The following is a 72,089-nucleotide window of genomic DNA, read 5'->3' on the forward strand; positions in this document are numbered from 1 at the left end:
CAGAAAGCAGAAAGAACGGATCAACAATGCACTATCAAGCTTGCAGTCAGGTCAGATGATGTATTGTTTCTGAATACCAAGGCCCAAGTCTACTGTGCCAATTGCAAGCTCACAATAAACATGTGAGGTTTTTGCTTCTCTTCCGTAATGAATAAATCACATATTTTTCACTTGTTCAACCCAACCACTTAGGCTATATAAGGGGTTAAAACAGCTAGCTAGCCTAAAGCTGACAATTAATGTTGATTATGCAAATTTAAAGTCTGGCTGTCCCACTAAAAGGCAATATTTAATTTCAGTATAGTTGTCCACTCAGGACTAATCACAAATGTCATCTTGCTTCTTAATTTTGGAAAAGACTCCCTAAGGCCAGACTTCCTGAGGAGTTCCCATAAATCCCAGAACTCCAGCCTGATGCTTCTGTCTTTATTAAAGCCCTATGCTCTGCCTTCCAAGGGTGAAGATGGACATTTATTCATGTTTCAATGTGAAAGAAAGATGAAGGAGTATCAGGAAAGCCACCTGGAAACTGGATGTATCAGTCAGGGTTCTCCAGAGAAACAGAATCAAAAGGATAAATACACACGCGCACGCACACACACACACACACACACATATATATTTATATATACTCAGATATATGCCCAGATCCCCAACCCCAGCTCCCAGTCACTACCTCCTGCCACCGGCTCTGCCAAAAATCCTGTTTCCACAGCGACCCCAACTGAGGACAAAATGGCCACTTGTGTGAGCAAGCCCACACCAGCACACACAGACCTCCCCAAGCCCCTGTTTTTCCCGTCTCCTGTCCCCAGGCCTGGCTCTACCAGGAGCCCTTGGCCACCAGCCACAGTGGGGCCTCAAAAAAAGAAAAAAAAAAAACACTACTTTACACATATATAAAGAGATTTATTTTAAGGAATTGGCTCATGCAATTGGGGGCAGGGGTGACAAGCAACTCTGAAATATGTAGAACAAGATGGCAGGCTGGAAATTATGATGAGTCAATGTTGCAATCTTGGATTCAAATTTGTAGGGCAGGCTGGATAGTCAGGCAAGAGTTGATGTAGGAGTGTGGAGGCAGAATTTTTCCTTCTCCAGAAAACTTTACCCTTTGCTCTTTAAGGCCTCCAACTAACTGGGCAAGACCCACCCATGATTGTAGTGGGTAATCTCTTTTACCTAAAGTCAACTGATCACAGATGCTCATCATGTCTACAATATACCTTCACAGCAACATCTAAGTTAAAATTTTAGCAAATAATTGGGCACCATAACCTAGTCAAGGTGACACATAAAATTAACCAAAACACCAAGTTCTTAATAGGACCCTGACCATCAACGGCCATATATCTTGGCAAAGTCTTTAAGAATCTTAGATCTCTTAATGTGAAAGTGTGGCCAACTTGCTCATTCTAAGATTCTTTAAGATCTTAAATTTCATGAATGTCTGTGCGGTCATTTGTACATGTGAGGTGATTTTGCCTGTCATTTGGGGAGGACAGATGACATTATACACATCATTACATAGACTTTTTCAACCAGGTGCTCAGCAGGTATCACAAACAGTTTCAGTTACTGGTCTAATATTCTGAAAAGCTGAAATATAGACAATTAGAACTTAGAAACCTGAAAATCTTATAGTCACAAAGAGCATCTCAAAAGACATTATCTGTCACTCCTCCGCATTTTATAAGAAAAATGTGCCTCTCAAAAAGACTGCTTCTTCAGGAAAATACATTGAGTTCAAAACATAAAAACAAAGAAGATCCCATATCAGATATTACTGCAGGAAATTCAAAATCTGTCTCACCAATAAACATCTGAGGAAACAACTGACTTTCTTTAACAAAATCCTGCAAAGTTTAGATGATAGAACTCTAAAGGATGTCTTGCAGCTCCTGATAAGGTAATATACTGCTACTGGAAAGAACACACTGGGGAAATTTAAATTTACATAAACACATTTTTACTTATCCCTGCAAAGTAGCACTTTAATAAGCTTAATTCTAACACTTACTAGCATCTAATAAGCAACTGTTAAATGAATTCATTCCCTCATTTTGAAGAGCAGATGGAACGTCTGGTTGATGTGTTCAGAGATGTGCTGGTTAAACCAGTAACAAGTACTTGCAAACGTTTTGCTGATGGTCTTTGTGCTTCTTCCACAGGGAGATTTATGAACACAACAGAAGCTAGGCCTGGAGAAATGGTTAGGAAGAAAAACATCTGTACCTTTAGATAAATGACAAGAAGAAGGAATATTTAGAGTCTCACAGCACACTAGTATTTAGCACTCAGTGGCTGGGTGCTTGCTCTCCTGAGACCAGAAATGAGAAGCCTTCACCCATGCAAGACCATCTTTTTACCAGCCAGGCACTATACTGGCATATAAACACTATTTTATCACTTGAAGGGCAAAAAGAAGCTAAACGATTCACCCGATTGTTAACTGTTTGGAAATAAAGAACATTCTGGTTAAAGAGATTGAGTTGATTAAAGTATGGATTAAAACTGAGAAGCCCTGAAAGAAAGAGATCTGTCTATTTAAGCCAAAGTTCTAATATTTATTTGTGCATGAACTAACTTTTCTGAGGAAAACCTAGTAACACTTAAGAACAGTTCATCTTTTGCAGAATACATGTTAGGAACGCTATTTTACACCACTGGCTGCTATTTATACCTCTATAATCCATCATTCACCCATCTCTAGAAGGCTGGAAAGACCATGTCATGCAGCTGCTGAACATCTGGCTTTCCATCCCCTCAATAATGAAGTTTACATCCCTGAATATCACACTCAAGGCCTTGAGGGATCTGACCTCCAGTCTGTTTCTTCAGTCTCTTCTTTCATTGCCAACTGGCTTTTTCTCTTAGGGCAAAGAATGAAGCATACTTAATCATGAACGGATGTAGCTAATTGGTGAGGAAGCAGTTAAATATAAATGAGAGAAGGATGACTAAAGGAGCAATATTCCAGAGATGACTGGAGTTGGACACAAAGTTATAAATAGGAAGAAATAGCTCACACTCTGATGTTGACAAAACGGAGGTAAGATGTGTACTGCAGAAATGAAATTAAATGTTGGGGGTGGAAATGATGTAAGATCATGACCTAATTCCCCAATATTTTTCCCGAAGTAGGAAGTAAGGTCATCTGCTGAGGTTGAAAGGAGCAGGGATTGGGATGGTGGTTGAAGAACAAGGTGAAAATCTGGGCTCTTGGTCCAGGCAGATAGGAGTGAGAAATGACCCACATCTCACTGAGGGTCAAGCTGAGGCAAACCCTAATTTGCAGTGTCATGTGACTTAGCTGCCCAGAGCTCAACTGCCCAGGGGCTGAACTACTGGCAAATTTTATATAAAGAGAGACATATATCATATGTATATATAATATTTATTATAGCTGGTTTTATTTCCTTGCTGCAAAGTTATGGTTTTACTGTAGTGTTCAGTTAAAAAGTGGTTGTGATGAAAATTCCCTTTCTGTCATTGAAGAAATAGTTCATGGATGTGTATGGATAAACCAAAAGGCAAGGCAAGGCTATGGCTTGGAGATAATGAAAGTCCCTAATGAGGACAGATCTCTGTGAAGTTGATTATCAAATGGAGACCTGGAATGTTGGAGAACCTGTGCTAATAGAAAGAATTTTTAATATGTACTATTTCTGAGTTTATCTGAGAAATTCTTAGGGATAACAAGTTCTAGTCAATACATCTCAAAATATCCTAAAATTATGGCAGCAGTTGGAGTGAAGAGATTATGAATGTGTTCCCAAATCTTCAGTGAATGAGGAAAGTATATCATTTAGGATATTTCAGTTTTTTAAGTGATAGAAAACTTTATAGAAACTGAAGAATCTATTGACTCATGCATTTGAAAAACTTTGTGATAGTGCTGGCTTTGTGGATTTAAGGACTCTAATGACATTGCAAACAATAGATTCCTCTATAATGCTATTGCTGGGTTCTGCTTTGCTTTTCTTTGCATGTTGATGTTAGTTTTGTTTCCACAGGGTAGCAAAAAGTATACAGCATCTCTAACTTCATATGATAATATGTGCAAGTCCAGCAAGGAAAGCCAATACCTACTTGCTCAAAGGCCCGAGTGAGAGCTAATTGAACCCAATGCTGAAACACTGTATCCAGAGGTGTAAGGCACTAATTAGCTTAGAGCTGGCCATATGCTGTACTTCTAGATTTCAAACAAGTCATAAGGACTGAGATTGCGGAAGGCATAGATCCTTAAATGGAAATCAGGACCTGTTAAAATAAGATGAAAGAATATTGACAAAAGGAGTCCACAAGTGATAGTCACACCAGACTCCTTCAACTCCAAAAATCGTAAGGTATGAGTCCCAAGATATAACACAGAACATGTTGCTTTTATATAATAAGGCTTTTCAACTGCCCAAGTGTCCATGTAACCTCAACTCAGCCAACTTCATGTTTTACAAGCTGTCACTTTAAAATTCCCACTATAGTACCAATTTCTGTTTCAGTTAAGGTTAGTCACAAGCAAGAGAAACCAACACTATATACCATAAGTAAATGAGAAATTAAATGAAAGGAAATATTGGAAATCAACTGATTCTTTTGGAAGCCTAAAGAATCAGTCTTAAAGAAAATGTCATGGGTCAAGGATTCCTGGATGTTGGGTTACCAAGAACTCAGCCTCACATTTAAAAGGAAATTCAGAAATGAATGAGCTCCAGAGGAGAGGACACATTAGTTAGAAATCACGTTAGAATGATCCAGATTGAAATGAAAGGTGACTAGAGACACTGCAGGGCTATTTAGTTTGCTAGGCAACTGACAGCAATATACCAGGAAATGGTTCAGCTTCAACAATGGGAATTTATTCACTTATGGCCAGAGTTTGGGAAAATGTCCAAATAAAGGAAGCATGAAGGCGATGCTTTCTTCCTGAAGACGAGCTGCCGGTGATCCTTGGTTCTCTGCCACATGGCAAGGCTCACGGCGGCATTTGCTGGGCTCTCCTTTCTCTTCCTGGTTTCCTTGATTTCAACTTTTTGTTTCCATAGCTTTCTCTCTCTCTCTTTATTCCTCTCATTTATAAAGGACTCCAGGAAAAGGATTAAGACTCACCCTGATGAGGTGGGTTGCACTTTAATTAAAGTAGCCTCATCAAAAGATCCTGCTTAAAATGGCTCCACACTGACAGAAATGGATTATCTTTAAGAAAATGATTTGCTGAGGTATAGCTAGTTCCAAACCACTAGAAGGGTCAACCAAGATGGAGATGTAAGATGCTCCATGGTGCTGTTTCCCCAAAGAATCTTTGAACAATTAGCAACAACTGGCAGAATCATTTTACTGAAATCTCCAGAAAACAATTAAAGGATTTCAGTAACTGGACAAGTGCTGAATCAAGAAAACACAGCTTTAAAAGTGGTAGGAGAAAATCATGGCTCCCTTGCTGCCCACCCCCTCAGCGTGTGTGGGAACACCCTGCACTCTCTATGTGGTCCCTGGACCTGTTCCAGAGGAAACAAAGTAACCTTTATGCGCATAGTGGGCGCCTATATGTACATGCCAGTCTACAGGTGGCAGTCAGTAGGGCTGAACCAAGAAATGCATTTCTGGTTTGCCCTCCCAGAACCTGACCTGTGGGCAGCAGTAGCTTGTAGATAGTGAAAGCAGGGTAAAACAATTAAGTCAAAGCAGACTGGGTCAAAGAATGACCAGCTTTAGGCCATACAATTGAGCACCCAGAGTCAGGGGTGAGGGGTATCTATTTCATAGTGAGTAGAGGGGAATTCAGTTAACTGTAGAAGGGGGAAATCCTGAGGCCACAAGTCAGCACCAGCCCAGGACAGGGTACAGGCTTGGAAAGGATGGAAAGGAACCTGCACTTCACTTCTGCCTGGGGCTGAATTCCTATAGGAGGGCTAGCCGAAGAAAAGCACCAGCCAATAGAGAACCAATCTGCAAAGTCGGTGACAGCTATTTCTTTAGTCAGCTTGTTTCTGTTAGCTCCTGGGATTCAAGGAGATATCTGTGACATCACTAGCCAGATAAAATTTAAGGAACAGATAGCTCAGAAACTAAATGAAAGAGTTAACATTTGAAAATATTAAAATGCACGGAGTACAACAAAAGATTACAAGACAAAGAAATAGGAAATGATGGCCCATCCAAAGGAACAAGATACAAATTCATAAAGCATCATCTAAGAAGACCAGAATTTGGACTACCAGACAAAGACTTTACAAAATGATCTTCAATGTGCTCAAGGAGAAAAAGGAAAACATGAAGAAAGAACTAAAGGATATCAGGAAAATGAAAAATGATCAATATGAAATCTCAATAAAGAGATAGAAATGTTAAAAGGGAACAAAACAGAAATATTGGAGTTGAAGACCACAAAACCTGAAATGAAAAATTCCCTAGAAGGTTTCAACAGAAGATTGACACTGGTAGAGAAAGAATTACTGTATTTGAAGACAAGAAAATTGAAATGATTCAGGTGGAGGAGCATAAATAAAAATGAATGGAAAGAAGTGAATAAAGCCTAAGAGACCTGTGGGACACCACCAAGCATAAAATATTCACATTATGGTAGTGCCAGAAGGAGAAGAATAAGAGAAAGGAGACAAAGGAATATTCAAAGAAATAATGGCAGAAAACTTCCCAAATTTAATGAAAGACAGGAATATACACCTTCAAGAGCCCAGCAAAACCCAAACAGGAAATCTTGAAGAGAACCACACCCAGAAATATAGTAGTCAAACTGCCCAAAGCCAAAGACAAGTAGAAAGTTGTAAAAACTGCAAGAGAAAAGCAACATATTACGAGAAAAGGAGTATCAAAAAGTTTAAGTGAAGATTTCATATTGGAATCCATGGAAGCAAAAAGGCAGTGGGAAAAAATATTTAATGTGCTGAAAGAAAACAATTGCCAGCCAATAAATTTGTATCTGTCAAGACTGCCTTTCAAAAATAAGGGGAATATTAAGATACTCCCAGGTAAATGAAACCTGCCATGCAAGAAATGTCACAGGGAGATCTTCAGACTGAAAGGAAAGGGCACTAGACAATGGACTCACGTGGCATGAACGAAAAGACCTCTGGTAAAGGGGGCCATATAAGTAACTATAATGCCAGTAAAATTGTACTGTATTTTTTGGTTTGTACCTCCATTTTTTACTTCTTACAGTTTCTCAAATGCAAATGCATAAAAAATGATAAATCTATGTTTTACTACAGACAATGTATAAAGATATAGTTTGTAAGAAGTATAACTAAAAAGGCAGGTGGGCAGAAGGATATGGGAACAGTGTTTGTATAAGCTATTGAAGTTAAGTTGGTATCAAAGCAAACATGATTGTTATAGATTTAGGATGTTATATGTTAACCCCCTGACAACCAGAAAGAAAATATCTGAAAAATACAGATGAAATGAGAAGGGCCTCAAAAGGGTGCAATACAAAAAAATCAATTAAATATGAAAGGAGCATTAGTGAAATAATTGAGTAGCAAAATGGTATAGGACTTACAAAGACCAAGTAGCAAAATGGAAGAAGAAAGTTCTACATTAACAGTAGTTACTTTAAATGTTAGTAAAGTACTTTTTAACAGTAGTTACTCTCCAGTCAAAAGGCAAAGATTGACAGAATGGATAAAAAGGCATGATCCAACATTATGCTGTCTACAAGAAACTCACCTTAAATTCAAAGGCAAAAGTAGGTTGAAAGTGAAAGGACGGAAAGAATTATACCATACAAATAGTAACCGAGAGAGAGAGAGAGAGAGAGAGAGAGAGAGAGAGAGAGAGAGAGAGAGAGACCTGGGATAACTCTACTAATACCAGATAAAACAGACTGCAAGGCCCAAACTTTTACAAGGGAAAAAGAAGGTCACTATATACTGATAACAGAAAACATAATTATAAATATAGATACACCTAATAGCAGAGCCCCAAAACATATGTTGCAAATACTAACATATTTGAAGGGAGAAATAGAAGTTCCTAGGATAGTATTAGGAAACTTCAAAGCACAGCTTTCAGTAGTGTATAGAGCATCTATACAGAAGATTGATAAGGAAATAGAAGATGTGAACGATACCATAACCCAACTAGACCTATAGAGAACTTCACTCAGCAGCAGAATCTATTCTCCTCTATGTCACTTGGATCTTTCTCTAGTAGAGACCACACGTTAGGTCACAAAGCAAGTCTCAATCAAGTAAAAATTACTGAAATCATACAATGTATCTTTTCTGACTACAATGGAATGAAATTAAAAATCAGTAACTCTGGGAAAACTGAAAAAGTCACAAATATGTGTAAATTCGAAAATTCACACTTTAACAACCAATGGGTCAAAGAAGAAAGCACAAGAGAATTCAGGAAATATCCTGAGACTAGTGAAAATGAAAATACAACACACCAAAACTTTTGGGATTGAGCCAAGGCACTGCTGAGAAAGAAATGCATAGCTCTAAATGTTTACATTAAAAAAGAAGATCTTAAATCAGAGACATACCTCACAACTGCAGGATCTAGATAAAGATAAACAAACCAAACCCAAAGCGAACAGAAGGAAGGAAAACAAAGACTAGAGCAGAGATAAATGAAATAGAGAATAAAAAAAAATCAAGACCAAAAGTTGATTCTTTGAAAATATCAATAAAATTGACAAACCTTTAGCTAGACTGACAAAGAAAAAAAGAGGACATGAATAACGAAAATCAGAAATGAAAGCGTGCCCATTATTACTGACCTCATAGAAATAAAAAGGATTATAAGAGGATATTATGAACAGCTATACACACAAAAAATTAGATAACCTAGATGAAATGGACAAATTCCTATAAACACAAAATCTACCTACACAGACCCTAGAAGAAAGAGAAGATCACAACAGACTAATAACAAGTAAAAAGGTTAAATCAGTAAGCAAAAGTTTCCCAATAAGAAAAAGTCCAGGACCAAAGGGCTTCACTAGTAACTTTTGCCAAAATTCCAAGAATAATGAATGACAATCTGGCTCCAACCCTTCCATAAAATTGAAGAAGAGGGAACACTTCCTAACTCAATCTCTGAGACCAACATCACCTTAACCAAAAAGCCAGATAAAGATACCACAAGAAAATAAAATTGCAGACCAATATCTCTTATGAATATAGAGGCAAAAATCCTGAACAATATACTAGTAAATCAAATCTAACAGCACACTATAATAATTACACAACATGATCAAGTGGAACTTTTCCCAGTGTGTGGATCAACCTAAGGGTGCAAAGGTGGCTCAACATAAGAAAGGGTGGTTCAACATAAAAAAAAAATAAATCATTAATGTATTACACCGCATTAAGAGAATGGAGGAAAAAAAGGCATGATCATCTCAATTTACACAGAAAAGGCATTTCACAAAAATACAGCACCACTTCTTGGTTGAAAAACACTTAGAAAACTATTAAGAGAAGGAAATTACCTCAACATGATAAAAGGCATATATGAAAAAACCCACTAACATCCCATTCAATGGTGAAAGACTGAAAGCTTTCCCTCTACCATCAGGAAAAAAGACAAGAGTGATCACGATAAAAGACAAGAGTGATCACGATAAAAGACAAGGATACCCACCACTGCTACTCAGTATTGTACTGGAAATTCTAGCCAGAGCAATTAGGCAAGAGAAAGAAGTAAAAGACATCCAAAAGAGAAGGAAGAAGTAAAACTTTCCATATTTGCTGATGACATGATCCTTACATATAGAAAATCCTGAAAAATCCTCAACAATGCTATTAGAGCTGGTAAATGAATTCAGTAAAGTGGTGGGATAAAAGCTCAACACACAAACCTCAGTAGTATTACATACCACTAATGAACAATGTGATGAGGAAATCAAGAAAAAATTCCATTTAAAATAGCAATTAAAGAAATCAAATATCTAGGAATAAATTCAACCAAGAATGTAATGGAGTTATACATGGAAAACTACAAAACATTGCCAAAAGAAATCAAATAAGACCTAAATAAATGGAAGGGCATCTTAAATATTGTTAAGATGTCAATTCTTCCCAAAGTGATTTACAGATTCAGCACAATCCCAATCAAAATTCCAACAACCTTCTTTGCAGAAATGACAATGGGTAGTTACGGCAAAATGAGCATAGGGTTTCATTTTGAATGAAAAGAACATTCTACAATGGATGGTGGTGAGGTTACACAACATTGTGAGTCTGATTAATCCCACTGAATTATCGGAACAGTTCACTTTGTAGGAGTTAGGATGGGATGATTTGTGTTGTATGTGTATTTCCACAACTGGCGGGGGGGGGGGCGGGAAGAGAGACTATATAGGTAATGACAATTAAATACAATATATGATACTGAATGGGATCTAAAAATGGAAAAGGCTCAAAAGGACATTATTGAGACATAAGTAAAAATTGGAAGTAGAATGTATCTAACGACATTAAATTTCTTGAACTTGATAGCTGCATTTAAGGTAACTACGTAAGTGAATATGCTGATTCATAGGAAACACACATGTATTATATGTTCAAGGAGTATGATGTGTGCAACCTGCTCTCAAATGTTCAGAAAAATAGAAAATAAATGACTGATGATAGAAAGGAAGGAAGGAAGAAAGGGAGGGAGGAAAAATGATATAGCAAAGTTGGCAAAATGTTAAACTTGGTGGATCTGGGTATCTGGAGACTGGAGGTATGTTGGAATTCTCTGTATGGGATTTATATTATTTTTGCAACTATCCTGTAAGTTTGAAATTATTTCAAAATTTAAAAGCTAGAAAAAAACAACAACTTAGGACTGTATAACACAGCGAACCCTAATATAAACTGTAGACTGTAGTTAATATTCATCATTTCATCAACTGCAACAAAGATACACACTAATGCAAAGTGTTAATAATTGTGGTAATTTGAAGCTGTTATGTACCTCAGAAAAGACCATGTTCTTTTAAGCCTTTCCTGGATGGGACTGTTGATTAGCTTATTTCAGCTGAGATGTGACCCCCTCCCTTGATTCAGGGTGGGTCTTAATCCTCTTGCTGGAGTCCTTTATAACAGGATAAAACACATCCAGAAGCTAATAGATGATGAATTCAGAGAAGCTCCCACAGAAGCTAAGGAAGCCACTGAAGCCAGAAGCTGAAAGCAACGAAATCCAGGAGAGAAGGACCAGCAGATCCCTGTGCCTTCTCATGCAGCAGGTGTCCCTGGTGCCAGCAGCCCGTCTTCAGGAAGAAGGTGTCATCCTGTGGAAGCCGTAATTTGGACATTTTCATGGCCTTAGGACTGTAAACTTATAAGCTAATAAATCCCCATTGTTAAAAGCCAGTCTATTTCTGGTATATTGCATTCCAGCAGCTTTAACAAACCAGAACAATAATAGTGAATCTCTGACTGACGGGTGGGTAAACGGGAACCCTACATTTTCTGCATGATTTCTCTGTAAACTTTCCCTAATTTGAAAAAAAAAAAAGTTTTTAAAAGAAGAATATGTTATGAACACCAGGATACGAAGAATAACACAAGTCTGTGAACGGGATAGAGACTAGCAAAGCCGGAGCACATAAACCCCAAAGGAGAATTGCTACAACCATGAAAGAATAATGAATGAATATGATTTTATTCATCATTACAGAAAGTATTAGTAAAGAACCCAAAGACTGCAAAGAGAAACCAGGGGAGAGTGGAGGTAAAAAAACCAACCGACAAACAAAAAACAAAAATAACATCCCTGTGAGGGACTCCAAAGGGCAGCGGGGGAGAGCCAGCGTTCAGCCAGGAAAAGGGCATGGAGAGAGAAGTCTCTGGAGGGACGAGAATGGCCTCGCCTCGGGTTGTGCTGAGCCCTGGGCCGGCTCCAGTGCGTGGAGCGGAGGGTCACGGTGCAAGAGGCCGACACCCGGTGAGCCTGGAAAGCTGAAAGGGAAACCAGAGAACCCTCACTGAGGTTCTGTCTAAGGGAAACAGGCAACAACTGAGGATCCAGACAGGTGCAGTTACGTCAAAACTCGGGAGGCAGAGTCTAGAGACTGTCCCAAGGATGGAGAAAATACCACAGTCTAACAAAAACCAAAGTTTTTTAAGTTTGTCCAAATGGGCTGCATCAGTCTCTTCATTCTCTTGTGAAATTAACTCTACGTTTGTATTCCTAAATAAAGCAACCACAGCATACTGCAATACCTTCATCACTATCATGTCACTATCAACTTAATCTTAGAAGCTGTTAAAGATATTTTTTATCTCCTCACCTGCAAGCCATTCAGTAGATAACAATGTCATGTTATTTATTGCTAACATTCCTATTAAAAGTTTAAAAAGATAAAAAATTGCAATTGCTATATCATTCAACCCTCAAATGTCTTGATAATTGCATATGTGTTAGGGGCTGTGAAACATTTAAAAGAAGTATAAGATATAGACTATATTCAGGTCTATATGCTCAAGAATTTCATCACTGGCTAATAGAACTTTCCGCAATGACTGAAATGTTCTATAATCTGTGCCGTCCAACATGGTAGCCCCTGTGGCTATTGAGCACTTGAAATATGGCTTCTCGGACTAAGGAACTAAAATTTAAATTGTATTTTATTATAACTGATTTAAGTTTAAATGTAAATAGCTTGTGTGGTTAATAGCTGTAGTCTGAAATTGTAGTCTTATATGAAATAAATTGTGACACTTTCAAGACAAAACAGAATTAAGTTATACATTGTTAAAACCCAACATTTTGTAAAAGGAGATTTATACCAGGCTTTCTAATTATACTTTATGAATAAGAATACAAAAGTGATTATTAAATTCATTAAAATTCTCACAGGTGTCTTGATGAAAAGGTGGATATATGCAATGTCTCTTTTATCATGTTATTCCTTCCTAAAATGCAGCAGGCTCAACCGTGGTTTGGGGCCATTCTAAGTAGAGATTTCAGTATCCAGGAAATCAAGGAGCCATCACATGAACCGAGGGCACTGGCTGCTCTGAAGCTGACGGCAAGTGGCCTACTTCCAGACGTGAGGCTGTTTTCCAGGAGACCACAGGGAAATTCCTCTAACACAGAACTGACCATCGTATTGTTTTCTCCAATTGTTTTGTGGAAACTGCTCCCCTAACATGAAAGTAAATGAGGATTTCTTATTATTTCAGTTTGCTAAAGTTGTCAGAATGCAATATACTGAAATGGGTTGGCTTTTTCAAGGGGATTCATTAGTTTACAAATTTACAGTTCTAAGGCCATGAAATTGTCCCAATTAAGGCATGAAGAGGAAGATACCTTCTGTAAGCTAAGGCTGCTGGCATCCAGGACACCTCTGCCACATGGGAAGACACATGGCCAGTGTCTGCTGGTCCTCCTCTCCTGGGCCCGGTTTTAGAAGAGCTCTCTCAGTTTCTGTGGGTCCTTCTTGCTTCTCCCAGGCGTTTTCTTCCTCAGCTCATGTGCTCCCCTCATGAGCTCTCTTAAAGGACTGCAGTAAAGGATTAAGACCCACCTTGAATTGGATGGGTCACATCTGCATGGAAACAACCCTATCAAAAGGTCCCACCCACAATAGGTCTGTACCCACAAGGATTAAAAAATATAGTCTTTTCTGGGGTACATAACAGCATGCTTATACTCATCTTTCCCTCTAAATTTCAGATACTTTTCCTACTGATTTAGTTATTGGTAAGTGGTATAATCAAATTTAGAATTGCACACCTAATTTAGACCATTTGGATAAAATGCATACATAGATGACTGTTTTATTTTCCCTAAAACTAGTTCTGAAAAGGTCACCAAATGAAGAATTGAACAAATGCCAATAATCTAAAGAAAGGATTTCCTCTTCATATTTAATTTCTCCTTTTAACCATTTAAAGGCAGGACATAGTCTTTTTTGTTTGTTTTTTTCAACTACCTGAACTGAAAGGAGTATACTGATATAACATTATTAATGTTTACTGAGATACTTTCCTATGCACCAGCATTTCGAAAACAATAAGTGTTTGTAAACTCATCTAATCATCAAGGCAAGAAGGATGAGACAAGCACCGGTTTTATGCCCCTACAGAGATGAGAAATGAGCACAGAGAGATTCAACTCCCCAAGGTCAATAACTTATGTGGTGGAACCAGAACTCGAATCCAGACAGCCGGCTCTTAAATTTCACAACATACTTCCAAACTTGCTTTTAAACTTTACAACATACTACTTTTGTCAACTCCTATGTGTGCGTGAACACATACGTACACACACACACACACACACACACACACACACACACAAGGCAACTGAAAGAGTATCTGAAACTTATTTTGGAGAATAAGGAGACACACCTGCTCCTTTTCTTTGTCTTCCTACAGTCCCCTTGAAGAGGCTCCCTTCTTTGCCCCATGCTTCTGTCCTCTCTGCCCCATTGGCATAGGAACCACTTGGACAGCCCAGGGAAAGAGATCCCAGTCACAAATAATCCATAAATGTAATACACAATTCATACAGAAAGAATTATTTTTATGGGTGTAAGTGTTTTGCTGCCTATAACATATGATCAGGGGAATATTCAAGGAGCAATCTCTAAGGAGGTTCCATATAAAATATTCTAGCAAAATAGAAAAATACAAAATGAGACCTCAGCCATGCACAACACAGCCACGGCAAGGCCATTACAACCTGCATTTAGCAGTATCAGCTGAAAGAGAGTGTTAGGTGACCTGAAAGATACGACTCTGGCATTGACCATGAAGGCACACATTAAATGTACTCTCTGTCAATTACAATATTGAATCTAAGCTGAAAAATGGCCTTGGAAACTAGAATATTTAACCAGCGCATTGACCTTTAGCAGAGTTTTATAGAATAAGGCATAAACAACTTAGGAAAGCTTCATTTTCCTGGCTCTCTCTTAAGTCCGAGGCTGGTCAGTTTTCTGATGCTGATGTTAGAGAAGGTTGAGGAACTGGGTCAATAATGACGTCACATCACGTTAGGCACGTAACTTTGGTTGCAGAATAACTGAATTTTTCATTTGAAAGAGTGGGCAGCAGCCAGTCCATTAACATTATTTCTTCAAAGGTAATTAACAATTTGATGTTCAAATTTAATGCCCTTTACTCATTTCTAATCTTTTGGAGCAACTGAGGCATTTCATCTTTTACTAAATAATCTTTCCTGTTCTATTCTTTTTGTGTCCAAGTATATCACTCAAGATCCAATCAGGAGAATACAAACCACGCTAGGCATATTAAATAGAGAGATGTAACGCAGAGAATGCATTACACAATTGTAGGAAGTCTGAAAGCAAAAACTGGGTGCTGAGGAGCAAAGGGACTAGTGACCAAAAGAAGCTACTATCACTCGGGCTGGGGAGACAAAAAGTGATGAGAGTGGTTACCAGAATCTAGGAGAGAAGAGGCCCCAAGGGGCAGGTTCTCAGATCCTTAAACATCCTCCAAAAATATTTTTATTGCTACCTATTGAAGGAAACCTGAACATCCACCCTGGCACTCAGGGCCATCTGTAATATGTGTACAACCCAACTTTTTCACATTCTCTTTCTCTACACCTAACGCACCACTCAAAAAGTCTCGTCACTCTGTCTTGAGTACATCCCCTCTATTGTCTACTCTGTCCCACTTTTCTGCCCCGTAAGGCCCAGTTCAAATGTAATGACTGCTCCATGAAGCCCTGCAGGATAAGGTGCTTCCTCCTTTGGTCTACACAGCACTGCCAGCTCTTCTCTAATGACACTTCTCACTGCATTTGGAGTTTGGAGCAATTGGAAAACAGAGAAAACAGATGTTGGAGCAAACCTTTATTGACAACGCAGAAAACAGAAACACACATAGGCCTTTGAACTATACTATCTGCTTATTAGGAGTGGGAGACGTCATTCTGTAAAAGGGTCTGATGTCCAGATTTACAGAGAGACCAAGGGAAGTCCTAAAGAGAGGGCAGCAAACTATTGGGGCATATCTTTTAATTCTGAAATTTTTACTTTCTGAGATTTAAAAATGCTTGATAAAACCAAGGATTGGTCCTAAATTTATATAATCTAAGGTCTGGGTTCTGAGAAGAGGGGGTAATTCTTAATCTACATTCAGCAAGTACCTCTGGGAGCGAATTCTAGTCAAACAGAAGAAACACGGGGCCTGGGGCTTCCCTCTGGACTGAGTTCTGCTTGCTCTGAGCCAGGGTCCTGGGTACCGTGCTCAGGAGCAAGGAAGGAGATTAAAGTGTTATTTCTATGTTGTTTTGTACTTGCTTTAACTCATCTATTAAACAGCAAAGTGTTAAAGAAATAAGAGGCTCATGGGTATATTTCTGCAAATTAGAGCAGAATCTTACCCAAAATGGGAGATCAATAAAAGTTTTTGTGAAATAAATCATATTGAATTTTAACATTTTGTAAAAGAGATGCTGCTTAATCAGCTTGTTACAGACAAGCTCTAATTGACACTTCAAAAATAATTTCTTTATGGCAGAATTCTTTCTCATCAATCTCTCATCAAAAAGTAGTTGCTAAGCATGTACAATCTCATGAATCCAAAATATCCTCAGTGTGTCTATCAGTACAGTACAATGGTGGACTTCTATTCCAATTCCAAGATGGATTTCAGAGTGCCAAGAAGAGAGTATTTGGAATAAAGAAACCTGCTGAAATATCTCTTTAAAATATTTGATATAATTAACAACATAAATATTTTCATTTTTTCCTTTGCACATTTCTCTGGGGTAGCTAAGGCTGATTAAGGAGAAAATCTAGTGAGAATTAGGAGTCATATAGGTTGTTGTTTCCCAGGAATAGTCTGCAAGTGATGGGATTAACAAATGGGGTTTGAGACAAGTGACTTTTGAATAGAGAGCAAGAACGGAAACTTTGAGGGAAAAGTCACATGGTAGCCGGGCACCCTATAGGATATTGAGGCTATGGAAATTCTGATTATTAGATAAATCGTACTTGTTATGAATTGAATTGTGTTCCCCAAAAGGACATATCCACTTCCTAATCCCCGTCCCACAAATGTGACCCCATATGGAAACAGGATGCTTGAAGATGTTATTAGTTAAGACGAGGGTGTGTCCTAATCCAATATGACTGGTGTCTTTATGAAAAGAGGAAATGTTGACACAGACAGAGAAGACAGCCATGTGATGGAGGCAGAAACCTAGTCTGCCCCAGGCCAAAGAAGGTCCTAGATCATCAGCAAGCCACCACCACAACCCTACAGAGGGAGTACAGCCATGCCGGTGCACGACTCAGTCTTCCAGCCTCCGGAACCATGAGGAAATAAGCTGCTGTGCTAAACCACCCAGCTGACAGCAGCCCTACCAAGCAAAAACAATATTACTCTGGGAAAAAATCAAAAAAGATGAATTGGGAATTTACTACTACTGAGTGCCTTTTCTCCCTGCCATTTTGAAGCTGCATTCATATTTTAATTATAGGATCTGTGTTTCTCCTGCACCGTTGTTTATTTACATCTTCCCTGTCTCTTGGTCTTACGATGATAACGTTCGTTGTGCCTCATGACTACTGCAGGCAGGATTATTCACTGGCATAGATCTGACCACCCCCTGGGGTGAGGAAACAACCTTAAACTTCTATTTATGGCTTCTTAAAAGTGCATCCTTAAAATTTCCCAATTTTAATATTTTCCACTATTAAAATATTTATACAGAACATGTATATAATTTATGATTGATGGAGAGATGGGAAATAACTGTACATTTTACTAATGGAGTATGGGATCAAAAATATTTGGACTCTACATTCTCATAAGCTGCTCTCAACAGCTTCCCTAGAGTAGCAAAGGGAAAATGGAGAGAGGCCTCCAAGGCAGCCACAAGGTCTCCCTGAATGTAGTTTAATGTAGTTAAGTGCATGTTATTTTAAAGGATTATAGGGCAGAAGATGTAAGTATCACAATTCAGGCCCTTTGCTACCAATACTGGGCGACTGACCCACTAGAGAAGCCGGCCGTGCAGCCCTCCTCAACCCAGAGTGTGTCATGCCACCTTCTACAAATGACAGCTCTGCTTAAATGATAAAAGCCACCAGAAGCTCTCTGTCAGTTTCTTTTCCTCTCTTCCAGCACCACCAAGATGACTAATGTGCTCCTGTCTTCAGGCTTGGTCTCTGTCAGTTCCCATGAATTTTTTGGCCAAGGCAGATGCTGTGTGTACTAGTGAAGCACACCGGTCTGCTTCTCATTGTCTACAGCAGACTCTGTCGTCCAAGGATCAGTCCTGCGAACACACATGCTGACTGCCAGTCTCCGCCAACTCCTCCTGCCTGCCCATCCATCTGCATGGACCTTGGCTTTGGGCTTTCCAACTAGCCCTGTCATTCACCCACAGACCCTGCAGGCCCAGCCTGCACGGCACTGATTACTCCCCCTAGCCTTTCCAGCATCCTCCCTCAGGAACATAAAGTATGGGCCCTTGGTCTGAAATGAACATTGCCTCTTCTTAGACAATGTATATGGCAACAGCCTGGGAATTTCCACTGTCATTTCTCACCTACCAGATGCAGGTATTCATTCAAAACCACATTCTAGGCACTCTTCAATTCTGATGCCAGCTTACCCTATGATTACCATGCCTATCTGAACCTAAGTATGCTTTAACATATGATAATTTAAAGTGTACAGGTGAAATCTGTAATGGACCAAATGTGTATACAATGACAAGTTCTTCCCCCAGAGTTGCCAGCCCTACTTTCGAGAAATAATATTTTTAAATTCCCAGAAATTTCCCATTTATATGCATGTATATAAGCATATATATGCATGTGTAACTACATATAAGTACATGTATAATACAATATAGTATATTAAATATATAATCTTAAAAACAGAAATGAGAATATACTATACACAGCAGTCTGTAATCGGTCTCGTTTACTGCTGTACAACATGAAAATATCCATAGATGAACACATAAAAACTTTCTTTATTCTTTCTTAAGAGTTGCATAATATTCCACACATGAATAACACTGGCCATTTCCCTTAGGGATCTACCCGACAACTAAGTTAGCTCTGCTTGCCCTCAGTTTTTCCTCTTTTCCATCAGTAAGCTTCAGAGTCATGGCCAAAGAAACTGCCAATCACACACACAAACACACGTACACAAAACTAAAAGTACCTTTTGAAGTAGCAAATGAGGAAAAAAGGTTGAAAGCCAGGAAAAAGAACACCTTCAAAATTAATGTGAAGTCAGTAAATGTAATGTTAATGTAAAAGTCAATGTTAATGTAAAGTCAGAGATTGTAGGATAATTTTAATGCTATGATTTAGTGAAATTAAATGATTTAAGACCACATTAATGTTATTTTCATCTGTAGTGCACTTCTAATTTTAAAAGAGACGTTAAATAGGTAGAAGACAAATTTCAAACTTAGGTTGTGTTCGGTCAATCTATAAAACTTCAAGATGAAGACAGCATCATTCAATATGACGTTCTGGAGTTGCTAGAGGCTTTCCTCTATCTAAATGAAGCATCAGTGCGACCTGGGGTGAAACTATTTGTTATTTTATGAGAAGATTGATTTCTGTTGGGTAACACATTTTAAGAATAATGCATGATATAGCTCAGCATTAGAGATTATAACCGGCTAAAATACTGGATGCCTATGGAGGAAGCAACAAATTCTAATCTTGGTGGGCTACTGGATCTATAAGCTTTCACTGCCCCAAGCAGAACTGTCTTTGACAAAGGCCACATATTAAAATTACTTTTGAAACAGCATTCTTCAAAGTTGTGAAGTGCTATTTCTCCTGCATTATAAAATGTATTTTAATTACGATATAAGATCTGCATTTTGCACTAGAAAATAAACCTGGACTTGGACTCAGAAGTCACTCCTACAATTCTGGCTATGTCATTGAACATAATCAATTTACTCATCTCTAAAATGGGAAGAGTAAATTTGGTATACTCTTAAATTTGTTCATAACACACATAAAAGCACTTTGTGCTACACAAGGTGTAGAAAATAACTAAAATGTCTGAATCATGAGGAAGTAAGAGCAAATAGAAGGCAGAATAATGTGTGCAGAGCATAATGAGTGTCCCTTTCTCTGTTCTTGCAATGGAAAGATGAAATGAAATTTTTGGCAATTTTCACCATGGACAGGAAATTGGCATTGCCTCTGACTGTGTTTACTGATGGAGTGAGCATTTAGAGTTCTCAACAAAATGATAAAAGAGACAGCAGTTGAAACTTGCCAGGAAATCTTTCTCCTAGCTTTATTCCAAAGAAATGGGTATTGGTGGTTTTCTTGGTAATTTTCTCAAAATCTCAAATGGGCATTTTACACAGGAAGAATAAGCACTATTGTAAATGGTACCTTGCTTCATGTTAACAGCCTTTGGTTAAGATTTGAGTCCCGGGTTTTACAAAAATGAAGGGTCAGACAATGGGAAGAATCAAATGTGAAATTTTTAATAATAATAAACTAAGATTTTGGCAAAATAATGATTTTTCTAATAGCAAAATTGATTGTGACCAAAGTTCTTCATGCACACGTCAGCATCTTGCAGATAATATTTTTATCTCCACTCAATTAAACATCTATTCACACCTGTATCGGTGAACCCCTTCTTCACAGCCAGGACTAATATAGGAAATGCAGGACCCCTCAACCTAGGATGTAAGGAGAGGCAGGATTCTGAGACTGAAAAAGGGACTTATAATTCACTTACTCTCTATCCAGAAATATATTATGAAATCTGAGGACTACAGCTGAGATTCTTCATGATTTTGTAAGAAATGTCCATAGAGATCTGATATAGATGGAATAGCAGATGAAGATTTGCCCGTTGCATTAGTTTTCTCTTGCTGCATAAATACACACTTAGAAGCTTAAAGGAACCCGCCATGCATTAGCTCACAGTTCTGCAGGTCAGAGCCCAGCTTCTCTGCTCAGGGTTTCATAAGGCGAAAAACAACGTGTTATCCGGGCTGAGTTCTCATACGGAGGCTCTGGAGAAAAGTGTGCTCCATGACCATCCTTCTTAGAGGCAGAATTCAGTTCCTTGCAGTTGGAGTCATCAGGTCCCTGTTTCATTGCTGACTAACGAGGCTGCTCCCAGCTGCTAGAAGCTGCCCACGTTCCTGCCGTCCAGTTCCTCCATCTACAAGCCAGCAAGGGCATGGTGAGTCCTTGTACTTCAAACCTTTGACTTCCCCTTCTTTGACCAGCAAGAAAAAATCCTCTGCCTTTACAGAGCTCATGGGATTAGGTCAAGCCCAACTGGGTAATCTTGCTATTTTAAGGTCAACTGATTTAGCACTGCAATTATATCTAGGAGGTCTCCTCCTGCAATACCTAGATTTACAGGTGATGAATAACTGAAAGAAGATGTATGTATACCAGTGGCCAGGAATCTGAGTGGTCTTAGAATTCTGGCTTCCACATGCCTCCAAACCCTATCTAAATAAAGTGTGTTCCATATACACATGCAAGGCTGCATCCAAAGAGATTGCCCTTTCCACTTGTGATCCTGTTAACAGAGGAGTCTTCTGAGATAAGATAGGATTTAAACGCAACCTAATGGAAAGAGCAGAGTCCTGTAGTCGAGCCTCCCTGGTTTCAGATCCAAGAGCCAGCACAAGTGATTGCCAAAGCCCAATGTCTGTCTCACTTTAATCTCTCAATAAACATGCCTTCCCAGTTGCCCTTGGAGCCATAACCGATTCTTCTCTATTCCAGGATAGACTTACTCTGACATAACATAGGGAGAAACATAAGTTGCTATTTTCAGAAGCTTTGTGTGTTTTCATTGGCTATTATCATAAATTTCAGTTCTTAGAACCAGTAAATAATATTTTATAATATAGATGAAGTGCTTAAAAAACAAATACCCTCCCTTCAATTCCTGGCCCCATCTAGATTAGGCTAAAAGTGTTTATAAGAAGCTAGCATAAAATGCATTTTAAAAATTCACATATGAAATTTCAAGGGTCTGATGTTTAATATTTACATGTATTAACATTTAGCAATATCCTACTGGCTTGTAATTAGAGTTGTCTCCCAAGAGGTAGAACATAATTGCTCATTTTGTAGATGTGGCACTTCTGGATCAAGAAGTGATTAAAATATTTATACTGCACAGCTTGCTCAATTCACTTATATTATTAGATTAATTTACTTTGATTCTCTGTGCATCAATATTTTCGCTTTTGCCTTGAAAATGACACTTGAAAGAAAACAACTTTTCATTGTAGTCTTAATAACACCTTATTGTGCATTTGAAATAAAATGATGATAGATTAAGATAAAGCCTGTCCTACATTAATAGATTGTAAACAAGTTTCCTACGTGCAAGATGTAAAATACAAAAGGGACTATTAGTAAAGTCCATTCTGCATAAGACTCTCCTAACAGATAAAGTTTCAATTAGTAATTTGTTAGTGATACATAGTTTTGAAATTTTCATTTACATTAGGAAATTTTATTTTCCATGTTAAAAATATTTCTAATTATGATGAATAAAATTAAAGAATAACATGATTAATAAATTATCTTACTTTCCAGTAATATTATAAACATTATTTCACTTTCTTTCAGGTATACTTATGTACATTTATCTTGGGGCATTTGTATGAATACTTATCCAGTTTTACTAAATCCACTTCTATATTCTACTTTGAAGTTTCAAGTACTAGAAGTTGTTGTTTGGGAAAATATTTTAATTATTAGGTCTCTGAACAAGTTAATGAAAGTGGCCCCTAAAATTATACTCAGGAAAGATCTAAACTTGGAAGTTGGTTTCCAAAGGGCTATGTTTCAAATTATCTTTGCCACAAGGTTGAAAGCTAGCAAGGGAAATAATGACGCGACATTGAGAACACACAGCCGTAGTAACATCCATAGTTTAGTAAATGGGCTTTGGGTACTTCTGACTTAAGCTAAAATAAAGATGAAGTGAACACGAGAGGTTTAATTAAGTGACCAAAATGCTACTCTGCTTTCAGTAATTTTTATGAAACTGTACTCCTGAAAATCAAATCTGTCCACAATCAATTTTAATATAATTTTTGAAGTACGTTAAGGAAATACAGACTTCAGCCTGAGGGCCTCTGGAGGCAATGAGTTTCTATTGAACCTTGCTGCCTTAAGGATAAATTCAAAGATGGAAAAACTGTCAGAACTCGGCACTCCCATTACTGTTAAACATTCACTGCCTGCAGTGGCTGATGACAAGAAAGAAACAAAAACAGAAGCTTGTCCACTTAGACCCTAATATTTTCTGGACGACACTGTGCAGTCCCTTAAGGAAAACAGAAAATGAGAATTAAGTTAGGGAAAAAGACATGGCAAAATATGAATGCACAAAATCTCCCTGGCCAGAAAAAGACCTCTGTGGTCAACATCATTGATTTCACCTAAAGGCAAAATGTTCCTCCCTGTAACAAACCAACCAAAAGAATAATTTCCAAACAGAGGGGGACAAAAAGACCTGGAAAAGATGAGGACGGGAACATTCGTAAAGAAGCCAGTAATTTGAGAAGGCAGCCAGTAAAGAAACTTTGAAAATCAACAACAAATATCTGAGTGCAGTGATATAAACTGAATTCATTCTCCCTTTTAATATGCAAACTCTCATTATAAACAATAATTTAGTGGAATAAAATAAAGTAAAATAACATGAAATGAGAGCCTCCACATACTTTGGTCAGAAGATTGAATCCAGTCATTCAGATGATCTAGAATCATCTCCCTTACTTTATGCCAACTGATTATGGACTTTAATCACTTCTACAAAACACCGTCACAGAAACATCTAGACTAGTATTTGACTGAATAATTGGGAGCTATAGCCTAGCCAAGTTGACACATAATACTGACCATCACAGTACAGTGAGAAAGGGTTCACACTGTAAGGAAAGCCAGCTAAGTAAAGGGCAAGAATAAAGACATATAGCACCAGAGAATAAATGTGACACAGATAACTGGTTAAATATCTCCCAATTGACAACACTGCAGAGGGAGAGACAGGACCCTATTGGTGAGAAATACTAAATGCAATTATTTTATCACTTACATTTGACATCATGAAATGATTTGGGGCATAGTAGTCTATAAATTCCAATAAACCTTGATAAGATCACCTTTTTAAGAAACTAGGTGGTAAAGGAATTTTTAAAGAAACCTGGCCCTTGAAACATCATCTCCAAAAGAATATTTTATTATTTATAAATTAATGAATGACATCAACTATCTCTCTTCACTAGACAACTACAAAAAATATCCCTCATTCAAAGAAGTCACTTGTGCCTATTAAACTCCAAGGGATTATTCTTGATGTTGGCATGGAACCAAACATTACAAAGAAAACTTTTGTACTTCCAAAGGCAAAAATCACACAGAAAAAAAAAAAATCTTTTCAGTGAGTTAAAATGATAAAGGTTTCCACTTGTAATGAGATGCTAGTTGAAACAACTCTTTAGATTTCTCCTGGGGTCTTTACTTGCCAAAGACAGACATAATATTTTCTCATTATTAGCTCTTCAGCAGAAAGGAAACCAAGTATCATGTTCTTTTCCATCTCACAGAGGGAAGGACATTTTGAACTGATAATTTACAGCACTAAACCGAAGGAAAGATGGCTACGGAACTTATAGTGATGCATAATTATTTCACCGAGAGAGACGGGCTGTGCATACTTGTGTTGATTCTGCCTCAAGAGGAGCTCTCCTGAGGAATCTGATTTAAGAAGCCTGAAAATAACAGCTCAAATCTGTTGTCGAGCAGAGAGACCTCATTTCTTTGCTGTGCCTTATGGAGCTCTGAGAGAATATTTTCATGACCCCCAAAAGGAGATCTCAAACAGCCCAAGGTATATTTTGACTTCAGTCATCTCCCCTCGCTTAGGGTATGGTAATTTCCCTATATTTTATTCTCGTATCACTAACCATGCAGTTTGAAACACATCAAATATATCTTTTAATATAAAACTTTGACCTCTAGATAAATTCCATATTCATCTTCAGACATAGTTTAAGAACCAGGATTCTCAATTTTGCACAACAGAATCACAAAATAGAAAAGCATGGGTTCTATCACAAATCATTGATGCTCTGGGTGGGTCCCGGGAATCAGAAAATTGGAAAGCTCTGCAGCTGATTGCAATGGGCAGTGCAATGTACTGGAAGAATTCAGGCAATAGCCTGAAAAACAGAGAATGCTCCATGCTTACCTTTCTGTTGTTGCTTCTCAAAGGCAGGAAGAGGAAATCTGATTACTCATTAGGTATGCACGAAAAGGGGACTCTTGTAGAACGGAAGCTGGGGTTTCGGAGGCACACCCTTCATATGTGGAGACTCTGGAGGCAGACGCAGCTCCCCTTGGCTGTTCTGGCTTCTGGGTTCCCACGGCTTTGAACTCTAACAGGAGGCACCTGCTCTTGCTCCTACTTCATTCTGTTTTCTACTCAGCAGCTAGAGGGCTCTTAGAAAAATGTGAATATGGTTGCACATCGCTTTCTTCAAACTTCAAATTCGGCAACATCTCTTCATCACTCTTGGAACAGGGACCAACATGTTCCCGACAGAGCCTTAGCACGCGACCCAGCCCCGCCCTCCCTGCTCACTCCACGGTCCAGTTTCCTGAACTGTCTCTGCATTCCTCAAATCCAGTCATACTTACACCTGTCCAAGGGTCTTCAAAAATATTTTGTTTGTGTACTGAACTTTCTCCTGTTCTTAGTCGAGCATTTCTTGCTAGGGGAAGCCTTCCCTCCTCTCTAGATTCTAGGGCACTTTCCACAGTTTGTAATTACCTATTTATTTGGGTGATTCCATAATCAACAAAATTTCTCCTGTCATATTTTAAGTCTCCTGGGGCAGTACGCTATCCCTTTCACTGTGGCTTACCCTCAGCATCCAGTGCACATGGTCAGCCCCACTGCAGATTTGTAAAAAAAAAAAAGAATATTCCTTGTGAGTAACACATGAAATGATGCATAAAAAGTACTAAACACTTCTGAAAACTCAGGGGCTTCCCCTAGCACAATTTCTTAAGCACAATCCAGTATACTGTATATGAGGCATGTGAAAAGCTCTTAAATACACAGGATTACAGAATTAATCTGTAGGCTGATTAACAAAATAATCATATTTTGAGCAATATCAAAAATAGCAGAGCTATTAGAAACCTGTTTTTGTAACGGACTTGTTAAAAATTGCTGGAAAATCCTTTGGAGGCTAACACCAAATCACATGTTGAAGACATGCTTTGTGGGCTGCAGGAACTATGTCATCAGAAAAGAAACACAAGCGGAAACACAGAACGTACCACATTGTGGTTCATGATCATGTCATCTGAAACCTCTGAGTTTCTAATCTAAAACAAGGTTAAAACAAACAAAAAACCTGTTTGGAATAACGGTGATTTAAAATCAGGGCAAATGCCTGAGGTTCCAGCCAGGAAGACGGCAAACAAGCTACACGAAATTCAAAAGAATATTTCACCGTGACCAGCTCTGAGACATTCTCTTTCTTAGTATTGAGTTTCAGGCACTAACACAGCTGTCTCACAGAGCATAGAGTTTCAATATAGTTTCAAACATCATCTCAAAGGTGGTGTTTATTTCTTTTTTTCCTCAGTGGATTTTTCCTTGGATCTTTTTATTGTGTACAGATTACTGGCTTTTATATCTAAAGACAAAATAATCCACAGAAGTAAAATAAATCCTCTTGTATGAGAAATAAATCTGTGTTGTCCTATAATGTGCCATGCATGGTATAATTTATAAAGTTAGCAAGAGAAGAGAAGTCTGATTGGCGGTGATTGTGTCTATGAACATCTGAAGGGAGTGGCTAATCATAAACGTGGATTGTATGAGTGACAAATTCTAAAGTTGAGAACCTTTTTTCTTTTTTCTTTGCAGCACAGGTGGTGACTTCTGCCACTATGTGTGGGACGTGATGCTAGACAGTACAACCAGTAATTTGTCAGTTTTCAGATAAACCACCTTACATGGCATTGGTGCACCCTCTTTCTCACATCCTCTGTGGTAGCTAAAGGCCTTGGCTAATTGCTGTGGGTGGCCTCAGATGTATCATTTTAGAGCAGGAAGCAGGATTTGTGGCTTTGTCCCATCAGTGCCCAGGCATAGGCCTGAATGAATCAACTGACTTATCAGCTGGAACAAAAACTTTTTTCAGGCAAATCTACTTGGTGAAAATATTTTTTTTATTTCTGAAGGAAGAGATTACAATGTAAAGGATGTATGATTAAAGCAATTTTAAAAAATCAACATTTGGTGACTTTTAAAATACCTTATTCAATGGCAAGCTCTTTTAAACAACAGGAATACATGTTTACATGCATACTCATGCAAAAACACATATGAACACATTAAATTTGAATTGCATGCCAGATTATTTTATTTATGTTTCCTTTTTATTGAAATGTATTGTCTAACTGATTGTCAATGTTTCAAAACAAAGCAACATTACGGCATGCTAACAGGGCAGAGGAAACTATTTGAAAGGTTTCTCAATAGCCAAATCTGGGCCAATTCGTGCAACAATTGGGGTAACAGATTGTATCTAACAGAATAGAAAAAAAAAATCCAAGGATCATAATTTCATAATTAAATAAATAATTTAATAAATAAATAAATGGAGAAAAGGTAGCTCTCTTATTGGACAGTTCCAACTAATAAATACACAAGGAATGATAAAAATAGAAAATTCACCATTTGGAAACAACCACAGTAATAATTGTTTCAGGCAAGAATCATCAAAGAATGCCAAAATGAATATGCTAAGATTTGATGAAAAACGAAAGATCTACATGGGCCCAAAGTATCTCCCCACAAGATACTAGTTAATTACAAAGAGAAAACGTAAAATTACAGTATACAAGTCTGCCAGACATCACCTTAACTGGTGATCAAAATTAATATCAGTAATTGAATGAATCAATAGCATGTGCCTCCTGATACGATGCACTGAGGAGTTCACCTAATCACTTTTCTGGTATTTTTTCCCAAAATGAATTACATCTATATAATTATAAGTAAGAACCAAAGAAACAAAATGTAGGGACGTTCTATCAAATAACTTGTAAGTAATTTTTTTAAATCTCAAGGATATAAAAGACAAAGACTGAGGGGTATGGGAACAGTGTTTATGTATGGGTTTTGTTTTTTTTTTTGGCTTTTAATGCATTTGTTAATTGTGAACTTTAACATGTATACATAACAGTGACAACTTTCAAAGTACGATTTAACAAGTAGTTAGCATATTTCAAAGAATATCATGGATCACAGTTCCATAACTTCAGCTATTTCCATTATTGTAAAATATACATACAGAAAGGTGTTAACTTTCGATGTACAGCTCAATAAGCAGTTACAGGTAATTTCAAAATTGTTATGGGTTCTTTCCTTTTTATGCAATATAGGGTATATACAGAAAGGTGAAGACTTTCAAAGCACAATTCAATGAGTAGCTATAGAGCAAATTTCAAAGGATGTTATAGACTACAGTTCCATCATGTCATTTACCTTCTTTCAGACATTCCAACAACCTAGCATTTAAGAAAAAAAAAATATATATATATATATATTTATATAAAGTTTCAGTATTCATAGACCTTTGTTAAATCTTATTTGTTACTACCCCTTCCTCTCACTGAATCTCTTTCTCCATGTTCAGGATGTCTACACAGGGAGCAACCTAACTTGTTCATATTGAAAGGGGTGTAAACAGTATGGGGAAGGGGGCTGCATCTAATTGTTGATCTTAAAGAGGCTGTTGCCTCTGGGTTTTAGGACTTGTCTGGCATAGGAACACTCTGGTGGACTTAAGTTTCTGAGAGAGAAAATTTAGCGAGTGAATATCCTATAGAATCTCAGGTAGTGACCTAGGTATTTGGGAATTACTTTTGCTAAGGGCATGGAACACTGTGGCCATTTAGGATGTCTAGCTGGAGCTTATATAAGAGAAACCTCCAGGATAGCCTCTCGACTCTATTTGGGATGCTCAGCCACTGGTACCTCAGCTTGTTACCTTTTTTTTTCTCCCCCTTTTGGTCAAATAGGCATTTTCAATCCCTTGCAGCCCGTGCCCGGCTCATTCCTAGATGTCATATCCCACATTAGAGGGAGATTCATTCCCCTTGGAGTCATGTCCCTCATGGGGGGAGGTTAATGAATTTATTTGCGGGGTTGGGCTTGGAGAGAAAAAGGCCTCATCTGAGAACAAAAGAGGTTCCCTGGAGGTGCCTCTTATGCATAATTTTGGGAGTGCTCAGCCTCCCATTTACAACCCTAAGTTTCAGAAGAGCAAGCCTCAAGTCGAGGGCTTGACTTATTAAGTAGGGGGTTCCTAATTTCACTTAATACGTATTCTATCCCAAGCTAAACAGTCAGTTTATTATATAATCTTCACTTAGTTGTACGATCCTCATCACTCTCAACTTTAAACAACTATCATAATATAATACATCCCAGAGTTCTTATCAGCTGCTAATTCTTCATCCCTAGTATAGTGTAGTGTTAGTAAGATAATTCTATTAAACATAGTCTTTAATATGTAATGGGTAGTTTTTCCATATACCACTCTGTTGTTAACACTCTGCACTAGTATCATATCTTGTAAGTATATCATGCTAACACTTATTTGGGTTTGTGGTGCTACTCTGTGGATTACATGCCTTTAAACAACCACTTACAAACATGTTCGCCTTCAATGAGTTACTGATACATACAATCCCATTAATGAACTATCGTCACAACTGACCATTCCCATACCAAGTTCACCCTCATAGTCATATCTGTACATATTAGATTATCATTCCCCCTTCATTAGCTTCTGTTTATCTCTAGGTCCCCTATATTCTACATTATAAGACACATTTTACATTTTTCACGGAGTTCACATTAGTGGTAACATACAGTCTCTCTCCTTTTGTGTCTGGCTTATTTCACTCAGCATTAAGTCTTCAAGGTTCATCCAGGTTGTCATATATTTCATGACCTCATTCCTTCTTACTGCTGTGTAGTATCCCATGGTACGTATATACCACATTTGGTTTATCCACTCATTTGTTGAAGGACATTTGGATTGCTTCCATCTCTTTGCAATGTGAACAATGTTGTTATGAACATTGGTGTGAAAATATCTGTTCATGTCACTGCTTTCAGATCTTCTGGGTATATACTGAGAAGTGAAATTGCTGGATTACAGGGTACCTCTATATCTAGTTTTCTGAGGAATCACCAAACTGTCCTCCAGAGTGGCTGTAACTTTATACAGTCCCACCAGAAATGAATAAGAGTTCCAATTTCTCCACATCCTCTCCAGCATTTGTAGTTTCTTGTTTGTTGGATGATAGCCATTCTTACTGGTGTGAGATGATATCTCATTGTGGTCTTGATTTGCATCTCCCTAATAGCTAGTGAAGACGAACATTTTTTCATGTGTGTTTTTAGACATTTGTATTTCCTCTTTGGAGAAATGTCTTTTCATATCTTTTACCCATTTTATAATTGGGCTGTTTGTACTACTGTCATTGAATTGTAGGATTTCTTTGTATATGCAAAAAATCAGTCTCTTATCAGATACATAGTTTCCAAATATTTTCTCCCATTGTGTTGCCTGCCTCTTCACCTTTTTGACAAATTCCTTTGAGGTACATAAACTTTTGATTTTGAGGAGTTCTCATTTATGTATTTTTTTCTTTTGTGGCTTGTGCTTTGGGCATAAGGTCTAAGAAGTGACCTCCTAATACTAAGTCTTGGAGATGTTTCCCTACATTGTCTTCTAGGAGTTTTATGGTACTGTCTCTTATATTGAGGTCTTTGATCCACTTTCAGTAAACTTTTGTACAGGGTATGAGGTAGGGGTCCTCTTTCATTCTTTCAGATATGGATATCCACTTCTCCCAGCCCCATTTCTTGAAGAGACTGTTCTGTCCCAGTTCAATGGATGAGGGGGCCTTATCAAAAAATTCATTCGACTGTAGATCTGGGGGTCTATTTCTGAAGTCTCAATTCAATTCCATTAATCAATATGTTTACCTTTGTGCCAGTATCATGCTGTTTTGACTACTGTGGCTTTTTAGTAGGCTTCAAAGTCAGGAATAAGTCCTCCCATTTCATTTTTCTTTTTCAGAATATTTTTAGCAATTCCAGTCCCCTTTCCTTTCCAAATAAATTTGACAACTAGCTTTTCCAAGTCTGCAAAGTAGATTGTTAGAATTTTGATTGGAATTGCACTGAATCTGTAGATCAGTTTGGGTAGGACTGACATCTTATGACGTTTAGCCTTCCTATCCATGAACACGGAGCATCTTTCCACCTCTTTAGGTCCCTTTTGATTTCTTTTAGTAAAATTATGTAATTTTCTGTGTAGAGGTCTTTTACATCCTTGGTTAAGTTTACTCCTAGGTACCTGCTTGTTTTAGTTGCTATTGTGAATGGAATCTTTTTCTTGAGTGTCTCTACCATTAGGTCATTTCTAGTGTATAAGAATATTACTGACTTATGTGGATTAATCTTATAGCCCACCACTTTGCTGAATCTGTTAATTAGCTCAAGGATCTTTGTCATTGATTTCTCAGGGTTTTTCAAATATAAGATCATATCATCTGCAAATAATGACAGTTTTACTTCTTCCTTTCCAATTTGGATGCCTTTTATTTCTTTGTCTTGACAGATCACTCTGGCTAGAACTTCTAGCACAATGTTGAATAATAGCAGTGACAGTCTCGTTCCTGATCTTAGAGGGAAGGCTTTCAGTCTCTCATCATTGAGTACCATGCTAGCTGTTCGTTTTTCATATATACGATTTATCATATTGAGGAAGTTTCCTTCAATTTCTACTTTTTGAAGTGTTTTTATCAAAATAGGATGATGAATTTTGTGACATGCTTTCAGTATCTATTGAGATGATCATTTGATTTTTCCCTTTTGATTTGTTAATGTGTTCTATTACATTGATTGATTTTCTTATGTTCAAACATCTTTGGATGCCTGGAATGAACCCCACTTGGCCATGGTGTATGATTTTTTTAATGTGTCTTTGGATTTGATTTGCAAGTATTTTGTTGAGAACGTTTGCATTTATGTTCATTAGGGAGATTTGCCTGTAGTTTTCCTTTCTTGTAGCATCTTTATCTGATGTTGGCTTCATAAAATGAGTTAGGTAGTGTTCTAGTTTGCTAATGCTGCTGGGATGCAAAACATCAGAAATGGAATGACTTTTATAAAAGGGATTTTATTTGGTTACATAGTTACAGTCTTAAGGCCATAAAGTGTCCAAGGTAACACATCAGCAATCAGGTACCTTCACTGGAGGATGGCCAATGGTGTCTAGAAAACCTCTGCTAGCTGGAAAGCACGTGGCTGGTGTCTGCTCCAAAGTTCTGGTTTCAAAATGGCTTTCTCCCAGGACATTCCTCTTTAGGGTTCAGCTCCTCAAAAATGTCACTCTTGGTTGCTCTTGGGGTGTTTGTCCTCTCTTAGCTTCTACAGAGCAGAAGTCTGCTTTCAAAGCCATCTCCAAAATGTCTCTGTAAGCTGAAGTTCCTCTCTCAGTTCCAGTGCATTCTTCAAAGTGTCCCTTTTGGCTGTAGCTCCTCTTCAAAATGTGACTCTCAGCTGCACTGAGTTCCTTCTATTTGCCAGCTCGTTTATATGGATCCAGTGATTTAATTTAGACCCACCTTCAATGGGTGAGGTAACACCTCCATGGAAATTATCCAATCAGAGTCATCACCCACAGTTGGGTGGGGCGCATCTCCATGGAAACACTCAAAGAATTACAATCTATTCAACACTGATACATCTGCCCACACAAGATTACATCAAAGATAATGGCATTTTGGGGGACATAATACATTCAAACCAGCACAGATAGTGTGCCATTTTCTCAAATTTTTTGAAAGAGTTTGAGTAGGAATGGTGTCAGTTCTTTTTGGAAACATCAAAAGAATTCCCCTGTGAAGCCATCTGGCCCTGAGCTTTTATTTGTAGGAAGTTTCTGATGACTGATTGGATCTCTTTACTTACATCTGATTTGTTGAGGTCTTCTATTTCTTCTCTGGTCAGTCTAGGCTGTCATCTGTTTCCAGGAAATTATCCATTTGTGATGGTTAGGTTCATGTGTCAACTTGGCCAGATGATGGTGTCCTGGTGTCTGGTCAAGCAAGCACTGTCCTCACCATTACTACAAGGACATTTGTGGCTGGTTAATAAACCAGAAGTCTGGTTTATTAAATCATCAGTCAATTGACTGCACCTGTGACTGATTACATCAACTAAGGGTGTGTTTTCCTCAATGAGAGAGTTCAATCACCTGGATTTAATCCCATAAATTGAAGACTTTTAAGGAGGAAACAGAGAGGACCTTCACTTCTTCTTTGGCTATCCAGTGAAGCATTTCCTGGGGAGTCCATTAAACACTTTCATTGGATTTGCCAGTTCGCTGCCTGAGGAGTTCATCACCTTTATCAGAGTTGCCAGTTGGCTACCTGCCCTATGGAATTTGGACTTGTGCATCCCTATAGCTGCGTGAGAAACTTTTATAAAATGTTATATTTACAGGTATCTCTTGTTGATTCTGTTGCCCTAGAGAACCTAACTAACACACCATTTCTTCTAAATTGTCTATTTTATTGGAGTACAGTTGTTCATAGTATCCTCTTATGGTTTTTTTAATTACTTTGGGATCCACAGTAGTATCCCCTCTCTCAGTTATTATTTTGTTTATTTGGGTCTTCTCTCTTTTTGACTTTGTCAGTGTAACTAAGGGTTTGTCAATCCTGTAGATCTTCTAAAAGAACCAGCTTTTGGTTTTATTTATTCTATTGTTTTCTGTTGTTGTTGTTGTTCTCCAAACCATTTATTTCTGCTTTAATCTTTGCAATATCTTTTCTTCTACTTGCTTTAGGATTAGTTTGCTGTTCATTTTTTAGCTTCTTCAGTTGTTCCATTAGTTTTTTGATTTTGGCTCTTTCTTGCTTTTTAATGCATGCATTTAGAGCTCTAAATTTGTCCCTCAATACTGCCCTCGCTGCATCCCATAAGTTTTGATATGTTATGTTCTTGTTTTCATTCATCCCTATATATTTAGCAATTTCTCTTGCAATTTCTTCTTTGATACACTGATTGTTTAGGAATGTGCTGTTTAATCTCCAGATATTTGTGAATGTTCTAGCTCTTTGATGGTTATTGACTTCTAGTTGCATTTCATTGTGGTCAGAGAATGCACTTTGAGTAATTTCCATCTTTTTGAATTTATTGAGGATTGTTTTATGCCCCAGGTTATGAGCTATCCTGGATAAAGTTCCATGAGCACTAGAGAAGAATGTATATCCTGGTAATTTGGGATGTAATGCTCTATATATGTCTGTTAAGTCTAATTCATTTATCACATTGTTTAGGTTCTCAATTACCTTATTGGTCCTCTGTCTGGTTATCTAACTATAGGAGACGGTGTATTGAAGTCTCCCACAATTATTGTGGAATATCTATTGTTTCCTTCAGTTTTGCCAATGTTTGTCTCATGTACTTTGGAGCATCTAGATTGGGTGCATAAACATACATGATTGCTATTTCTTCTTGGTGAATTGTCCCTTTTATTAGTATATAGTGTCCTTTTTTTGTCTCTTATGACATCCTTGCATTCAATGTCTATTTTATCTGATATTAGTATTGCTACCCCTGCTTGCTTCTGACTGTAGCTTGCATGGAATATTTTTTTCCATCCCTCTACTTTCAATATCTTTGTGTCACTGAGTCTAAGATGAGTCTCTTGTAAACAACGTAATGATGGTGCATATTTTTTAATCCATTCTGCCAATTTGTATCTTTTAATTGTGGAGTTTAATCCATTCACATTCAAAGTATTACTGTAGGCAGTTCTTGAATCAGCCATCTTACCCTTTGGTTTATATTTGTCAGATCTGTATTTTCCCTCTCTCTGTTTATTTCCTTTAAGTTACCCTTACTAAAACTCTTCATTTCTGTGACCTTCTCCAGGCCCCTCTCTCCCATCTTTTTTTTTTTTTTTCAGCTGATAGAGCTCCCTTTAGTACTTCTTGTAGGGCAGGTCTCTCGTTAACAAATTCTCTCAGCATTTGTTTCCCCGTGAAAATTTTAAGCTCTCCCTCAATTCTGAAGGAGAACTTTGCTGGATAAAGAATCCTTGGCTGGCAATTTTTCTCTTTCAGAATTTTAAATACATTATACCACTGCCTTTCACCTCCCTGGTGCCTAAGTCAGTACTTAGTCTTAGGATATTTCCCTTGTATGTGGTGAATCACTTCTTTCTTGTTGCTTTCAGAACTTTCTCCTTCTCTTCAGCCTTTGAAAATCAGATCAGAATATGTCTTGGAGTGGGTTTATTTGGATTTATTCTATTTGGAGTTCATTAGGAATCTCTGATGTTCATATTTATGTCTTTTAGAAGGTTTGGGAAGTTTTCCCCAACAATGTCTTCGAATACTGTTCCCAGCCCTTTACTCTTCTCTTCCCCTTCTGGAACACCAATGATTCTTATGTTTGTACACTTCATGTTATCCATCATCTCCCTAAGATCCATTTCAAATTTTTTTTATTTTTTTTCACCATTTGTTCTGTTGTGCTTTCACTTTCCATCATCCTGCCTTATAGTTCACTAACTCGTTCCTCTACCTCTTCAAATCTGCTGTTATGTGTCTCAAGAATATTTTTAATTTGATCAACACTATCTTTTATTTCCATAAAATCTGCTATTTTTTGTTTGTTTGTTTACACTTGCAAATTCTTCTTTATGCTCTTCTAGGGTCTTCTTCCTGTACTTTATATCCTGAGCCATGGTATTGATGTTTGTAAGTACTTCTTTGGTTAATTGCTCCAAGTTCTGTGTCTCCTCTGGCTTTTTAATTTGGACATTTGTGTTATCCATATCTACTGGTTTCTTCATATGCTTTATAATTTTCTGTTGTTTTTTGGCCTCTTAGCATTTGCTTACCTTGATAGGGTTCTTTTAGGATATGCAGGATTATTTGAACATTTATCCATAATTTAGCAGAGCTACAGCTTAATGGAGTGCACTTTCCCTGTCCTACCAGCAGATGGTGAGCTTGAGCCACTCTTACCCTCAAGCCAATTATCCTCCAACTTCATCAGTGCACTGAGTGGGGGTTCAAACCATGTGGAAGTCCAATCAGTGCACCAATTTTCCATGTGCACTGGGGACTGCCAGCCCTGTGGGTGGAGGGCATATCCCGTACAGTTTGGCAGGGAGTCCACTCCAGGACACAGTGGTCCCACCTGTTCCCTGGTCTGTGGGTGGAGTACTCTGGGGCTACAGAGCTGCGCACCTCATCTTCCAGCTCAAATGCCCCGCAGTCCCTGTCTGCCATGCACTGAGTCCCTGAGATTGGGGAAGGGTTCCTCGCACTTCCGTTCAGCCCCCCTGCCTCTAGGATGTGCACACCATAGGCTTCCATGGAGGAAGAGTAGATGCCGTCACAAGCCCACCAAATTCAGAATTCCCTCAAGGATGCTCTCGGCTGTGGGGCCGTGAAGGGTCATCTCCCCAGCCAACCACAAAGACGGCTGCATGGGACATGGTAAGTTGCCCCCTTCCATGCTCATCTGCTTGCTCTGACTGTCAATACCCGGCACAAGGTCTCCTGACCGTGGGTCTGGGGAGGGTTATCACCCAAGCCAAGTGCTGAGGAGGGTGCCCGGGGCGTGGAAGGCTGCTCCCCTCTGTGCTCATCCGCTGGCTCCAACTGCCCATTCCCCGGTGGCATTCCGGGTCAAACACTCACCGGTTTTAAATGCAGTCTCTCGACTACTCACTATGGGTATAGAATTCCCTCCCAGCTGATGAAACAATGGAACTGCTGTTCTAGAGCACTTTCTGACTTTCTGTCCTTTATCTAGTGTTTTTCCTAATCTGCCATCTTCCTGGAAGCCTCTATGTATGCTTCTGATCAAATCAAACATGATTATTATAGATTTAGGATGATTAATTAAGCCCCTTGCTATCCACAAAGAATATATCTGGAAAATAAATACTGGAAGAAACAAGAATGGACTCAAAATGGTACAATGCAAAATATCAAATATTAAAATCAGCATAATTGAAGAATACAGGGACAAAAATTGTATAAGGCTTACAAAGACCAAATACCAAAATGGCAAAAGAAAGTGCTATATCATCAGTAGTTACTTTAAATGTAAATGGATTCAACTCTCCAGTCGAAAGTCAGATGTTGGCAGAATGGATAATAAACAAAATCTTACTACATGCTATTTATAAGTGACTCACCTTAAATTCAAAGCACAAGTAGGTTAAAAGTGAAAGAATGGAATAAATATACACCATGAAATTAGAAACCAAAATAGAGCAGAACATATAGAGTTTAAGTCAAAAAATTGTTACAAGGATCAAAGAAGGACATTTTATACTAAGTGGGTCAATTCAATAAGAAGACAACAATTATAAATATATATGCACCTAAAAACAGAACCCCAAAATATATGAAGCAAGTATTGACAGATTTGAAGGGAGAAATAGATGGTTCTACATTAATGGTAGGATAATAGGAGACTTTAATACATCCCACTCAATAATGGATATAACATCTAGGCAGAAGATCAATAAGGAAATAAAAGACATGAATGATATGATACATGAACTAGACCTAACACATACCTTGAACACACGTCATCCAATAGCGACAGTATATACATTCTTTTCTAGTTACCAGTGGATCATTCTCCAGGATAGGCCTTATGTTTGATCATAAAACAAGTCTCAATAAATTCAAAAACATTGGAATGATACAATGTATCTTCCCTTACCACAATGGAATGAAGCTAGACATCAATAACAGAAGGAGAAAAGGAAAATCCACAAATATGTGGAAATTTCACAATGAACTCATGCAACCAGTGGGTCAAAGACAAAATCACAAGGGACATTAGGAAATATCTTTAGGCAAATGAAAAGTAAAATACAACAAAACAAAACTTATGGGATGCAGCAAAGGCAGGTCTGAGAGAAATGTACAAAAATAAATGTATACATTAAAAAAGAAGAAAGATCTCAAATCAGTGACCTAACCTTAAAACTGGAGGATCTAGGGAAAAACAGAGCAAATTAAATCCAAAGCAAGCAGATAAAAGGAAATAAAAAAGGTTAGAGTGGAGATAAATGAAATAGATAATTTTTTTAAAAAATAGAATCAATGACACCAAAAGTTGGCTCTTTGAAAAGATCAATACAATCAACAAAACTTTAGATAGACTGACAATGAAAAATTAAAGGATGCAAAAACTAAACTCAGAATTGAAAAGTGGGATATGACTATCAACCCCACAAAAATAAAAATGATTACAATAGGGTGCTATGAACAACTATATGCCAACAAATTAGATAACCTAGATGAAATGGACAAATTCCCAGAATCATACAAACTACCCATGCTGACTCAAGAAGAAAAAGAAGTTCTCAATGGACCAATAACAAGGAATTAAACTGAATCAGTAATCAAAAACCTCCCAGAAAAGAGAATACCAGGACCAGATGGCCTCCCTCACAAGTTTTATCAAACATTTCAAGAATTAATGCCAATTCTGTTCAAAGTCATCCAGAAAACTTAAGAGAAAAGAATACTCCCTAATTTGTTCTACAAGTCCAAAACCACACAATAACAAAAACCCAATAAAGATACCAAAAGAAAATAAAATAAGACTAATATCCCTTATGAATTTAGATACAAAAATCCTCAACAAATACTAACAAACCAAATCCAACAGCAATTAAAAGAATTACAGAACACAATCAAGTGGGATTTATCCCAGGTATTGTTCAACATAAGGGTACAAGGGTGATTCAACATAAGATCATTTAGCTAATATACCACATTAATAGAACAAAGGAAAAAAAGACACATGATCATCTCAAATGATGCAGAAGAGGCAATGACAGAATCCAGCCCCCGTTCTTGATAAATACACTTAGAACACTAGGAATAGAAGAAAACTTCCTCAACATGATGAATAGCATATACGAAAAACCCACAGCTAACATCATACTCAATGGTGAAAGAGCAAAAGCTTTCCCTCTAAGATCAGGATTAAGGTAAGGATGCCCAATGTCACCACTGTTATTTTCCTTATTGTACTGGAAGTTCGATCCAGAGCAATTAGGCAAGAGAGAAATAAAAGGCATTCAAATTAGAAACGAAGAAATAAAAACTTCCCTATTTGCAGAGGATATGATCTTATATAGGAAAATCCTCAAAAATCCACAAGAAAACTACCAGAATTAAGCAAATTCAGCATAGTGGCAGGGTACAAATCAACACACAAAAATTAGCAGTCTTTCTGAATACTAGTCATGAACAATCTGAAGAGAAGTCAAGAAAAAACATTTCCTTTTATAATAGCAACTAAAAGAATCAAATATCTAGGAATAAATCTAACCCAGGATGTAAAGGACTTACACGTGGAAAACACCGTGCCAAAAGTAATCAAAGAAGACCTAAACAAATGGAAACACATCCATGTTCATGGACTGTTAGATTAAATATTTTTAAGATGTCAATTCTACCCAAAAGCAATCAACAGATTCAGCGTAATCCCAAATTTCCAACTGACTTGTTTACAAAATTGAAAAGCCAATCATCAAGTTTATATGGAAGGGTAAAAGTTTCCAAGTAGCCAAAAGCATCTTGAAAAAGACTAACAAATTTGGAGGACTTGTGCCTTCTGAATCTAAAACATATACAAAGCTACAGTAATCAAAACAGCATGATACTGGCATGAGGACAGACACATAGATTAATAGATCCAAACTGAGAGTTCAGAAATAAACCCTCACATCTTTGCCCAATTGATTTTTGACAAGGATGTCAAGTCTGCTGAAGGCGAAAAGAATAACGTCAGCAAATGATACTGGGAAAGCTGGATATCCATACACCAAAGAATGGAGGAGAGCCCCTACCTCACATCATACATAAAAATTAATTCAAAATGGATCAAAGACCTAAACATAAGAACCAAAACTATAAAACTTCTAGAAGATAATATAGTAAGCATTCAGGACCTTTTGTTGGGCCTTAGACTTTAAACCCAAAGTACAAATAACAAAAGAAAAAAATAGAAAAATTGGACTTCATCAAAATTAAAAACTGTTGTGCATCAAAGGAACTTACGAAAGTAAAGAGACAACCTACAGAATAGGAGAAATATTTGGAAAATATTGGAAACCACATCCAATAAGGGTATAATATCCAGAATATATAAAGAAATCCTACAACCCAGCAATGAAAAGACAAACATCCCAATTAAAAAATGGGCAACAGGCCTGAAAAGACATTTCTCCAAAGATATACAAATGGCCAAACAGCACATGAAAATATGCTCAATATCATTAGTCACTAGGGAAATGCAAATCAAAACCACAATGAGATAACCATTTCACACCCACTAAAATGACTACTATTCTAGAAAACAGAATATAACTAGTGTTGGAGAGGATGCAGAGAGATGGTAACTCTTATTCATCGCTGGGGTGGAACGTAAACTGGTGCAGCCTCTGTGGAAACTAGTTTGGTGGTACTCCAGAAAGTTAACTATAGAATTATCATATGACTTCACATTTCCACCTCTAAATATTAATAAAACAAGTTCACTGATGGGTACGCATATATAAGTTTACCTAAGTAATTTTGGAAATAAGTAGAGTCTGTAAGACTAAAGCAAAAAGGAACCATACAAAAGCATTTCATTATAATTAATAAAGTCATTTCTCATAGGGGTCCGGGACAACAGTTTCAAATCTACAATTCAGGCATGCTGGAATTGAAAAATTAATTAAATGGATGGCAGAAGTTTGGAACCAGATTTATCACTATTGTAGTAAGGGATTACAGATAAGCAAGGGAGGAGGCTAAAATTCTCCATGTGGTAATGGGTTAGAATTGAAATCTTTGGGATAAACTTGTATTTAATATAGATACAGATGGTTACATACAGAAATATTTAAAGATATGTGCATATACATGGGTAAATATAAACACATGTACCTCCTTGTTCCAGCAGCTGAGGGGTCCTGGAAATAAATAACAATAAAAATTTAAAATAAAGCACACCTAACACCCATATCTTGATGCCTAATACCATTCTCCAACAACATGAACGAGGCTCATTGGAGAAATATCTGATTCTAGGACTTGGGCAGGAAATATATCAGACAATACTGGAGCATCTTACAGCATCAGAAGTAAGAATGTACCCAAACAAACAAAAAACCACAATGATGAGGCATGTCAAAGGGACACTACACAGGAGCCAACCAAAAGCATTCCCAATGACCAAAGCTAGAACAATTTAAGCAACAAAATAAATAAAGTAATATAGGATTATTATTCAAGTACAAAATAAATACTCATGAGTCCATATTTATATAAAAATGGTTAAATAAATGAATAATAGACAACTGTCCCATGCAGAAGAATTCCAAATAAGGTAGGTAGGTACTCCACACTTAAGGAGGTAGAGGATAATTCTCATGCCTTACGTGGCAGCTGAGCATAGCGACTTTCTTCCAATGACTATAGAATGGAAAGGGGGGCAGGCAGGATACTAAGTTTACAGTGGAGAAACCTAACAAATGCTGCTTCAGCCAGATATCAAGGTCAAAATCAACAGAGAGAAGTCATATTAACATTATGTACCTTTGATATTTGGTAATGAGAATGGCATTTATGTCTATGGTCTTCCTCAAAAACATATTACCCCAGTCTAATCACAGAAAAAACATCAGACAATCCTACTGAGGAACATTTTACAAAATACCTGACTGGTACTCCTCCAAACTAACAAGGTCATCAAAAACAAAGAAAGTTTGAGAAATTCTCACAACCAAGAGGAGCCTATAGAAACAACACTGCTAAATGTAACATGACATCCCGAATGAGATCCTCGAACAGGACTTTAGGAGGAACTGAAGAAATGTGAATGAAGTATGGACTTTATTTAATAATAATGCATCAATTTTGGTTCATTAATCATAACAAATGTACCATACTATGTAAGATGCTTATAATAGGGGCAAATGGGTGTGGGGTTTATGGGAACTCGCTGTTTCATATTCACAATAATTATGTAAATCTGAACTGTAATAAAATAAAAATTTTATTTCTAAAAATATACAAAACTTTCCCTGCATCAACAATGGTAGGGAAGGTGTAAGCCTTCCAAGACATTTGTGATCACTGAGAAATAAAAACTACAGAACATTATTAGAGTAATAATAATGACATTTACTTCAGTCTTTTATATTTTAGGTTTAGAAAATTATTTGTTTTCACTTAATTTAGAATGCAGAAAACATATACAAAAATTACAGAAAAAGGGTCTCCCTTAGCTCCTTCAGCAGTGAGCAAGGAATGGGTTTTGAAATGCAAGGTCCCAGAAGATCTGGGAACCAGAACAAGAAAGGAAGGTAGGGTGATGAACACGTAGCTCTAAGACATAGCTGATGGATGCATCTGGCAATAGGTGGCTTGACTTCCACTTCAGAAATGTATCTTTCCAAGACAGTTTCTTTTCTGTATGAACTAAATGGCTGAATTCACTCCCGAAATCTAAGATCAGTGAGAAAGGGATGACCCATAAAAATTCAAGAATGAAATCCCAATTAGGGATATGGTATGGAGGATAAGATGTGCCAGAAAAAAATGGATGAGAACACAGGAATAGGATTGATAAGATCTACCCCGTACTTTTCTTCTATTAGAGTCTCTAAATTGTGGAAGTGGTGAGTATGGAGATGGAGGTTTGTATTAGCATGTTCAGAAACGTCAGAAGGGGCTCTTCGGAGTTACAATTCTTGCCGCAAGCACAAGGACAAGACGTACTGCCACAAAAGGGGTGAGGTAGCAAGCATGGATGGTGATGACACATGGGATTTTAAATTAATCTTATCAGATGACTTAATGGCTAATTGTGCTTTTCAGAGACCTGGACCTATAGTTGGCAGAATTCAGCCTATTAATGTATAATGAATATAAAAAATATGGTATCGTAACCAACCTATTTGACTAAATAACTAACCAAAGGCCTTCTCAAGTATAAGAATAGTCAAATAAAGGAAAAAGGGGAAAAAATCCATGGTTGTCTTTATATAAAAGAATGCACAGACCAAAAATCCAAAATGATTTCCATAGCCAGTACTTAAAATTAATTAAAATAAAATAAACTCTATAGTCACCAAATTCTCCATTTCTCTTCTGCAAACAGACAGGGATTTCAATTCCAGCTTCACCACATTCTGGCTATATAACCACAGGATTTTATTTAAATTCTCTCTATGTCTCCTATTTTGCTTTTTATAACAGGATTAATAATAGTTGCTACTTTACAGATTTGTTTTTAAGTTTAAGGTAATGAATGTGATTCACTTCACAGAGAGTCTAACCTTGGTAACTGTTCAAGAAATGCAAATCACTTCTTGCTTATTAATTTATTAACTGATTGTTTATTCTTTTAAATATCCAAATTATGACACTGAGTCCATTAATGAGAATTATAGAGTTCGAAAAGGTGCAGTAGGGTATCTAATAAAACTCTGCTTTATTCTCAATCAAGCAGATTTTTAAAAGTTAAGGTTTTAATATATTGCTAAAATCATCTCCAGATAAACTGTTATAATAAATGTCAACAATGCATAATAGCATTTTCTCATACACCAAAAAGGCCTCAAAAATACTAACATAGTGTCTGCTGCATAACAGTTCGACAATAAACAATAGCTTGGTGATGATGATAACGATGACGATGAAGGCAATGAGGAGAGATACAGATGAGGACAAAGAAGACTTATTTCCTCAATTATAAACTTCTACACGTTCTGATCCCACAAGTTAAGAAGGAAATGTGAGAGCTATAGTCATGCCAAGGGACAATCCAACAACAATTGGTGAAAAAGAATTTAGTTCTAGGTGACAGTTTCCACAGTGAAATATTTTCTTTGTGAAAGTCTTTAAAAACAGAAGAGATTGCCAATTATTAACTAAGGTTTGTACACAGTACTTTCTGGTGTTAGAGAGCCCTTTCAGCATTTTCTCTGTTTCCTGCAGGGTGGGCAAATATTCCAAATTACCTACTGGGAGCATTAACTAGGAGCGATCTTTGCTCTAGAGCTGATATTTACTAATTAGGGAGTCTCACATAAATATTACATTAACATTAAAGTAATTGTCATCCTTTATCCAGGAAAAATAAATGTGCCTCCTGATGCTTGGTCAAGAATTAGGATGTCTAGCCTACAGTGCAGACTTCTATTATTCTGCCAGCTCACACCACCTTAAATGGATAGCGATGTGTTTACATTGAAGGTCTAAGAGCACATGTCCCAAAATATAATAATGATTTTAATTTTAAAAATGTAAAAATCCAGATAGGTTTTATTACGGAAAAGTCATGGATCCTGTACTGTTTGGTCTGCATTGGGCTTCAATTTTCTTTCCATGACACTCTTTTCTAGAAACTCAAAAATTAATACATTATACTACATTGCACATATGACAAAATATTCACACCAAATTAACAGCATGCTGAGAGTATTTTTTCCAGAAGTATAAAAATTAAAATACTCAAAACATAGACAACAGAAATTTGCAGCTCCTTAAATTTCCATATAACCATTTCCATGGCAGCACATACATCTATTTTATATGCAGTGTTTAATAGGACACTGTGCAAATAACATGAAAGGGAATCTAAATAACTGCTGAGTCATGTTACTCACAAGAATAGGCAACAATTCAACAGCCTCTAACTGAACTTCCACAACTTGCATTTCTAGCATTGCTTCTTTTTTTCCAGATTCTGGATTATGGACAATAGAGTTTGGAAAACATCATATAGCATTCAGAAATGACAAGTATCTGAGAAACAAAATAACCTGAATAAACATATAGGGACAATAACTAAAAAGACGGTCCAAAATATTTTGTTAAAGGTACCACTTACTTTTGGCTGTGTACAGCTACCATTTTAGGTGCTGGATCTGAGAGAGAAAATACAGACATAGACAGATGCAGAGAGAAAAACTATGAGCAGGAAGGAGCCCGAAAGCTCCTAGAAGAAGGAAAAGGCGGAGAGAAGCCGCCTGCCTTGCTGGATTTGTCCTTCTCAGCACACTGCAAAAGCCTGTGCTTCTTCCTTGAAGGGCACGACTTCAGAAATCCACACTTGGGTGCCGAGGACATGTGACCTACACCAAATGTTGTTGACTCATCTCTCCCTGGTTCTCCTCACTAAGTACACAGGAGAAGCTTAATATACTGCTCGGCATAAGCAGAGGGGAATTCTTATGCAAGGAAAGAAAAAGGGGAACCTTTCAAGGACGGCACCTGGTGGAAGGACACATGGGCGGGGCATATTGTGAGGCTCCACCCACAGAAGGCGGCGACCCAGGCCCGGGCTTCCCCACCCACAACCTCGCCGCAAAACGCGGCCCAGGTGTGCTCACCCTCTGCGGGCGCGAATGGGAATCCCGCCCACACCACCAGGGGCGCCCAAGACCCCGGGCGAGAGAGGGCCACACCCGGCCCCGGAAGTACTCTCTTCCCCCTGAGAGTAGAGACGCCCTCCAGCTGAGAGACATCAGAAGTCCAGGGGCACCAGCAAGGGGGTCCTAGCACAACAAGCGCGGAGCCAGGGAAGCGTCTCTGTGTCTATGGACCCGAGACCCCTCACCTGCGGACACGAGCAAGGAGGAGCCCCCACGAGGCCCCGCCTGGGGAAGCCCCTCCATACCCTCAGGCTGGGAGGACCCTAACGGAAGTGGCTGCCCTGCGAGGGCTCTTGCTCCCCGTGAGCCCGAGGTTCCCAGCCTGGGGGGGCCCTTCTGCCCCCTCAGCCGGCACCAGCCGGATTGGCTGAAAACTGCCCAAATTTAGCAAAAGTCATAAACCTGCAGATTCAAAAGCTGAATGAACTCCGTGTAGGAAAAGCCCAAGGAAATCCAAGCCAAGGCTCATCATGAATAAATTTCGGAAAACCAAGGCAAGGAAAATATCTTAAAAGTAGCCAGAAAAAATGACGCGTTACCCACAGGGGAACTCCAGTGTGAAGGGCAGCAGACTTCTCCTCCCGAGTCACAGAGACCCTAGGATGCGGCTCAACAATTTTCAAGGCTGAAAGGAAACAGCTGTCAGCCATGAGGTCTCCATCTGGTGAAACGGCCTTCAGGAACGAAGCGGAAACAAAGACATTCTCAGGTGAAAGCCAGAAGAATTTGTCACTAGGAAACCTACCCTGAAAAAACGGCTGAAAGAAGTTCTTTTAACACAAAGAAAATGATAAAAGGACAGGTGGAGCTTCAGGAAGGAAAAAAAGAATAACGGGAAATGCAGAAATATGGGTAAACACAATAGACTAAACTCATGAGTTTCCTAAATGAGTTGGGATGATTGAAACAAAAATGATTAACACCATCTGATGCTCAAGACAATGAAATTTAAAAATGGGGAAAGTAAAGGGACCCAAATGAAAGCAAGTTTTCTACACATTGCTCAAAAAGGTAAAACATTGATGTCAGTTACATATGCATTATGATACATATATCCCTACTGCAATACCCAGAGCAACCATTAAAAATTACCACTTAGAGGGTGTTCCCCTTTAGTCCAATCCTAAATTTTCAAGATCTCTATGGCAGCTTTAAAGTCCTATAGTCTTCATCTACCTAATATCTGTTTCTCATGATCCAAATAAAGCTCTCTGTTACCATCACCCCAAATTTGAAGATAAATGAAATTCTATATCAGACAATTTTTCCCACTCACTACAAAGGTACTGTATGATATTGTAAGTTGTTTCCTATCTGTATTTGTATGTCCTGATTTGATTTCTCAACTAGTTTGGAAAGTTCTGATATTTGTAGAACATGTGTCATTTTTATAAATCTCCAGTCCTTAACACAGTGATAATCAGTGAATGAATGGATGCTAGTAAGTAAGTGGAACTTAAATATTAGTATCTAATGAAACCAGTTCACATTTCAGAGATGAGGAAACTGACGCCATCGAGTCATTTATAAGATCACAGAGTTTAAGAGTACACAGAGTAAATAATGCAAAATCTATAAAGCAGAATAGTGAGATAGGTCCTCAGTGAAGTCTAGACTGATGATCCAGTTACCTTTAATTGTGGCAACATCAGAACCGGTAGAGTCTGGATGTAAGATGTGGCCTTGGTATAAATCATGTCACCTGAGGCTTAGAAGAGGTTGAAAAACATAAAGTATCAGATAAGAATTACACGTAAAATTCTAAAAAGAAGAGACAAGCACAAATTATAAAGTGGCTACCCCAAACTCCATTCCTTTTTTTTTTTATTTCAGTGTCTATTTAATAACATTTTCTCAAGAACACAGTTCTTTTTTGTCTAAATGGTTTCTCATATACATGGCCTTTATAATATACAGACTATAGGCCAGAGCATTCTTTGTTTCCACAGCTGGATGTTGTTTTATTTCTTACTTGGATAAAGTATTCTTCTACTTAATTCTTAGTGCTACTGAAAAGGTTACTACAACATTCATTTCTCTTTTTTCTTTTTCTTTTTTTTTTCCTTTGATCTTATTCACATACAATACAATCCATCCTAAATGTAAAATCAATGTCTCTTGGTATAATCACATAGTTATGAATTCATCACCACAATCAATATGAAAACATTCTCATTTCTTGTGAAAAAAAAATTCCATACCCCTAATACCCATATTACTGACATTTAGCTTTGGTATAGTGCCTTTGTTACAATTAATGGAAGAATGTTACAAGGTTACTGTTAACTATATACCTTAGTTGGCATTAATTGTATTTTTCCCCATATACCACCTTATTATTAACACCTTGTAATAGTGGCATATGCTTGTTCTAGTTCATGTAAGAATTTTCTTATATGTATAAGTCATTGTCTACTCTAGATTTCACTAGGTTATACAGTCCTAGGTTTTATCCTCTAACTTTCCTTCTGGTGACATACATGACTCTAGCCTTCCCTTTTCAATCATACTCATGCTCAGCTGTGTTAATTACACATACACTATTGTGTTGACCATTTCCAAACATTTACAATCAACCTTATTAAACATTCTGTACTCCTTAAGCATCATTTGCCCAATCTCTACTCTCTATGTCCTGATAACTTAAGCCCCTGACTTTAACTCCCAGAGTTTTCTCATTATAGTTAGTACATATCAATGAGACCATACAATATTTATCCTTTTGTTTCTGGCTTATTTTGCTCAACATAATGTCCTCAGGGTTCATCCATGTTGTTGCATGCATCATGACTTCATTCCTTCTTACAGCCACGTATTATTCCATCATAAGTATATACCGCAGTTTGTTTATCTACTCATAAGTTGATGGACATTTGGGCTGTTTCCATCCACTGGTAATCATGAATAATGCTGGTATAAACATCAGTGTGCAAATGTCTAATCCTTTTAAAATGTTTTATGTGTAATGGTTTTCTAATGCTGCTGTTATGCAAAATACCAGAAATGGGTTGCCTTTTATAAAGGGGATTTAGTAAATCACAAATTTACAGTTCTAAGGCCATAAAAATATCCAGACTAAGGCATCAACAAGAGGATACTTTCACTGATGAAAGGCCAATGGCATCTGGAAAACCTGTCAGCTGGGAAGGCACGTGGTTGGCGTCTGCTGATCCTTTGCTCTGGGTTCTTGTTTCAAAAAGGCTTTCTCCAAAATGTCTTTCTTAGCTGCTCTGAGCTCCTTCTGTCTATGAGCTCCCTTCTAGAACTCCAGTGATTTAATTAATGCCCACCCTAAATGGGCAGGGCCCACACCTCCGTGAAAATAATCTAATCAAAAGTGTCACCTACAGTTGGGTGAGTCACATCTCCATGAAAACAACCTAATCCAAATATCCCACAAGATTGAATTAAAACATGGCTTTTGGGGTGACATACATCCACACTGGCACAGGATGCTATAAAGATTACATCACATTTCTCATTTGAAAAGTATAGTGAAAAGTTCTACAACTTAGATATAAAGTTAGAATTATTTTGTCCATTGAATTCTAATTATTAGATAATGCATTGCCTTATCCTTCAAAAAGTACAGTAAAAATAATATTATAGATGATTATTATCAAAAGAAAGGATTTTCCTCTACCATATAAACTATATCTGTGATTATAACCAAATACTTACCACATTAAGTTATTCAAGAAAGAGACAGTAAAGGAAGAATGAGGCCACAGAAATATTTATATATAAAAAAGTAATGATAAATATATAAAGTATACAAAAGAATAAGTAAAATATTTGCTGAATGCAAAAGGAATCACTGGAAGTCATATTCAATTCCTATGAAGTTGGAGCATATAAAGATTTCCATTTTACTGCCTTTGAAGTACTGACCTGAAGGCTTACCTATAAAAGATGCAATTCACGGTACACAGGCTTCCACTTTCCTGTTATGTTAAAGGAGACAAATCAAATTGAAACTAAAAAACTCAGAGTGGAAACATCTTCAATTCTGTCCTTGGAAATCATGGGTTATATTTTGCATCATGTTTTCAGTTCAAATTAAGGGCAAATAATATAACACTCTCTGATAAATGGCAAATGGAAAATTGGGCCTGAAACATAACATGACTTTTAATATGTATAACCAACAGCATTTTTTCCAAATGTTCATGTGCTTTGATCTCCAAATCATGCAAAGGAATATATGTGTTGAAATATAACCAGTAAAGGTTAAGAAATAAAACTTGAAAGCTTCCTCCTTCACCTGCACTTCAGGTATTTAAATAAAAGCCATCTGAATGATTCTTGGAAGAAAGTCAATGTTTATTTTTAAAAAGTATAGAAGGAGTGATTAGTATGAAAATATTAGATATCGCTCTCTTTCTTAACATAGTCTTTGTTACCATCTGACTTAAGCCAGAAATTAGTTATGTTCCTCTGGGTACATGGCAGGACCTACCAAAGAAGCCTGAGGTTGCTGAACATCAGTCTGTGACGAATGTTCTCCCCACACATGGTTCCGCCAGATGGACATTTACTAACACTTATTTAGAGTAAGCGCAAAATTGGTCTTACAGCCTGTTCTGTAAACTGGATAAAGTTCCATGTCCCAATCCTTTTAACTGCTCTAGTCATCAGCTTGCAATAATTATTCATTTAAGGCCATCACCAAAATCCAGAGGCAAGATTCTCTCATCCTACAAGCTGGGATCAGGCCAAGAGAGTCCTCCAGATTACTTGGCAGGGTAAGGGGCCATCTGGGGATTTAGCCCACAGCATCATTCCTACAGGTTGAAGGCACAGGACTTTAATCCCCATCCATGCAAAGGTGAGAAGGGCTCAAAAACGTTTTCCACCAATTCGTCTTAATGTCAACAATTGAAGCCCATTTCTGATCTTCAATATGCCTTCTTAATGGTAATGCACACAACAGAAGTGCTCAGAGGTCACTTTAAAGCATATGCTTCCTAATTAGAACTACCCTAAACTGGGATGTCCTGGTTAGCACCTAGGTACAAGATTTAGCCAGGAAACAAGCACATAACTTCACATAGCATATGCTGAAGCATCTTATGGTAAACTACAACTATCATAAAAGTAACAATTCTTATAGAAAAGTAATTTAGCAGTGTTTTACAAAATTTTAAATACAAAATCAAAATTTTAATCTACCCATAATTATAACTCCACCCCCAGTGTCATATGTAATCACTGTTACCATTTTGACATTTGGCCTTCAACAGATACACAACACGCACACATTTTGGTGTATATAAAAGCAAACACACGTAAATATGAAATTAGCATTGAGCGGCCACAGTCTCACCATCATATGATGAAAAGATCAGATCACACTAATATCATGACCAAATTTCATATCATATAAGTGCCACCTGTACATGCAGATATTACTATTTTCAGGATTCTCTGACTCCATTATTTCTGGAGACATTAGAGGTTGATCACATGACATCCACTTTCATTTTTCTACCCTTGATATTTTCTTACTACTTCACTTAGTCTAATAACCTTACCTCTACCTATCAATTCTCAATTTCAACATGTGTTTCTCACCAAGGGCTACTGTGGCCAACACCGTGGTCTCAGAGAAGACTGAATGATTCATTCATGCTTCATTACTCACTCATTCATTCATCAATTTGATGAATATTTATTCAGCTCCTACTATGTTGCAGGCTGTAGCAAAGAAGAAAACAAAAAATATCCCTCATTTCATGGAGCTTACACTCTATTGCAATTGGAATGGGAAGGTTGCCAATAAATAAGATCATTGAGTAACATATATATCATGTTCATGACAAATGATAAAGAGAAAAAAATAAGGCCAGAAAGCATAATGCAAAGTACTGAGATTAAGGGAAGTTGCAGCTTCCAGTTGGGTGGGCAAGGGATTCCACGCAGAGGTGAGATCTGAGTGAGAACCTTCCGGAAGGTGGGGAGTGAAGCATGGAAGTATCTTGGGTTCTGGAGAGAAAGTGCATGCACAAAGGCTCTGCTTCTGGAGCATGTGTGTTGGGTTCAAGGAATAGCAAACAATCGTGAGTGACTGGAGCAAAATGAGCTGGGGAAGAGGAGAGGGAAATGAGGTCAGGGATCATTTGGGTCCAGAGTATACAGGGCTTTGCCAGCCACTAAGGATTTGGGTTTTATCTGTATTTGATGGAGAGCCATTGGAGGGTTTTAATCAGAGAAGTGACCTTTACCTGGCTTTACTTTAGTGAGATTATTCTGGTTTCTGTGCTGAGAATATTAAGAAGGGGACAGGGCAAAACAGAGACGCTATTGGGCCAAACAAAGCAAATGAAGATGATGACGAGTCTCAAGTATTAACAGTTGAGGTGGTAAGTAATGAAAGGCTAATAAATATAGCATAGCTTGAGGGTGGAACTAATCCTATTTACCAATGGATCAAATATTTGATGTGAAATAAAGAAAGAAGTAAGTTGGATTCCAGTATTTTTGGTGTGATCTAAAGATGGAGTTAACATTCATTAAAATTGAAAAGATTCCATTTAAAAGCATTTTACTTTGTGAGATTACCAAGGAAGGGAAGTAGTGCAGATAAAATGAGAAGACATCTAAGGACTAAACCTTGGGGACCTCCAATGTTTAAAGTCAAGGAGCTAAGAAGAACCCAGCAAAGAATATTGTGAAGGAGCAGCCAGAGAGCTGAGAAGAAAAGGAGGACAATACACTGTCCACTTCCCATACAAATGCTTCCATTAATTACCCAGAACACAGATAATACCAAGTTTTAAAGTGTTAGGCCACTTTACAAATGCTCAACAACACGAATTCAAGTTATAATCAAGGAATAAAATAGGACTGGCTTCACTCTATGGTGGACGTAAGTGACCACAGGCCAAACTGATGAGCTGGTCTGGTTTCAAAGTTATTACCATTCAGCACCTAGCCTTCTGGCATGCAGGAAAATGCCTTCCTTCCTGCTTGGGGGGAAACCTGGAGCTTGTCCAGACTCCCTGAAGATGAGAAAAAAGAGAGGGTGAAACCAGAGGGAGAAGAGAATTCCATGACCATGTCAGTCTAGTGGTTTATTTGCAAGATCTGATTATTTTTTTTAATTCAGACTACTTCTCTTCCCACAAGGAGAGAGAATGTGAATGTATTCTGCCTTCATCTTGTTTTCTCTGATCTTACTTTATGGGCCCTTTTAGGACTTTGGTTCAGAATACAATAGACCAGCATTAGCATAAATGATAACCCTAGGGTAACAGATGCTTTGGCTTCCTCTATTCCTCCATTCTAAATTAGAAAATAAAATGAAGGAGAATTATTTTGAGGGTTAACATCTCTCTAAATCCTCATGTTGCTGTCTTTAATATCACCACATATGGGCTATCAGTTCTCCAGCCCGAACCCAGCCTCATCTAATCCTTCTTCCAGCTTTGTCTGAAAATGGTAATTTACCTTCTATCCTGCAATCTGATGGGTCTTAACCGCTGCAAGCCAGATCACAAATATCATCACAGCAACAAGCCAAATTTGCAGCCATAAATTCCTGCTTACGGGAGACACTTTCCTCCACTGGAAACAGTGTGCAGAGGTACAGCTGTATATCTCTGAGATAATCACTGTTTTGGGGGACCATAATAAAATCACCCTTTTTAGGCTTAAGTCCTCAATAGTCACCATATGTTTAATGTTTTATTTTACCTCTTTCATTGGGGAAAAAAAAAAGGTGAAGCTGACAAACTGGTATTGTTAACTACTATTCTCAGGAAACGCAAGAGAAAAAAGTTGCCTTATACAATAAATGAACATATAATGCTTGGAAAGTAGTTATGAGAAAATCACTTTTCAAAACTCTTGCCAGCTTACTGCTTAACATTACCTCTAAAGTACATCCATTACCTTACTCCAGGCACGATTCTTAGCACTTAGGGATAATGCAGCAAACAACGCAAACAAAATCCTTTCCCCTTGTAAGTTACATCCGAGTGGAGAGAAGAAAGTGCCCCTGGAATCTATCTCCAATGAGGTAGTAGCATCCCCCGGGATCTCACATCAAGCACTCATTCATGCCTAAAAATAGATGGAGAGAGGTCTGCGGGGGGCTTATTCTGGCCCTGGCTGAGCTAGGGAGGTTCCTCCAAGGCAGAGCCAGGAACCCCTGGTGCCTTACCAAGGAAGCCACCGTTCGCCCACTGCTACACTGTCGCAGAGAAAGCCCGCTGTCCCATCTGCACGAGACCCTCCTTTTGTATCCCAGCCACTGGGCCCGAGCCTCAGCAGGCAGGCAAGACAGAACTTCCCATGCAGCCATCAGAGAGAGAGAAAACAGGCACAAGACTGGAGGGGCCCTAGAGGAAGAGGCTACTGGAAGACTGCAGCTGGGCCTGCACCCGCCACCGAGGAAGAGGATGGTGCCAGCAAAGCACCACACGGTCGCAAAACAACACATCCCAGGCAAAGGCGGCAAGGAAGCAGGACCCCACCACCCCCAAGTGTGCAATTGAGAAAACAACTGAGAAAGACGCTATCCAAACATCCGAACAGAAATCTGAGATGGCCAAGAGAGAACCGAGTAGTAACTGTCATGGGCTGCATCACAACAGATGATGTCATTCCATCTGGGAGATAAGAGAAAAGCTAAATAAGGAGTCTTGAAATTAAAAAAAAAAGGGGGGGGGGGACATATTGCAGGTACATTCTCATTTTTGGAATTAAATGAATAAATTATCAGCACAAAACTTCAGATTTGGTGCCATGGGGGGGGGCAAAAGTGTTTCTAAGTTTTTGTAGGGTTGGGGAAAGGAGGGTGGGAGAATAATCTTATTAGAAAGGCATCACTTTTGTAGGGTGAGGTGAGAGTGTGAAGACTGTTGTTTGGTAAATAATTCTCTTCTTTCCACATAATAATGAAGAAATACATCTATGATTATTGGCACGAGGGTAGGAGGCCAATGGGAAAGAATCCTGCTCAATCTTCCACACGAGAACTCTTCCCATGCGTGGTTCCCCAGGACCACGGGCACACGTGCTCTGGGCAACCTAAAAGAGTTAGAAAGGTGCAGCAAAACGTCCCAGAATAAGGAAACAGCAGTATGCTTTCACCAACCAGAAAAGAAAATAAAGGAGGTGTGCTGGTTTGGCTGTTTTATGTCCTCCAAAACTCCATGTTCTTTGATGCAGTCTTGTGGGGACACACATATTTAGTCTTCATTAGGTTGGAACCCATTGATTGAGTGTTTCCATGGAGACATAAAGTAATAACAAAACAATAAAATCAAGTGTATCAGGTTTTATACAAAATGTGAGCAGAAATGAAATTCCACTCAAAGAGAATGTTACATGGGCTTAAAATGAAAAGTTCCTTGCAAGAAATGCACATAAGACAAAAGTATCAAAGCAAGGGTGAAAATAATGGGGCAGACAAATACAAACTTAAGCAAATAATAAATTAAACAAACAGTGGGAATACATACAGTAATATGTAAAAATTAATGAAGTAGATTTTTTAAATGGAGGAATGTAGTAACAAAACTTGTTTCTTTAAAAAGACCAAATAATAATAATCATAAAGCTCTATAAACTTTATTAAGGAAAACAGAAAAAGACAAGCATTGTATGATTAAAAGCCCCTAGTAAGAGATACACTACGGACAAAATGGGGGAAAAATTTACAAAGTACTTTTGCTATTTCCAGTAACCATATTATTAATAACAATAGTTTCAGAAGATTTTATGGATAGATGGATGGATGTTGAATGCATGGATGATAGATGGGTGGATGGATGAATGGATAGAGAGATAATAGATTAATGCAAAAGAGCCTTATTAAACAATAATTTTAAAAATAAGTTAAAACGATAATGAAGCAAACTCTTATTGGATGCTTATTATGATTCAGGCACGGTTCTAAGTGCATTATTTATATTAATCTTCCCAACAAATTTATGAGATAAGCCACAATTATCCACATTGGACACATGTAAACTGAGGCACAGAGATGTTACATGGCTGCCCATGCTTCTTCCTGCCATCCCTCACCAGGCTTTCTCTGGTCTTGCAGGGTAGGAGCTGTGGGCAGGAAGACGCGGCAACGGCAGTTAAGAACTCACTTCAAGGACAGAGATGAAATCCAGCTCAGTGCCTCCTGGATTCCCAAGAGGAGACTTCTGCTTTCAGAGAGTTCCCACCAAGAACTCCTTCTCCATAGACATTCCTCCACTGTGCCCCTAGGGGTGATCTTCCTCTGACTTGGGCAATACCTCCTTGAGCGGGCCCTTACTTAACACCTCTTCTAGCCTCTTGTACCTGAAGTTGCCTTGCCCCTTTCCTGGGCAGGGTCCCTTTTAACACCCAGAATGCTCCCTCCAAGTAGCACATATCTAGTCCACAGAAAAAGGAACATCTGTGCTGATCACAGAGGAAATGTGCCTGTCCCCCGGTGGAGCCATCTCGATGTGCTGCGATGGTAGACCAGCAGTCTCACGTGCCAGTGGTTCACGGTTAAGATTCTTAGAAGGTGTTGTATTCCAGTCTCTATGCTCAGCATCTGTCCCTGGGATACACACACTTCACAGTGGTTTTGTATGTCATGCGTAAGTGGTCAAGCACCTCTTTTTTTAAAAATGGGGGTACCCTAGCTAAACTGAGACCTAAAGACCCCCATTTTCACACCCTCTTACAGTTATATCAACAAATAAAGGGGTAAAAGAAAGTGGTATTATGAGTTGATTCTAAAAAGGCATTGATAAAATTAGGAATCAAACAGGATACATATACTCCATATTAAATATTAAATATGAAAAAAGATCATTTATGAAATAAGTGGCAAAACATTAAAACAATTTCAATTAAAATCAGGAACTAGGCAGGGGAACTGCTCAGTGCAATTATTATCAGCATTGTCTTGTGGGTGTTGGCAAATGCCATGATAAGAAAATTAAACAATCAACCTAATCACTTGGTGATCCTTCTTTATCAGGCCAAAAAGTTCACATACAGTCCTATCAAGAAATTTTACCATGGATCGGTCTGTGATCTTCTTCATGTATTGAGATCACCATATGGTGCATCTCCTTTCATCTGTCAATTTTATAAAACACATTTGAGTGTAACCTAATAGTATACCATGTTGACATTCCTGAGATAAACCCAACTTGATCATGACTCAATATTTTCTATATCCGCTGCTAGATTTCGTGTGCCATTATTTTTTAAAGAATTTTTCCTTCTTTGCTCTTGAGTGAAACTGACCCATAGTCATCTCATACTGCCCTTTGCAGGGTTTGGAATCAAGGCTGTAACATTAGCTTCCCAGAATGAACTGGATGTCCTAATTATCCACTTTTTGGGACAGTTTATATAAACCTGGAATGATTTTGAAAGTTGAGTAAAACTTTGCCTGAAAACCCATCTTTGTCTGGTATTTCTTTGGGAGAACATTTTTATTTACTCATCCAATCTATTGAATGGGATGGGGATATTCATGCTTGGCACACTTTTGAGGGCCAGAATTTGTCTGTTTCGTTTGCCTAGGTTTTTAAATAGTGACATACAGACGTTTACAAGATTCTCTCATAAACTTTAAAAATTCAGCTGCAACTGCCCTGTCCCCTTATTGATGCCTAATATGGCTTACTGGTGCCTTATCTCTTTCTTCATGGCTTTTGAAAGTTATTTTTAAAACATGGATAAGTTACTTTTCTACACTGCTAAATAGTAATCTATTCTTTGTTAATTAATTAATCCAAACTTTGTTAGGATGTTATATGCAGATTTTTGTTCTTCTACTATTACTGTCTCATCTCGTTTTAGTCTTTTCGAAGAACCACCTTTTGGCATTGCTTCTCTTCGCTACTGTAAAATTGCTTTCTATTCCATATTTAGACTGCTTTTAACTTCATTATATTATTTCTTCTACCATTTTTGTTTTTATGTATTGTTGTTTTTCACCTGTTAAATCAGACGGTTAGTCTTAAATTTTCCACATCTCTTCTCCTCTAATAGAAATATCTAAATTTCCCTTTAAATAATACTTATTTATCCCACAAGTTTTGATATGCACCATTTTCATTATCATTCAATTCTACATATTTTTAAATTTCCATTTTGATTTATAAAAACTACTCTTGAGGCTATTTTCTTCTTTCACTACATCCTTTAAAAGTTAATAAAGAATTGTTGGCAATAGACTTGCTCAGTTTTGCATAGCTGAAAAGGTATTTATTTGCTATCAGTCTTGTTTTGCTGGGTACACTATCCAGAGTTTCCAGTTATTTCCTACCCACACTTTAAAAATATAGTGCCATTGTATTTTTTAAGTGATTTTTTTCTTTTTCATCATAATTTTTTTTTGTAGAATACAGCATATATACATAGAAGTGATAACTTTCCCAGTGCAATTTAATTAGTTAGAGAGCAAATTTCCTTACTGTGAAATATAATATATACACAAAAAAGTAATATCTTTCAAAGTGTTATTTAACAATTTGGTCTCCATTATTTGTGTATGAGAAATCTGTTGCCAGTCTCGATGTTTCTTTGTATGTGAGTTTTCTCTATTGATGCTTTCAAGAGCATCAATGGTTAGTCTTAAATTTTCCACATCTCTTCTCCTCTAATAGAAATATGTAAATTTCCCTTTAAATAACACTTATTTATCCCACAAGTTTTGATTATTTATCCCACAAGTTTTATCTTGTGGGATAATTTTTATTTATCCCACAAGTTTTTTTTTCTTTATCCCACAAGTTTTATCTTGTGGGATATATAATCCCTTCATGTTCATGACAATGCATCTGGGTGTGCATGTATTTTTATTCATCTTGCTTGTTAGATACTATTTAATATATCTGCAGATTCTAGTCTGTCTGTAGTTCTGGAAAATTCTCAACTATCACTTCTTCAACTGTCTTCCCTCATTCTCTTTCTTCTCTCCTTCCACGTCTCTCATTAGAAGTAAGATCTTCTCATTATATCCCCTGTCTCTCAACTACTCTTCCATATTTATCTCTTTGCCACTCTGTGGTTTATTTATCCTGAGTAATTTCTTCAGAAATGTTTATTTACTAATAGTACCTTTTTTTTTTTTGGTCTAATCTATCCTTTAGTCCCTCTTTAATTTTTTTTCAATTATTTCATTTTTCATTTCTTCAAGATTTTTTTGGTTATTGTTGAATTCTGTCTGGCAATTTTAGTATTCCTTTGTTTCTTGCTTATCATTTTATTCTATCCATATTTCTTTAAATATTTAATATATGCCTGATGTATTCTCTCCCTTTTCTCCCAGTTCTTGGGAGTCTGAATCTGTTTCCTGTTTCTGCTGACTCTTATTGTGGTCACCTGATTGATTCTGTATATTTTTGACATCTTCGCTAACTTATGTGTGTCTGAATTAACCTTAGACATCTGTAGAACAAAATTGCGGTTCTTTTCCTTCTGGAAAAAAAAAATCGGTTTGCTTCTGACAGGTGCCAGGTGGTCTACCGACATGGCTCTGCATTAGTCTTTTGTAAATTATCTTGGAAGAACACTGGAGTCCCAGAGAAACTAGTCTAACTCACTGTGGTCCTCAGTTTACTACTTTAAGCCGGTTCTGAAGCAGCCATACGCCTCAAGGCAACACTAGCGTTAGCATTTCCTAACCGCTCTCTCCATCATATTCTGTCCCAATTTACTTTTGTTGTTTCTTTTTTTTTTTTTCTGCCCTGGGACATTTTCTGTACTTCTTTTATGAGCCTCGATATGCTATATGAGTTTTTTTTTTTTTTTTCCAGTATATCAGAGATCAAATTGTATTGTGGATTATCTGTGTTCTGAACATCTAGTCAGTGATGCTGCTGAAACAGAAGAGTTACAGCCTCTTTAAAGCCCAGAGGATGCCTACGTAATCTAATGTCAACTGGTACTATCAGAAGTGGGGTGCTACTCACAGTCTAGCCTCAGTTTCTCTCATTTATTCCACAAGCCTTGTAGTACTTCTTAATCTTTATTGGAATGATCCAATAAAAAGGATCATTCAGACACTCTGATGAAAGTTAGCTACCCTATCTTCAGAAAAACGTGCCTGTGCATAAATGATCAACATTTTGCATGTAAATTCACACAGGTCACAACCACCTGAAGCCCATTCGCTTGCCCTTTATGTATCTAGGTTAAGAGACTGTGGATGGAACTAATAAACTTGATAATAATTATCTTAATGATGAACTTATGAGAAAATGTAGAGTCAGTATGCAGGCGGAAGGTTATAAACCTCTTACCCCCCCACCCAGATCGCATCAGCACCTCTTTAAATCTCAAGGTGAAACAGAGTTCAGTAACAATTTTGATTCTGCACCTATTAAATAATATGTCTAAACTGGCTTTTCGATTTATGATAATGAATTCAGGACAGAGCAATTTTATCCCTCATGTGTTAAGCAATTAAGAAGTAAAGTCTTTCATGTGCCAAGCCAGATCTTTGTACTGGGATTCAAAGCTTTAATCACCACACTTAAGGGACAAATTTGAGAGGTAAATCAGGGAGAAGAAAAAAAAAACTAAGATAGTTTGCTTGATTTCCTAATGGAATAGCCTTCCGTTTGGCCAAAACCTAGTGCTACCATCAAGAGGCTGATAAATATTTCCTCTCCAAGGGTTTTGATAATGGAGATAGCAGGAAAGAGATGGATGCAGGACCGAACCAAGAGCAGAAATTGCTGAAACAGTACCCAGCCACGTGAGGCCTGGAGCCCAAGGTATCAGAGCAGCTAAAGCAGGAGAGGAAAGGACAGGTGGATGCCAGAAGAGACGTGAGAGCCTCTGGGGGGTCCCTCAGATGGCCAACACCACCATCAGCCCAGTCATGTATGAGGATCTGTTCTCAACGCAGCCTTGCAATTGGAGGTGTGCTGCAAGGAATCTGTAATGACTCATCAACCACTATAGCATGTGGGTAATTACTGTTTACATAACCTAGACTGAATTCAAGACAATCTCTAAAACAGCATCCCCTCTACATTCCAATATGCCTTTTTAAGTAGGCAAGTATTTCTTAACATAACCCAAACCTCACTTACAAATGCTAAAGGCCTTATCACCTAGTTAAGGGCATGGACCTGGGGGATTGGAATCTCAGAGTTTAAATACTGGCTCCCCTCTTACTTGCTACTTTACCAGGCAAGGTTATTAACATAGCAGTGCTTCAGTTTTCTCATCAGGAAAATAGGGATAATCATAGGCTTATCTAAAGATTTCTGTGAAAATTAAGAATGATAATAATGTAAAGCTCTTAACAAGGTACTTGGCTTACAAAAGACATTCCATAAATATTTTCTATTGTTGTTTTTATTATTATTACCATTACCAGTATTAAAAAATTAATTCCCAGCCCTACTGAGTAACTCTTACAAACATACTGTAGATGTTCATAACGTTATGTACTACTCCAGCGGTCTTGTGGGGCCTTCACTAGAATCTGGGTACATCTACAGGAGTATACTACACACACGGCCATCATCTACATGTGTGACATGGCAGAAAGGAAAAAGGAGATGACACTCTTCTTAGAGCATCAAGAGGACTAAAACCTGCAGGTGACCAATATAGAGCCTAGCTTAGGACAATAAAGAACCTGGTTAGGAAAGGCCGGAGAGATCATGTATTGTACAAATGTTCCCAGAGCTAAGAAAAGGATGTAAAATGGCAGCAATATATATAGGTAGATGAATTTGTAGTAAGGCAAGCAACGCTTTTTAAGTCTAATAACCAATAAGCAAATAACTTACCTGCTCAACAAGGGCAATAATATGCAAGCTATAGTTATAAATGTAAACATGAGTATTCTTGGGAATTTGCATATGTCAGTCAGAATCCTTTTATCTTTTTTTTTTTTTTTTTTTTTTTTTTTTCAAACCAGATAAAAATTTATTCTCTTTCAGATAACAGTGTGCATAGGCAGGATAAGTTGGTATATGGCATCTTACAGTGCTAGGGACACATCGTCCCTCTGTTTAGTCACTCAGCCATCCCTAAAATGTGGCTTCCAGCTCCTAATCAAAGATGGCTGCTCCATCTCCAGCCATCTCATCTGCATTCAGCCAGGAAAAGAGAAAGGGGTAGAGGGATGCATGCTTCTTTCTTTTGAAGACATAATCTGAAGTTTACCCACTTAACTTCTGAAATGATGCATAGTAGATATTCACGCACAGCTACACTAGAACCTAAATATAAGGTCTCTGTGGCTACAGTAGTCTTATGCAGCCTCACACAAGGATGTCATCTTGATGACTCATTACAGGCAACATTGCTGTGAGTGATGTGATTTTTCCAAAATGGTGCACAATTCTTACTAAAGTTTGGAACATGACAACCTGAAAGCTTTCCTCAATTCACATGGTATTTGCATTTTTTGAAAAATCAGTGTGCTAAAATAATGCAAAATAAAAATTAAAAATTTTCTGTTGAATGTAAAACAGAATTAGGTTCTAGGCCTGTATAATTATAAACAGATTTTTTCACCTACATAAATGTCTAGCAGACTATTTGAAAGTCTAGAGAGATGTAGATCAATTCTTTATTGTGTGAGACTGCCTCACTCTTTGTAGGACATTTAGCATCTCTAGACCTGCCCACTAAATTCCCTTCTCCAATTACCATAACAACCAAAAACAGCTCCACAAATTTCTAAAATCACCCCACCCCACCTCACCCCACCCCAGGGATAGTAAAACTACCTTTGACAGCTCTTGGGCTACAAGTTGTTTAGCACCTGGTCTAACTTCCAGTTAATCACAAATAAACATTTACCAAATATTTTGCAATTGTCTAACAAAGAGTCATCAGATTCCCAGTCTCCCATCACCTAATGCTGCATATTTTAGGCTTTTTTTAGGACTGTATCCCACTTCAAGTTACCATATTGTGTGCATGTTATGAGTTCAGGCTGCTATAATAAAAGAATACTAAACTGGACAGAAGTTTATTTCCTTCTCATGCAAAAGGTTTCCTAGGCATTCTAGGACTGATATGGCAGATTGCCAACATGGGGGTCCCCAGCCTCTTTTTTGTTTCTGTCATTCTCAATATACATATAGTCTCCATTTCATCGGTCCAAGATGGCTGGTCTAGCTCTAGCCATCACATCTGTATTCCAGCAGAGAAAAGGGAAAAGGGGGGAAAAAAAAAGTAAAAGGTATAGTCCTTCTCTTTAAAAAACTTAGTATTTTTCTTTTTGAGACTTCTAAAACTACAGATTGCTAGTGACTCTAAACATCTAGTAGGTATTATTTTACCAAATAGGCGGCATAGTGAAATTAACCCCAAACTAGAAATTCTAATTCTGGCTCTACTGCTAACTAGCTTCAAAATCCCAGGCATTTCGTTAACTTCTATGGCTGTTTCTTCATCTGTAAAATGAGGAAAGGGGAGTAGAAAAGGCTCTTTCAAATTCCCCAATTCTAAAATTCCAGGGTAGACTCTAATGCCCAGGATTTTTATGTAGACTCAATCTTAAACCATTTTTTTCTTCTAAACATTTTCTAAATTATTCATTGTAAGTGATTGATTTTTATTTTAAGAATGAATTTCAATTTTTCAAAGTACCTTAGGAACATGGAATCTGATGAAAATTTTCGCTTTATATCTACATCATAATTTCTTTAAACAAATATGTATTGAGTACTTATCACATTGCAGATATTGATTAGACACTGGAGATATAATGGCTGGCAAGATTGGCAGAGCTTCTCCCCTCATGGAAAATAAAAACAGATAGAAAATAATTGCAACTTATGGCAAGTGCTATGAAAGAAACATATAAATGTTCAAATAACATAAAAACATAGGTGGCCAATTTTAGAAACAGCAATCATGTAAGACCAAACTGAGACCTTTAGAGTGAGCTGGATGTGCAAACTGTGGAGATAGAGAAAGCATTCCAAGCAGAAGGGACAACTCCAGAAAAGGTACTAAGACCAAGGGAAAAGAAGAATTAAAACAAACAAACAAAAAATATCAGAAGGTTATATATAGTGAGAGAGAGGGAAAATGACCCAAGAAGAAGGTGGAAAAATAAATAGGTTCCAAATCATGCAGGTACTTATAGCCCTGATGAGAAGTTGGGATGTATTCGATTTATTCTCAAGGAAGGGGGAAGAGACACTGAAGGGTTTCAAACAGAATTATGGGAATCAATTTTCAGCTTAACATCAGTTTTGCTTTCTGTGAGAATAAGTTGGAAGGAAGTAAAAGCAAAAGTGAACAGCCAAGTAATCCAGAGAGAAATGGTGTTAGCTAAGATAAAAAGGATGACAACAGAGGGAAAAACCATAACTTACAATGTATAATCCATATGGTCCATATATAACATTATATCTAATGTTATATATAATCAGTCAATGAACAATCACATTTTGAGATCCTATCATCTACCCAGCATACTGGTAAGAACCATGGGAATGTAAAGATGCATGATGTATTGTCCCTGCCATTTGGGAATTCACAGTTCATTTGGAGGAACAACAAACATAGAGGAAACGCTATTAATAATATCATAGGACCTAACTTGACCTATTATACAAAGTCATTTATTTCTTTGGGTTAACGGGAATATGTAAAAGTCTGTGGATAGTATTTTTGCATTATATGATTGTTATATTTAAAGCCTGATTTTCCTGTTCCCATAACCAGAAAGTGAGCAATGTCCAAACAGGTATTTCTTTCTTTTCCACATAATATGTTTTTCTTTATTTAGGCCAGGCCTTGAATGTGGGATAGGTACCAGATTGCAGCAGGTGGTGGGGAGATTAAAAGAACACTCAATTTAGACTTTACCAGTATGTTCCAAGATCTCTCTCACACCTGCCTACGGAGATCCCGAACTCCAACCTCTTCATGCATCCACTTTTGCAAACACTTCTGCCTAAATAAGAGACAAACTCACAGATGGCCAACATGGGCCATTTGCTTTCTAGAAATTATAAGAAACTGATTTAATTTCGAATAAGAAAATAAGATCAAATGTAGCAAATGATCTCATTTTAAACAATCCATGTCCTGTATTAAGAAAATCTTTTTGAAGCAAATGTATTGGAAGAAACAGAATAACTTGCCTCAGACATGAAGGTCCTAAATGAAAGGGATAATACTTCACTACTTAAATTACTCTTTGAAGAAGATTTTTTTAAAATATTGACACTGGGGAACTTCTCGTGATAGCTGCCTGCCAGTGGCATAGGGTTTTCATTGTTAACAGAGTTTTGTATTGTTAACAGTAACCCCAGTTCTTGTCGATGGTAATGTGTATGGCCCTCTGAGCCTTCCAAGAACAACTGGAACAAGGAAAATAAAAAGAGGTCTAATACTCAGGGCCATTACCATTCCCAGAGTGCCTTTTGCAAGAAGAGGGAATGGTAATTCTGATATCCTGGACACATTTTAAACTGAGTAATAACACTTTGCCTACTTAAATGCCCCCTGTAGTTTCGATTAGCTGGCCATGCTTCTGATCATTCTTTTGCTGTTAGGCGAGGCATGGTTACAGCCACACACATTTCTTCAGTGGTGAATAAAAGGGTATCCTCATCAAGTACCAACTTTGCAAACCTGGGTTACTGGGTGTGTGTGGCAGACTCCATCAAGGCCAGTCTACTTGCCACTTGCTAAATATAATCATGTTTTTCAGCCTATTTGGTATTTCCAGAGCTGCTCTCCTTACTGGCAAATCAGTCCTTGAAAACTCCTCCATGCCCAATAATAATGAGCACCTCAAAAAAACCACGCCCATGTGTCATGGTTTATGGGATATCTCATTGCATATCCTGTTGTACTGTGTACCAAGAATTCTCTTGCTAGAAACTCCTTCTCGCGGTGATCAGTCGCGGAAGTCAAGCCACGGATCCCGGGAGCACGTCTCCGTCGGGTCGAGGGGAACGCGAATGAGGTTCCCCGTACGGGCCACCACTTGTCCGGCGCTTTCTCCGCCCCGCCTCGAGTCCTCGGTCGGCCGGCGATGGGGACCAGAGAAATAAGGGGAGAGAGGGCGCGGACAACGTCCCACCCGGAGCACCCGTGATCACTCAGGACTCGCGGTGGTAAAGCAGATAAACTTTTAATGGGACTAGGCAATCATCATCTTTACAGGTTCCACCCGGGGCGAGACACCTCGGGGGAGAACAACCTCGATGCGGCCGTCAGGTACGGCTCCTTGTGGGCTGTCTCCCCCAGAATCCTTTTATCTTACATTGGATTTTCTCACAAAGTAGAGACTTCATATTCTCTCATTATAGGTGACCAAAAATAGTCAGGGTTAGGGCTGTCAGTGTTTATATACCTCTTTCCATACCAACATCACACACCTAATTACACGGAATTGTAATAAATAGTTTTTGAGAAACAATTTTTCTTTAATTGATAAGCAAGTCACCTCAAATCACAGACCAGTGATAAAACAAAGATGAACAATACTTTAAATGTACACAACAAACAAAATCCTTTAGTGAATTCTTCAGTCAATGTCAATTGAAATATTCCTCTGTGAAATATACCTAAATGGGGTAACCATGCCAGGATTTCAGGAGGATGGAGTAGGATGTTGTAGAAAGACTAAACTGAGAAATCTACAATCACAGTTCAGTGATCCAAGTTATTTTTAAAGAAAGTTTGGCAACTCATCTGCCTTATGAAAATAGAAGAGCAAGGAACATTCTCTGCACAGTGGGAAGTTCCTCTGCCTTTCATATTTCTAATTCCAGGCAGCATGCTGTCTGCTCCAAAGAGCAAGAAAACAAATGCCAAGCTTTAATCAGACTGGTATCGGCTGTGTGGGGGCTTTCAGATCTGGGGCCCACTCCTAACAATGTCACACGGATTCCCAGCAGAATTTCAATGCCAGACCTCTGCCCTTGCTGAGAAGAGAAAGTTGCAAAACACTGAAGATGAGCAGCGATTCTGGGCTTTAGGTTAACATTCTTCCTCTATGTTCAGAGAGGAAAAAAAGAAAAGAGCTAACAGATTCAATCTAATTTAATTCTATAATGAAACCAGGAATTAGAATCCCTGTAGTGGAGAACTAACCTTTCTCAAGAGTCAAGCCTCGTTTTCTTCTTTAACTGTATCTTAGGAACACTGATGGCCCAAGGCTATCAGAGATATTGCAAAAAGTCTATTAACAAGAGAGATAGTTTAAATTTTCTTGAACCTTTAAAAAGCTGCCTTTTAATAAGGAGCTTTGCTTTTGAAGATGCTCAAGCACTAATTATTTTTAACCACAAAATACTTCATTGTTTTATTCTGTATCTATTCTTTGTGAAATTGGAGAAAGACATTTTCACCGGTTTATACCAAGGCTTGAAAACCTCTGGTTTTCCACAGCATTTAATTGTGAATTGTAATACCATAGATTTTTTTTTTTTTTTTGATGTATAATGTCCCCTGAGACATAACATTACTTGTCTCCCAGTGCAATAATTGGAATGGAATTTAAACAATTTTTCCCTGTTGTCATTATAGAAGAAAAGAAATTATTCCTTCAAGTCAGTATACCATTTCTATTTGTTATAACTTCAATTAGACCAAGTGTTTCAGGAGACACTATGGGTTAAAGAGATAACAAAATAAGACTCCATTTATATCAGTCCTTGTTAATAAATTCAGAAGGTCTATGCTTAAAACATTGATAGATTGAAATTAGATAATGTATAAAACATGATGTGTTCTATGTTTTAGTCTATCATCACATTTGGATTGTGTTGAACATATGATATTTTTGAGTGAAATATCATAAATACTTTATGTTTAGGAACCTAGTTTAGGATTTGCCTTTACAATGAAATGAAATACTCTGTTTTAAAAAAAATTGTTTAATTCAAACTAAATCCTTTTATCAGGTTCACTTTTTTGATTCTAAACAGCTTCATAGTGTTGACAACAGGAATATTTCTAAACAAGGATTTAACCTGAGTATTCCAAGTCATGTGAAACCATATTTAAGTTTACTGTGGCTTTTAAAATTTCTTTTATATATGATTTCTTCAAACAAAAAGCAGCACAACTAGTACCTTGGTCGAGGTAAGTTTATTTCTTCTGGCAATTGGTTGAACAATAGACAAGACTTAAAAAGCTTTAAGGATTTTAAAATTTCTTTCCAGGTCTAACTGATCACATTTTTCAGGCCATTTTAATACTTAGAATTTCTAGGGTTATTACTCCATTTGTATTTAATTTCATTTTTTTTTTATTATTTTGCTATTTTATAAATTAAGGAATTAGAGTAATTAATGAAAGAATATTAGCAAACTGCTGATTTCTACCTATTCTTTTGCTGTTAAGAAAAAAAAGGGAAAGAGAATTTGTTGTGAACGGTAGGCAGATGAGCCCCCAAAAATATTCACACCTTAAACCTGGGAGCCTGTGAATGCATCACATCCCATGGAAAAAGGGACTTTGCAGACGTGGTTCTCATCAGTCATGGCACTGATTATCCTGGATAACCCAAGCAGACCCAGTCTGATAGCATAAGCTTTTAGAAGCAGAGAACCTTCTCGGGCAGAAGAGGAGGAAAGAGATGAGGCCGAAGGGAAAGTCACAGGGATTCAAAGCAGAGCAGCTCCGCTCCTCCCTGCTAGAAGAGGCCACCGAAAAGCCAGGGAAGGTAGTGGGCGGCCTCGGGGAGCCGGCACCGGCCCTGACCCACGGCCTGCAAGGAAATGGGGCCTCGATTCCAGATTCTACAGCTGCAGAGAACCGAATCTTCCAACCACCCGAACGAGCTGGCAAGCAGCGTCTCCCCGAGAAGCGGACTCGGCCCTCCGAGAGCTGGGGGTCAGTCCCGGGGGGCTGCGGCAGAGCGACCGGCTGCACCCGTGCCCCCCAGACCTCCCACCCAGACACGCAGAGACTAGAAGTGGGTGCGCTTCAAGCCGCCACGTTCCTGTTAACTTCTTAGGGCGCAAATAGAAAACGAATCTAGTATGTATATAATGTATTTCCATACCTTCTTCCATCACACTTCATGAATGTAGATCCTCATTATCCCAAAGCAACTCTATTTTCAAACATGTTTCACGTGGCACGTGGGTCTCTCAAAGTTTCCTCGGCGTTCTCACCTCTATTGACCTGTAAAACAATGCACAGATTGGCCTAAGGATAAAAATGTATTCAAGGTCATTTAAAATCAAATATGTATGCTCACTTTTAATATCTTCTTTCTCTCGGTAGTTCTTTCTCTGGGTGATAGGTATTTTTATTCTTAGGTACAATAATGAAACAAAATTTCAAATAAAGAACTTGATAAAATGTTGAATACTTTATTTCCCTTTATAGCTCAAAGATATTCATCTATTCTTTGAGTAACTTTATATGAGATTAATATCTCTGAAGAGCTGCATTGAACAGATGTGAATTTTATAAATATATTTGCATTTCTCCTGGCAGCATACAAAGCATTTTCAGTAAATTTCAAATGGCATCCTGCATTCCTTCACCAACTCTCCCAAAACTTGGGAAAAGAAACAGTAACTGAAACATACTGTTACCCTGAATTTACACATTAAGGGTTAGAACTGGAGAATTTAGAATATCTTACACTGTCACTTAGGAGTCAGTAACATAATAGCTCACTTGTAATTGCTACTGTAGAGATTACCACACATCTTCAAATGTAGATTTTTAAGAATTAAAATTTAATGTCTTAGATTTTGAGAGTTTAATCCAAGCCTATGTTATTACGATTTTTTTTCTCTCTTTTTCTTTCTTTTTATAGGGGTGGGAGGGTTATTTTCCCTTTATCCCCATTACGAGTTCCTCCTTCCAAATGCACGTTGGCTAACCAACGATCCCCCCACTCAGTCAGGGGTGACCCAGCGTTCAAGCTAGGACTTCTGCTCTTCTCTATGAAGCTCCAATTCCTTAGATATTTCCTCCACATCCATCAACTGACTTAGAATCTAGAAAAAAAATTAAGAGATCAATAAGTATCTAGAGATTATCTAAACTCATCATTTCATTTTATAAAAGGGAACCAAGAGAAAGGTAGTTAAAAGTTAAACCAATGTCATGGATTATTTAAATTTCTTCCTCTTAGAAAAGGAGTACTGCAAAATGACCTAAGCCCATTGTTTCCAGGCAGTTTGCCTGGTTTCTCAAAAAAGAATATTAACCATTGTTCTAAAAGGAGGTTTAGAAGGTAATTATTTATAATATTTTTTACCAATTACCATTAAATCTGAGTAGGTAAAAGAAAATAGCAAAACCTTAATTTAAGTTTCTTTTGTTCTCATGCATTAAAAAGGTAGTGGTTTTAGATGAGAGTTTCCTTGCCAAGTTGCAGTTTCAGTGATAAGAAGAGGACAAATTGTTAAATATTATTGAATCCATAGAAAGGAAATACATTTCATTTTGTTTCCTTATTGTGATAAGTGTACAGTGTCTCGACAATGACATGCCAAATACTTGAATTGTTGACATTACATTTAATTCATAAATACGCATCACTATCATATTAACGTTTTGTTTAAAATTGCTTTACTGTTGTTTAGGAAGCTACACACATTTTGAAGGGGAAAGAACCGTAAGAATAACATCAAACATAATCAAACTTCAATTGCTTTTTAACCATTTTTGTGGTGTTAGGGAGGCTGGGAGTCTAAAACATTTGATTATTTGTACCACAATAAGAGCATTATTTAGTAAGAGAAAAAAACGTAATTTTTCCCATTACCTCAACCAGTGACATCAGTTGAAGCCGTCACCTAGCATAGAATGGGGTTTTAAACAAGCCATGATTAATGTCTGTATGATTACTTAAATGCAGAATTATCCCAATATAAATAGCAGATGTCCCAAATTTGATTTTTTATTTGTAATAATAAATTGCAATCTCTTCTATCACACAGTTTTCTTCTATTATATCTACTAAGACATTTGTGAGCTTAAAAATTTTTGAGAAGTAGAAAACAAGCAAGACTTTATGAAGACATAATCGGCATAAACTGTGTCCCATCTTCTGCTACCCACTCACCAGGGCAAACTTCAGTAATGTGCTGCACTAAGTGCATTAGTAAATGATCTTGAAATACGCTAAACAATGTTAAATATATCAAAGATCCTGTCCTGTATTGCACTCGAGAGAAAATAACAAGTTGAAATATAGTTTTAACCAGGATTATCATAATGGAGGTTGTGTCATTGGAAACATATATAAAGAAGACAGCGAGTTGTAAATGGAAGAAGCAACCACTTTTCCATTTTTTTAAAAAATACAGACCCTGCTCTAATCATATGATATTTGAAAATCTCTAAATGTAAAAATAATACAATACTGAAATAATAAGCACTGAAAATGGAGAGTTCTCTATCGACTGTCACATCCAGTTGGTGTAATACGACCAACATAAATCATAAAGCTGAGACATATTCACAAAATTAAGTGGCAAGGCCAGAACTCAAAGAGTTGTCTAGACCTGCACAGGATAAACAGCCAAATTCACTGGATTACTATGTTGGCAAGAACTACCCGCAGCTACTTTTGAGTATTAGGTAAGACATTCATTTCAAGTGAGATGGATCATCAAGAAAAATCCCATAATGACTTCTCTGATTATGAAAAGCTGAGCTGTCCTTACTCCAGCCATCCCTTCCCCCCACAAAACCAGAGCAGAAAAGCTTCTTTCAGTTAATTATTCTACCCATTTAATCATTCAGCTACTCAATGCTGAATTATTATTTCTAGAAGGCCGACAGTCACTCATTAAATCTGAGTGGGTGAAAGAAAATAGCAAAACCTTAATTTAAGTTTCTTTGCTCTAACGCATTTAAAAAAGTGGCACTGCTGAGGCGCGATGGAGGAGCCAGGGCAGATGCTCTCTCTGCCTGGGCAGACCTCACGTTCCGAGGGAAAGAGACGGGGACAACAACAGCGGCATTTAAACGGTCACACACATGATGTAATTACAAATTGTGAAATGTTTCAGAAGACAGAAACACCTCCTCCAGCTAGAGTGGTCAGAGTGGGGAGGTGGACATAGTAACTAAAACCTAACGAAAGAAAGGAGAGGGCCAAGCAGTCTGGGGGGATGGGGGATAAGAGGCAGGTATGAGAGAGGATAAGATTTGCGGAGTTTCTAAAATGGACAGGAGGTTAGCATATTGGAAGAATGGAAGAGTAAAAGAGTAGAGTGGATGGTCTCTATGGGTCAGGGGTTGTCTTAGCTCTCTGGCTGCTGTGACAATTACCACATGTACTGGTTTGTATATATATTATGTCCCTCCCAGAAAAAGCCATGTTCTTTGATACAGTCTTGTGGGGGCAGACATATTAGTGGGGATTAAGTTGGAACCTATGGATTAGGTTGTTTCCATGGCATGCCCCACCCAACTGTGGGTGATAACTCTGATTGGATAGTTTTCGTGGAGGTGTGGTCCCACCCATTCAGCGTGGGCCTTGATGAGTTTACTGTAGCACTATATAAGCTCAGACAGAAGGAGCAAACTTGCTACAGCCAAGAGGGACACTTTGAAGAATGCACAGGAACTGAGAGAGGAGCTGCAGATGAGAGACAATTTGCAGACAGCTGTTGAAAGCAGACTCC

The 72,089-nt window shown here is 37.8% G+C and overlaps 1 long non-coding RNA gene across 1 annotated transcript; it reads right to left on the reverse strand.

The window, feature by feature from the left end:
* Positions 1-13,366: 13,366 nt before the first annotated feature.
* LOC119511814 lies at positions 13,367-25,553 on the reverse strand. Its single transcript, XR_005212248.1, has 3 exons — positions 25,188-25,553; positions 20,688-21,119; positions 13,367-13,468 (listed from the first exon to the last, which is right to left on the reverse strand). It is a non-coding gene; the product is annotated as an uncharacterized LOC119511814 (long non-coding RNA).
* Between the last annotated feature and the right edge of the window lie 46,536 nt (positions 25,554-72,089).

Source organism: Choloepus didactylus, chromosome 16 (assembly GCF_015220235.1).
Source record: "Choloepus didactylus isolate mChoDid1 chromosome 16, mChoDid1.pri, whole genome shotgun sequence".
NCBI lineage: Eukaryota > Metazoa > Chordata > Mammalia > Pilosa > Megalonychidae > Choloepus > Choloepus didactylus.